The sequence below is a fragment of the Podarcis gaigeae genome (genome assembly GCF_964106915.1).
Source record: "Podarcis gaigeae genome assembly, chromosome: 8".
In the NCBI taxonomy this organism is placed as follows: Eukaryota; Metazoa; Chordata; class Lepidosauria; order Squamata; family Lacertidae; genus Podarcis; species Podarcis gaigeae.
The window spans coordinates 65,866,276-65,917,659 of record NC_139684.1 but is presented as its reverse complement, the minus strand read 5'-3'; the positions used below and the strand labels follow the sequence as shown (position 1 = coordinate 65,917,659).

The 51,384-nt window shown below is 43.6% G+C and overlaps 1 protein-coding gene across 3 annotated transcripts; it reads right to left on the bottom strand.

Moving 5' to 3' along the window:
* Window positions 1–2,699: 2,699 nt before the first annotated feature.
* WASF2 (WASP family member 2) lies at window positions 2,700–51,165 on the bottom strand. 3 transcript variants are annotated; one of them, XM_083750857.1, is made up of 9 exons: window positions 51,004–51,165; window positions 24,231–24,384; window positions 19,664–19,798; window positions 18,659–18,812; window positions 16,055–16,172; window positions 14,624–14,754; window positions 11,035–11,184; window positions 9,308–9,810; window positions 2,700–7,549 (listed from the first exon to the last, which is right to left on the bottom strand). In XM_083750857.1, exons 2-9 carry the CDS (start codon window positions 24,358–24,360, stop codon window positions 7,392–7,394), a joined length of 1,479 nt encoding a protein of 492 aa, XP_083606983.1. In that variant the 5' UTR covers window positions 24,361–24,384; window positions 51,004–51,165; the 3' UTR covers window positions 2,700–7,391. The 3 variants fall into 3 exon arrangements, with proteins under 3 accessions (XP_083606983.1, XP_083606985.1, XP_083606984.1); XM_083750859.1 differs by lacking the exon at window positions 51,004–51,165 and adding an exon at window positions 50,789–50,906; XM_083750858.1 differs by lacking the exon at window positions 51,004–51,165 and adding an exon at window positions 50,034–50,158.
* Between the last annotated feature and the right edge of the window lie 219 nt (window positions 51,166–51,384).

Sequence of the window (51,384 nt, the reverse complement as noted above, 5' to 3'; positions counted from 1 at the left end):
GATTGGCAGGGGCCCAAAAGTGGCCCTTGGGAGCGCTGACCTCCCTACTGGGTCTGGCCCTCTACACTACACCATCCTGGCTTCTTGTACTGAGACTCTTTCCTCAACTCTTTTTCAAACCATGATGGCTTGCTTCTTTCCCCAAATGTTCTCAAAATGTCTTAAGCCCCTTAATTAAGCAGTAAGCCAAGGAGAAGCATAACAACTATTTTTAAAAGCTTGGAATGACTCAACTGTGTGCATTTTGGAATCAAGGGGCAGGCCAGGGACTGAGATATTTCGGTACACCTATTCATGACTCCTACCCAAAGTCTTAGGGTTTGAAATGTGAGCACCACGGGGCATCTCCCTGCAAGCTGATAACACCAGAAGCAGCTTGCACATTTAGCAATCAACCTCCCTCTTACTTCTCTCCCCAAATTTGTGTTGACAGAAAACAACAACATTGCAGTGTCCAATCCACTTCTAGTGAGGAAAACAAGCATGGAGGCAGAAATACTCATGTGAATGCCTGCCCAAACTCTCTCTAGTTCTTGAAACCACTGTGAGTCTTCTGATTATTGCTGGTTCTGCCAGCCCTAACTAAATCTAAGTTGTTAACTAATGACCACAGATACACATAGGCAGATACACTTGGCGAGAGGGGGAACATTCTGCGATGCTTTAATGCTCATCGTTGCCACCCCAGGGGCGGGGAAGATGCGAGGCAAAGTGGCAGCTGGAACCCCTCCCTCGGCAAGAGGGAGAGCATTCCATAAGGCCTTGATGCTTGTCTTCTCCGCTTCAGGGGCAGAGAACACAAGTGGCAACACTGTGTGCTGGAATGTTCCTGGTGAGAGAGGGTATTCTGCCAGGGGTGGAAGCGGAGGGGGGAGCTGCCTCTTGGCACTTTTGCTGCCTAAGGCAGCCACTTCACCCTGCCTTACGGGTGGTCGGGCTCTGCACAAAGGCCATGGCACCCCCAAAGAACATTGGGAACTGGGCTTTATTCTTTGCAGAGCTGCAGCTTCCACCACACTTAACTACGATTCCCAGCATTCTTTAGGGGGAGCCATGTGCAACCACGTATTCTATATAGCCTGGGGCACTTCCCCTGTTGGTCCTAGCAGTATACTGATGAAGAATTCCAGCAAAAGGAAATAGAAGATGGCATTACATCAACCTGAAATGAATGGCCAATTTCTTTCTGTGAGCATGGACACTGAATATTCTAAAAAATATTTGATACAAATGGTGGGGTGCTCTTGTTCAAGATTCCAGACCTGGCCTTTTGCTGGATAAACCATTTCCCCCTTCTTCTCGCTCCCTTCCCCATTCTGTTTTCCATTCTCCTGGTCTGCATTCCATGGCTACTCAGCACACTCAGTCCACATGAACTGTTTGGGTGGTTTTTCCTGTCTTGGGGGCTTCTTCTCCTAAGGATTTTTGGTATTTCTTCTACAAACAGATGTCTTCTGGGAACGAGCTTGCTGTTTAGTATGATTATTTCCCCTCTCTGCTTTTCCACACAAATGCACAATCCAACAGGAAATTTGGCATGCTGAGCAATGCCTGCTTCAGATTACAAAAAGATGTTTGCGCTATGTGGCCTTTAGTTGGCGCAGGCTGAGAAAATCAGAAGCTGCTGGGATGACTCCCTCCAGTAGTTGAGAATAAGAAAGGAGATCTTGCCTAGCTAATTATACTCCCTTTTAAGTGAGAGTTTTTCCCACTACTGAAACCCTGGTCTCAATGCACCTCTTATTATCCTTGCAGTCATTCTCTAAACTTCTAGATATTTGAAATGGCCAGTGGCTATATAGATTTAATAGTTTTGCCATTTTTGTGTCACTGTTTTTAATCCACTATTTTGTGGGGTGGGGTGGGGAGGGGGAGGGGGAGGGGAAGATACAATAATATTAAGCGAGGCCAGTGCCTAATCATGACAAAATACTTAATACAGAAGGCCAAGGACACCAAACTGACTGGCAAAACCCAACAACATAACAAAAACACATCTATAGCATCCTTCTGTACCACTATTTTTTCTTGAACTAATGAATTTGAAACTTTGGGGCAGCAGGTGGAGAGAGAAAAGCAAGTGAGGATTTATTAGGAACAGTGACAAGGGCAAGGAAGGCACATGAAAAGTTGTATTTTGGACTTGGGAAACCACTACGGACACTCTTCTGTAAATGCAGAATTCTCTCTGTTTGCCTTGCAGAGTCCAGGGCTCTTTCATGATTCACTTCAGACTTCTTAAAAATATTTTAGGGAGATGTGTGTGTTAAGGGTAACATGCATAACTGAAGTCTGTTTCTAGGTGCCAGTCCCAGATTCAACAGAGTTGCACAAACAACCTGAATATGAGCTGACGTTTTATGTGTATCCACCTAAAATAAGCTTTGGACCACCCTCAATCTAAGTGGAATTTCTGCTACACATATGGTTGATGTGGGTTGGTTGTTTTTTGCTGAGGATTAGACAAATGTGCAGAAAATAGACTTATCAATGTGCATTAGCTATGATAAAGCCAAAAACAGAGCTTTCGTGACTGAAGGCAGTGCACTCTTATTGCAAACAGGGCACAGCTATTACCCATGAACTTCAAGGTATCCGGCTGGCCACTGTTGGGAGATGAACTGCTGGATGTGACAGTCTTGATCTGATCTGGCAAGACCATTTTTGCTTTGACAGATAGAATTTCCTGGAAACAAATGACAAGGTTAGCTCTTTATTTGGGGCATTATGAGCACAGGGAGGCTGAGGAAGGTGACCTCCTTTTTAAGTTTAGTTTGCATAGACACAACCGCAGTTTAAGAGCCTTTTCAATTCTCAGACTGAGCATGAAGGAGAAAGCATCTTACCCTTCTCCTACCTCAAACGTGTCATCCGCCCCTCCACTTCCAAGTAATATGAACACAACTTTTGATTGGCTAGAAAGAATTTATCATTTCTTTAAAGTTTACATGGTAAAAAGTATTTTTTTAAAATCACATGTACATTACAAAAAGTCCCTCAAGAAAAGAGAGAGAGAGAGAAGACTGGAAGAGTTTATAAAAGCAATTATTTAAAAAGTCTGGATTAAGAACTGTAGCAGAAATAATAATCAGATGAACAAGGAGGGCCAAATTCTGTTTGAAGGTAATGAAGGAAAGCAATGTTACTTCCTTCCTCACCCAAGGTGGCACCTCACCATCGAGCCGTTACTGGCCTCAGTGTTGAACAACAGTGGGCTCATAATAGCATTTTCTGGTAAGATCAGACAATATTTTCTTAGAGCCACCCAAGGGCAAGTTCACACAACCACTGCATCTATGGCAACAGCCAGTTTCTGGGCATCTAGTAAGTTTTGCATGTACAGCAACAAAAATGGTTGTCTGACCACATGCCTCATTATTCAATAAGCATGTGAAAATATACATGATGATCCATCTGGGAAAACATGGCAGCAGCCATTGAGCCTACCACTCGGAAGCATGTGAACCAACCCTTGGTCTGATAGGAATATTTTGCCCCCAGTAAGAATCAAGCAACTCCAGTCGTAACTGCTTCCCCCCCAGATACCAATTCGCATCTAATGATGTTTCTCTACCATAAAATCCACCAGGTGAACTGGGGGAGAATTAAAGGTGGTTTCTTTCAGCATTCCATCTTTTGTTTAGGTGAGCCCTTAACAATACACATGAAATAATTACTCTTATAAATATATTTGTGTCATACGAAATAAGGCACTTATCAAAGTCATCTATCATCCTAGACAGGAAACAAAAAGAAATTGGTTAGTTTTTTAAAAAAATCATTTAAAATGAATTGTGTTAAAAGCGGCAATACAAAAAAAATATATATAATCAGACCCTTATCCCACCCCACACTTTATAAAGATTTTTTTTTAAGGTACATACAAAGGAAAATCAAACACAGAACAGCTTGAGAGTCTCTGAAGGCATGAACAGCTTGCCAAAAAGGACACTCTCCCCTTTCCCCAAGCATGTAGTTCAAAAGGAGGCACATTTTAGAGAGCTGAAAGGCTGCTTGTGGCCTCTGGGACATTCAAGGGTCCTTCTCCTTGGATTTGGTCAGCGGTGATGGAGAAGCAAGGAAAGAAGGGGAAATTCATTGGCTGCAGGAGAGGGTTAAGACTGAAGACTTTGCATCCCAGGTGGCTGTGGTCGAAAATTGGAGCCAAGGAAGAAGAGAAAGAGCACTTTAAAAGCAAAGGCCAAAAGAGCTTGAAAAAAGGACTGACTCGCAAATGTGCTGTGAAGTAAAAGAGAAGGGGGCAGAGTAACGGGCAAGCTTTCTGCAGAATGCAATGGGGGGTACCACAGTTCTAGCGGATGTGCTTAAGAGTCCTGGGGCCTAAAAAGGATCAAGCATAAGGGTTTTCAAGAAATCTGCTCCCCCCCCTTCACTTAACTGAACAATGGCTGTTCCCTATCACTCTACTTTAGAAGACTGCTAAGTAAAATTTAAGAACCCTCAAGGAGGGGTTAAAAACCAATCAACAGAAACCACACAACACCCATGATAGACAAGTGATTCTACAGTCAAAATAGCTTTTTAAAAAGCCAACTGACTGATGGAAACCATCCCGGACACACATCTTGTTTCCATTTTGGTTACCAGCACACACTAGCAGATGTTTCAAGAGGAGGCAGTGTGATTTGTTTTAGAAAGCTTGATACCTGTTTCTACTGCAAAACTAAACTGCAAAAATGGGGCAGGCTGTTCAGTATTTTGACAGCACCTATTACATGGCTGCAGCCAGAGGTTCACAAGCCTCAATGATACAATCTGGGCAAACAATCTCTTATTTTAAACTGTTCATCTTAAACTCCCATTGGTTGCACGTCATTCTCCAATGCATCATGCTGCCCATTTCAAAGGGCAACAGCAGACACAGATTTAGCAGGGAGCACCTGAGTTACAAGCATGACTTTTTTTTCAGTTGGAACTCACTGGAACTCAGTTCCAGCCCCTCTCAGGTGGGCACCATTGGCATTATAAGAGAACAAGGGAGGTGTTCATGGTGAGTTCCGGCACCTCTTTTTCTAGAAAAATAGCACTGGTTACAGGTAACTTATTTTTCAACTCTTAAAATGAATTGCTCTGTGCATATGTTATATCCACATCTGAAGACTGCAGAAAGTTATCACCACCACTATAAAACCTTTAGAAGTCCAAGCACATGCTGAGAAGTTCACATGTTTATTCTGCACAATTAAGGATGGCCACTACTCCTATTTCTGTTCACTCAACTACAAACTTAGGTTCAAGCTGCTAGCCAATGTGCAACCATCCACTGGGTGGGATGGGGTGGGGTGGACTGCTATGCTAACTCCCACTGACCTGATTACTTGTTCCCTAGCTAACAGGATCAGTGGTCAGGGATGATGGGAGTTGTAGTCCCAAAACAGCTGGAGGGCCAAGTTTGGCCAACACTGCCTTATACAGAACACCACACACACAAATGCCATCTCTAAATAGTTACGCTAGTGCAAAGCTGCAGGTTCTGTTGCATAGATTTTGAGAGCAAAGACTGGGAAGAACTGCAAGGCACATTATACAACAGACATTATAAGCCAGCTGCTGATCTTGGTGCCTGAACAAGAAACTCAGTGTTCCAAATCACAGCAGACACAGCACCTTCCAGGATGCATGGTCTATGTGAAAGCAGCACCCTGTCTCCCCCCTGCCTTTTTATGATACACATATCCTGTGTTCTAACATTGAGTGCTAATCCACCATTGAAGAGCCTATTGTCTCCTTTTTCTCAAGACAATGGAAACATATGCTTAAAGCAGCTCTGCACCAAAAGCAAAAAGCACCAGCCTTCCATCAGGGAATGTCTGAAGGAACCTCATAGTGTAGTTTAGATACAAATTCTCTCCGCTCCCTCGCTGGGACTCTGAGCTCAGACCGAAACAAATTTGTGCCTGCTTTTAATACTTTGGTCCCTTGGCTAAAACAAAACACTAAGCTCTGGCATCAGACACCCTTTTTTTTTAAAAAAAAGGACATGTAATAAAGGGTTGGAAGCATGAGATAGAAAGAAACAAGATGACACCTTTCCTTTGGCGTACGAAAGCTGTTACAAGGCATGTCACAGTGTGAAAAAGGAGGAAAGGCATGGGGAAAGGTAAAGAATTTCAAACAGGTTAAAAAAAAGGAGAGCTCCCAATTAGCACCCAGAACAAGCACCCTCATTATGGGAGTGGCTGTCATTATTCCAGTAACCAGGATCCCCAGATAAATTTAAGGACCTTCTGCACACCAGCTCTTGGCCAAGGGAGCTAACTGACCCAGAGAAGCTAATGTATCCAGAGCTCTTGAGCCAGAAAAGCTAATGTGAAAAGGCACCTGTCTAAAAAGAGGTAAGGGGATCTAAAGCTGCTGCTACAGACCTTGGAACTAACTGCTGAAGGATTAACGCAAGCTAGTGAAGCAGACTAGGCAGATAGAGATGACCAACTTTTTAATCCTCAAAGTCCCCATGTGATGCCTGAAGAGACAGAGAGCTTGGGCCAATGGCTTGAAATTGCTGCTGCTCAGCCTCTAATATAAGATGTTACAGTCTCATAATTTTGAAACGGATGTGCAACCAATCTGATCCACTTTTGGCCCCCAACAGACCAAGATGATGCAGCTATATTGTCTGCAATACAAAATCATGCCCAGTGCTTATTGCTTTCTATTTGGGGAACATGGCAGAAAGTTATTGCCCATGTAGCAGGTACTAATTCTATCACTAGTAAAACCAGCTTGGCAATATGGAACTGGGCAAAAAGGATCTATGACCTCTGGGTCACACCTCAGACTGTCAAAACAGGAATTGGGGGTGGGGGAGTAACTGTTCTGTATATAGTGCAACTCTCATGAACATTGGGCTTTACATTTTGAATTGAGCATTCTGAAGATTGTTGATGGGATGGGTTGGGAACAGAAATTCAAATCCATTTGCCGATTTGACTGGATAAGGCAAATCACCGGCTGCTTGCAGAGTATTTCCAATGCACACTGTAAAGCTGTAAAGCGGAAGAGCATCGCCTGGAAGTTTTATTGCCCTTCAAGATACCCATCATTTTAACCAACACACACTGACTGCAACAGGACAGGCAATGTTCTTTTGTTTTTACGAAATTATCTCCCAACCCCAAGAGAGCAGATTTTTTTGATTAGGACCCTGAGAATATGGAGATCTGGGGTTAGTTTCAGTTTCCTTCTTGCTGGAAGGAGGCACAAATCCCAACAATGGAAAGAGGCTGGTGGTTACTTGGAAGTTGGGCACATTGATCTTTGGTTACTGGACGAGAGAGAAAAATAAGGGGGAAATGGTTTTGGCAATCTCAGAAGTTATATAAGTTTTCTCTCAAACCCACTCCCCCCACCCCCAAATGGTGGGCTGGTGTTTAATCGGACCAGTCGTCCTCATCAAACTCTGAAGAATCATCCTCGGAATCGCTGTATTCCACTGCGATGCGACGGGCGAGGATGGTTGCCACATCATTGCCCACAACTTCTCGCTTCTCTTGTTCACGCTCCTCTTCTACTTTACGGAGCTGGAATCCTATCGAGGGAGGAAAGAAAAGGTTAGAGGTGGTCCTTCCGGGGAACAGTGGTGTTTGGTAATGTTGTGGGACTGCCCCATAAGGGCTGCTCAGTGTCGGGGGAGGGGCAGACATGGAGTAATATGAAATACCTTTATTAGGGCCAACTGAAAGCAAACAAACAAAAACAAGCTAGATCTCAAGAGAGATGGTTTTGTTTTTTTTAATGTTGCTGGTGCAGGACATAGCAGGGGCCTAATATATGATCCTCTGAAGACTGTGGCGCAGGAAACTTATTGAAGACTAATTATGTCAAGGGCAAAGGATCTCAGGTTGAAGTAAAGCATATTGGGATAAAGCAGCAACAAGCAGCCTCCCTTTGAAAAGACAAAAACCAGCAGTTATTTCGATTTGCAGTTTTTAAAGTTTCAACTGGTCCTACTATTCCGCTACAGCTATGGTCTGAACCAATTTGGTGGTGGAACTATCACTGGCAGTGAAGAATTCAAATAGGTACAGTGGTGCCCCGCAAGACGAACGCCTCGCAAGACGAAAAACCCGCTAGACGAAAGGGTTTTCCGTTTTGGAGGCGCTTCGCAAAACAAATTTCCCTATGGGCTTGCTTCGCAAGAAGAAAGCCCATAGGGAAATCTCCAGGGACCTCTTTTAAATGCTAGCGGTGGGGAGCAAAGACTTCCCCCCCCCCTCCGGCCTTCAGAAGAGGTCCAGGAAGGCCGGCGGGGGCTGAAAGGCTTTGCTCCCCACCGCCAGCATTTCCTGGACCTCTTCTGAAGGCCGGCGGGGGGCAAAAGTCTTTGCTCCCCCCTGCCTGCCTTCCCGGGAGAGCGGAGAAACGCAGTCTTTGTCCCCCCTGCCTGCCTTCCCGGGGGCTTTTAAATCGCCCCGGGACAGCGGAGAAGTCTCCGCTGTCCCGGGGGCTTTTAAAATGGTGGGGGACTTCGCTGCCGCCCGCCAGCATTTTAAGATTGCCCCGGGACAGCGGAGAAGGCTTTGTTGCCGCCCGCCAGCATTTTAAAATCGCCCCGGGACAGCAGAGAAGTCTCCGCTGTCCCGGGGGCTTTTAAAATGGTGGGGGACTTCGCTGCCGCCCGCCAGCATTTTAAGATCGCCCCGGGACAGCGGAGAAGTCTCCGCTCTCCCGGGAAGGCAGGCGGGGGGGAAGCAAAGACTTTCGCCCTCCGCCGGCCTTCAGAAGAGGTCGGGGGACAAACTGTCCCCGGACCTGGTCTGAAGGCGGTTTCCACAGGAACGCATTGATTGATTTTCAATGCATTCCTATGGTAAACCGTGCTTCGCAAGACGAAAAACTCGCAAGACGAAAAGACCTGCGGAACGAATTAATTTCGTCTTGTGAGGCACCACTGTAATAAGGAAATGAGAGTAAAAAAGTGTGGCTCTTTCACTGCTTTCTCAGCTTAGGACACGTGATAGACAGTTACAAACAGGCTAAATTGCAAAGGTTCAAAGAGGATGCCCTCACTCGAGTGAAAAAGGAAGGTTTGTTTGTTGCAAGTACTCCCAGTACACATTTGCTAAATGACTAGGCATCTAGCAGCTCCAGTAAGCCCCACCAAAATACACACACACAAGTGAAATGTCTAGTCCAGAATTGCAGGACCACAACTCTCATAATCCCTGACCACTAGGCATGCTGGCTGAGGCTGATGGGCGCTCTAAAACACCTGGAGGACTGCAAGATTCATTGGTCTCGTTTCAGGCATTAAAACTTAGGATATGCAAAATGTGAAGAGACTTACCTTGACGGATAGCAGAAAGCAAGTCGCTCCTAGCCTCACTAACAGCAGGCAATGAGGACTTGGCCTTGGCTGATCCCGAATCTGGTTGTGGAAGATGGGTTTCTGGCCCATCCATGCCGCCAAAAGACGATGGAGGTGGACCAGGAGGGGGCGGGGGCGGAGGTGGGGGTGGTGCACCTCCTGTTGGCGGGGGTACCAGGGGTGGAGGCACAGCAGCGTATTCTGCTGCTGGAGGTGGTGGAGGAGGGGCGGCAAAATCGGGGTGAGGTGGGAATGAGGGTGGAGATGGTGGAGGTGGGATGCCTGCAGTCGGAAAGCCTGACAGTGGAGGCGGTGGAGGAACACCAATCATCGGTGGCGGGGGTGGCGGTGCAGGAGGTGGTGCAAATCCTGGCCTGGCACCCTGTGGCGAGCCAATAGGCGGAGCTGGTGGAGGGTGGCTTGGGCTGACTAGGCTGGGTTTTCTCAGCCCTCCGGAACCACTCTGATTTTGTGCTGGATAGCTGTTGAAAGTAGAGATTTGGGAAGGAGACAGGGGGGGAAATGTCCCATGAGTTTTGCAAATATCATAAACTGGAAAAGGGTAAGCACTATCTCTCAGGTTTTCCTGATAGTAACTTGCTTCATTTATTAGATCACTCTTGGCTAAGAGATCCAGGAGTTTGGGAGTTATGTTCCAATATTCTGTTTAGCATCCAACGGCTGACTTTGGAAAGTATTCCAACACATGCACACATGTGAAAGTATTTGAGCACAGCTTGCTCAAAAGATTAAAAATTCTTGTTGCCAGGGTGTGTGTGTTTGTTTGTTTTAAATCCAGCTCCAGCAAATGCGGGTACCTTGGAATCCCATCATTCCACACTAGCATTTTCCAGCTAAGATAGCTACAGGAACCACTCTTAAAGCAACCCTGAAGAGGGAAGGAAATCCATCGGAACTTGATTTAGGAATATGGCACATTAACACAAGATTGCATAGGAATGTCAGGATGACAGAGACATCGATTTTCAGGTAAGTAAAGTTTGAAGCCCTCGTGGTAATGAAAAGTAATACAGTACTGTATATCATTTTGCGACCAGGGTCTGTTCTGGAGCCCGGGTCGCTGGCCGAAAAGGATGCTGGACAAAGTGCTGCATCTACGCACGTGTGCAGAACAGTTTGCACTTCTGCGCATGCACGAGTGGTGAACTGGAAGTAACCTGTTCCAGTACTTCTGGGTTTGCTGTGGACGCTCGACGAGGTACCACTGTATGTGAATTCTCACCTAAACTCCCCCCCTCCTCCACATACCTCCCCTAAGGAGAAGTATACTCTCCCTCTTAGTTAAACGCTTCCCCAGTCTGGAGAGTAACTACAGCTGTTCCTCACCAACTGGATTCACAGTGGCTGACGGTCATGTGCAATCATGGCAAGACACTTGGGTTGCACATAGCAGCCTAAATGGAGGAAATCTGACCTCTCCATGAAGGTTAAATGTGCTGTGCAACACAACCCTAAGAAGTATCTGGCAAGAAACCACAGGGCAGCACCCTTGTTTGTGAGGTGTTTTGTGGATTGCTTAAAAAGCAATAATGGGCACTTCTCCTCCCAAGCTACCTCTACAAGCTTCATGGATGGGGTCTATATGACAGGCTCACTGTGGTCTTACTGGAAGCACTTGTTTTATGGAAAAACAAAGCAGCTTGCTTCTTTCATTCCACTGATTGTGGTCCTTCAGTGGTGCTTACCTAAATTCCATTGGTGGTGGTGGAAGACTGTCCTCTGTGAACAAAGGAGGCGATGGTGAATCTGGCTGCGGAGGCGGGGGGTAGTAGTTGGCATCAACACTCTCATTGGAACCAATGCTACCATTCTGATAGACCATATTAGACGGGTATCTAAAAATCAGCAAAAGGACAAGATGGACTACATCAGATAAAAGCCCTTCCCTTCCAAGGCTTCAATGGACCCCAAGTAAAGAGTACTTCCAGAACATTCAAGTCAGGAAGAAATACAACAATGCCATCAAGATTAGAACCACTCTGGTACTGAAAACTGTAGCATCTTGCTGGATCATTTAGATTGAAAGTCTAGTAAGAGGCTACCATTTTCAGTACCAGAGTGGTGCTGTGCGCCCATGAAGAGTCAGAGAACAGCCCCTGTCAAAAGACTTTCAATCCCAATGATTCTCCTGCTAATGTGTGCAAGGCAGGGCAGCTGCAGCTGGGGAACATTATGAGAGCACACGTGAAGCAGCAAGAGAATGGAGTTTATTAATTAAACAAAATTAAAATACAAGTTGTGTCCCCTACTGTTACAATTGCATGTTCTATGAGCTGTGTTTATGCACATTCCCACTGTTAGGTTCTTTTGCTTAGTCAACATTTTATATTCGCCTATTTTGTTTTCATTATGTATTGTTAAAATTTCAATAAAGATTATGGCTTTAAAAAAGGAAACCACCACATATAAATTTGACTCATTAGAATGAGGTTTGCATATAATACTGAAATAAAGCTTTTATTTGGAAGAGAGGGGGTAGACAGATCCTGAAGCTGAGGCTCCAATAATTTGGCTACCTCATGAGAAGAGAAGACTCCCTGGAAAAGACCCTGATGCTGGGAAAGATTGAGGGCACAAGGAGAAGGGGATGACAGAGGACGAGACGGTTGGACAGTGTCCTAGAAGCTACCAACATGAGTTTGACCAAACGGCGGGAGGCAGTGGAAGACAGGAGCGCCTGGCGTGCTCTGGTCCATGGGGTCACAAAGAGTCGGACACAACTAAACAACAACAGACATTCTGTTGTTGCACCCATAACCTATCTTAAAGGTGCCATTTATCTCAGTTTCTAACACTGGTATAGAGGGGACTCTCCAGCTCCCCAGATTGCTCTCATTGCATCAGACCTTTATAGAGTGAGGTGGGGCTGCATATTCCATACTTTTTCAGGCAGAAGCTAGAAAGGAATATATGTGCATACATATATTTGCGACGTGTGTCCTGAACATTTGGGAAGTCCTCTCCAAAGGACCACCAATTTTTAGGAGCTCCAACTGTCCCTCTTCCTGCACATTTGAAAGTGATCTAGCCAAATACAGATTGGATTCAGTTAGAAATAGTGAAGTGTCCAGTACAGGAACTGCTTTAAGATAAAGCACTGGTGAATAATTCACACAAACAACCTTCTCCTGCCAAAGGTGGGAAGTGCAGTCCTGGGAGCCTGCTCATGATCACACCAACTCAGGAATATCACAAACACTCATTTGTGTGGCCAACATTATGTCTGTAGTGCTGCACCCGATTCAGATATAGGCTCCATTTGTTTTTACAAATTTGCTATATGTCGCCAAGCCGTCAGGTACCAGCTGTAGGTGATGGACATAAATACACAGTTACTGAAGCTTCACTTGCTTGCCTGAACAATTAAGAAAACCCTTTAAAGTTATCTAATTGACATTTACAATTCACTGCTAGACCACATCAGTGTGGAAAACAGGCGTTAGCAGGCACATGTTGAGGGACTCTGAAAAGTGTGGTAGTGTGGGCAGCTCCCTTCTAATAACCTTGAGATCAGGGCCCAGCAGAAGGCACACTGGAAAAGAGGCAAGGCAAGGGCACACCTTTGCCAATCATCCTTCCACTCCAGCACAGCCAAAGGATTCTCTTTTGCAACAGAAATGCTAGCAATTTTAGGAGCAGCTTTAGACAAGCTATGTTTTTAATGCTTTTAAGGGACAGGAAGTAGGAACAAACAAGTATCCACAACCTGAGTGCACACAGCTTTCCAGTCCACTCACTTAAAGGGCAGGAATGGTGTTCTTCAGACTACGATTATGCAATTCTGTGGAAGCTAAGGCAAGAGCTAAAAGCAAAATCCACAAACAAGAATGTGGTATGGAAGAAAAATGAGTGTTTCTTTTCCTAAAAGGAAGGCTTGGAAAATGCAAAATGGGTGGAAGCTTCATACTACATGGGTCTAAAACAGAAGGCCACATTCTTTTATAGGGGAAGTGGCCATTAAACCTGGTCCCTGCCATCTTCTCCCCACCTGCTGTGGCATTCACCCTTGAAATGGACAGTTCCATTAAATCTCTGATTCAACTAAAAGGAGAAAGGCTACTAAACGGTTCCATTTCTAATCCCTCCCTTCTCTGTTAAGGGAGTATCAGAAAGAGCCAGAATCATCTTGTGTGCTTATCTCTCCGGGTAGAAAGCTACCGCCTAGAATGCTGCCAAGCTAACCAGCTGGGAATTGTTCTGAATGCCAGAACGCCATGTCCGAAGTGCCACCTCTACAGTCATGAGCTGGGGCCAAACAGGAACACACAGCTTGTGGCCAAGTTTGGGTGAAGAAAGTACCCTCAATTTGGATTCTGCAGAGCGAATTCTCTTCTTATAAATGGCTGTGTTCCTCATGAAGAATGGCCAGCTTGGAGAGCATGCTCTGACCTTAATTCCAGTAAGTCATACCAGGAGCAGCTACCTCAGTCCCTATTACCACTTGCAATGGCTCCAAGCACCAGTATGCAAGTTCAGCAGCTATTACCTTAAGACGATCCATCAGGCTGTATAGTTACATGCACCCACTATCACGTACTTAACATCTATTACAAAGCTGCTCATTTTCCTCTTCGTTTTATCCCATTTCAGAATTATGCAAATCAATAAACATGCAGTATTTGGGAGTGGGAGAGGTTTTTGTGAAAGCAGAATGAGACAGGACTCCTGCAGACAGCTATCAAAATCAAGAAGATCTGAGAAGTGGGGAAATCAGCTTCCAAGCCCTTGAACTTCTGTACCAGAGATACAGAAAACTGACTTGGGCTAGGATCTGAAAAGCTGCTTCAGGCATGCCTATGGGTGGGTCATGCTCAATACGAATCTTGACTTTGCTTTGAGCAACAGACCACCTCTGTGCCAGATCACAAGCAGCCAGAGAGCCCCTCCAGTTTCCACGTGGGCTGCCATGTGACACAGGGCTGCTATTCAAGAAATGGAAACCTCAAGCTCCTTGCATTTTTGTTTTTTGCACTTCTGCTGTGCTTGCACTGAAGCCAGCCCAAGGATAATCAAATTCTGAAAACACTTTGTTAAAGACTCTCAGCCAATTTTAAGTAACCTCCCCTAAGCACCACACACATGCAGCAAGTTGCAAACTTATGACAAACGTTTCACTCCTGGACTTGTTATAAAACCTCATCACCAAATGGATTATTGATAGAATGTAAAAGCCACAATAAGAGTAGCATTGAAATGTTAAACCAGAGGAACAGCAGAGCTATGTGGATCATATTCAGATCAACCAAGCAGACCATTTGCTGAATAAGCTCTTACCCTCCTGGTCCAAGTTTTTCCCTCGACTCAACAAACTCCTGTCCCATTTTCATTTTCTCCCATTCTTCCTTCCGGCTTTTGATTTTCCGAGGGTTCACATTTCCTCTGTTTGGATTATCCTTCTTTTCTTTCTAGAAAATATATAAAAAGGATTATGAGTTACCACAATAACCTGCAATGATGTTGAACAAAAGACACAAAGATGACCAAGTGCTGCCCCTCACCCATGACTTCATAGGACATAGGAGAAGCAACTAATATGCCAAACCTTGTGTCCCAGCTCCCAAAAGGCTCTGCCTGCAACTCAGGTGGAAGAGACCAATAGCATTCACTTCTTACCTTCAAAAAACTCCTTCTATACTGAATTGTCTGCAACTATGCACATGCTCCTGCCAACCTAGCAGTTCAAAAGCACGTCAAAGTGCAAGTAGATAAATAGGTACCGCTCTGGTGGGAAGGTAAACAGCGTTTCTGTGTGCTGCTCTGGTTCGCCAGAAGCGGCTTAGTCATGCTGGCCACATGACCCGGAAGCTGTACGCCGGCTCCCTCGGCCAGTAAAGCGAGATGAGAGCTGCAACCCCAGAGTTGTCCGTGAGTGGACCTAATGGTCAGGGATCCCTTTACCTTTACCTTCATGCACGTGCCATAAAACCACAATCTGCACAGCCACAATCCCTTTAAAAGCAAAAGAGAAGCATGGCTCCCTTTGCCTCAGAAGAGATCAAGGAGAGGGAGTGTGAAAATTTGGTTAAGAGAAAACACCTTTTAGCATATTGTGTTGGAGCCCATTTGCCTTCTCTCCCCGTCCTGCCACTCTGCCATGGACATTTTGGTAAATAAGTGAGGCTTCAGTCCTTCCCCTTTATTCCCCGCCCTGCCCAGGGATTGCAGGCCTCAGATCAGGGGAAAAGGGGTTAGTTTTGGGAAAGCTTCATCTGAGCACAATCCCAACACACAATTGACACACTGCAGAGGAAAGGGAGGAAAATGTTCCTAATGCACTTAATTATTTTCCAGAATGTTAAAGATAGCCTTGATGAGTTACAACAAATAAGTACAAAAGCCAGATTTTTCTTCAGAGTAAAGAGCTTGTAGTCCAATCCTATGTATTTGTGTTTACTCTGATGCAAATCTCACTATATTCAATGAAAAGATGTTAACACCACACTGGAATTTGTGAAGAGCCTCTAAATATTATCTCCACAGGTAAATAAATAGCATGACTTGTCGCAGCACAAACACCCAATGATGCAGATTTGATTCCACTTTATCTACTTAAACTGAAATAAAAAGAACCAACCCTGTTGTCTGTTCATGTCCACTTCAAAAAAGGGCTGCCTGGATTCAGACAGTGGCAATATCTTATATCTTGCCTTTCCCTGTTTAAGGGATAAAAAACCCACAAAGAGCAAAATATACCCTTCATCTTACCCTATGCTTCCGCTTCTCTTTCATGATATCCTTCGTGTCCTGCAGCATTTTCTCCTTCCAAAGATCAAAGAAATATGATGGATCTGTATAGAATTTAAGTGCTTCTTTGCCGTCATCCCTAGGAGGGGGTGGAAGAGAGAGAGAGAGAGAGAGACTCTGACTCACCACAAGACAGTCAAATGTTTACCTAAAGCCCAACTAAGATGCACCAAATTTCAGATGCAAACGCTGTGGTCCAAGAATGAAAACATCCCCCGACCTTTTTTAAAAACAGTCTGGGGCAGGTGGAAGAGGATTGAATCTTTCCATCCCATCCTGCACTAGCCAGGGCATCTGCTGTGCCTTCCAGGTGCAGAAGGCAATTTTTCACAGTATTCATCAGGGTTAGAGAACCTGTTACCCTCTCAGATGTTGTTGGACTGCGACTCCCATGTGGGAAAGAGTCTAAACTGGTTGCTTTCTCACAAATAGTCCAATCAGACACGATGGGCTGCAGCTCAGTAAGTGTGGGGCTGATAAGAGGCTGCAAGTCCTCCAAACTTGGGCTGACAGCTTCTAAGTTTCTAAGACAAGCAAGGAAGAGGAGGGGAAAAATGGAAGAGGCCACACCTGGAAGTATATTAAGACTGGTGTTAAGTATTAGGTGGGTTTCTTTCTCTACTCTTCCCACCCACTCTAAGATGAGCAGAGATTCTCTGCTCTAATAAGTAGGCTGAGAAGGAATAATAATAATAATAATTTATTATTTATACTCCACCCATCTGGCTGCTCCTGAAAGAAGGAAACACCTGTTTAAACTGGGGATGGGACACCCCATAGTCCCTGATCATGGAGAGGAAACAGGTTCTCAGTCACTAGCCCACAGCCACACACCTCCACTGCAGTGCAGTCGCATCTCAAAGACAGCTGCCTCCAGCTATCAGTAATTACTTTTTACCTATTTAAATAATATTTGTTGATGGGGACTGAGTAAATATGTGTATTCTTAACCCTGATCCCATTCCGATTGCACCATGTGTACTATCTTCACAAGATGACATGACATAATTAGATGGCAAGCAAAGAAAAGCTGTCTGGTATCACTGGCACATTCTCCTCAAGGATGTATCAGTCTCTGGAGATGCAAAAGGACCAACAGACAATCACACTTTTCAGAAGAACTGTCTGCACCCACTTCAGGCAATAATACGTGCAAATGTATGCACTGCAAATTGCACAAAGGGAGTAAGAAAGGAACAGCAAGATTACACAAAAGAGCTTGCATGAACAAACACCAAAGTTATATGCTAGGCTTGCCACCACAGAAACTTATTTACTGCTATGACTACAAATCTATACCACAAAGCACTGAACTGTTTTTCAAAGCACATCAATTCTCAAAATTCCCAAAAGGGAGGTTACAAATAACCTCAGTAGCTGGGAGAGCTGAATGGAGGCCTCCAGGCCACATAAGACCCCTGCCATCTAGCTCCATAATGTCTACACTGGCTGGCAGTGGTTCTCCGTGGTTTCAGGCCAGAGTCCAGCTCTGCCTAGTGATGCCAGGGATTGAAGCTGGATCCTTCTGCATGGAAAGTGTGAGCACTACCACTAAATAGCAGCCTCTTCCCATAACACATTGGGAAACACATCAGGAAATAATATAGGGAGCTGCTAGGTAAACACTTGCCCACGCCCAGTGTAGACCTCATGGACAGACATAGCCTCCGTTTGAAAGCAAAAGGCTTCCGTTGGCAGGGGCAGCTTCTTATTTCCTACTGGAAGGGGCACTTGCAAGGTAGGGATGTACCATGCAACCCTCCTGTTCTGACTCTCCACCTTGCACGTGCTGTTCCGTCAAATGCTTTGTCTGGCAAGGGTGTGCAGAAGGAGCATGAAATTATGCTACTGCTACGGGTGGAGAAATATGGCCCTTGAGCCGTTTGGCTAAAGGAAATCCAGGCTAGAGGCTCATGGCATTAGACATCCCTCCACTGCAGAGAAGGCAATGTTAAGAACCATCTTGCTGAATTGCAGCAAAGACTCACTTAGCTGAGCAGTGATTGGCTAGCTGGCTCTAGAGCCTCATATGCACAGCACATCTCCAGCATACTCAGGCTAGGCAGGCTCTGAACATGGCAGCTTCATTTACGTATCATGGCTACCCACCACAGATGGGCCCTATATTACACAGATTTGTTTACTGCTTTTTAACAGTTTTCTAAGACTAGAAGGCATCACCAGTTACTGTGGGAGTGATGCAGAAGTCAACTGCATGCTGTGTGAAGTAGTGCTTCTTCTTTTTTCAAAACCAGTTCCTAATTTCAACTGAGTGTTCTAGTACTGTAGCAGAAAAAGTTTCCCCATCTCCCTAATGTTACAAATCTGTATTGTGTAGTCTTTGCCCACCACTCTCATCAACTTTTCTCTCAACTAAAAAGGCCAAGACATTTTAGCCTTTGTAAGGAAGGTCCGCTGGCCCCTTGGTGAGTCAGCAGGTTTTCTTATGGGCTAGCTGGACCATGCCACAGTCTTTACAGAAGAAAGCCCTTTAAAAGCAGGTCCATTCCCTTCTCGACTGAATGGGCAGCCTCCCCACTTAGCTAGAAGCATAAGTTGCATTACCTGTAGGATGAGAGGATATTAAGAGGTGGAGGCATATTACAAACGCCATAAGTTTCAAGGACAGGCACAGGGAGAGAGTCTCTGTCAAAGAGCTTTTGGTCCTGAGTTGTGGAGCTTTTGAAGGCTTTCCTGGTGTTAATACCTTGCAGAGACACTAAGAGGAGAGAAATGAAAGAATAAGGAAAATAAAGCCACTTCAAACACAACCTAAGCCAATGTTTGCCCAGTTATAGTTCTCAATACTCTCTGCTGTCACAACATGGGATCTTTCTGCCACATCAACAAAGCTTTCAAGACAGTATCCCCTGAAATTATGCTTTTAAAAAAGAAAAGAAACATACACACAAAAACAGAACATGGGGGGGGGGGAGAGAAACCCCCTTTAATCAAAGAGAAGATCTATATGCATTCAGAAAAACTTCCAAGTAGAATTGGCCTTTGACCAGTTCACCTCCACCCACACCCATAAAAAACCAAAACCCCTCTTTCGTCTAATGACTAGTCATATAGCAGCCAGGTACTGGAACATATTTATTACAACAGAGAATTATGGTTATTGACAAAAACTACCACCTTCTAAAAAATCTCTGGAGGCCAATAAAGCTCAGAATCCTTACAGATTATATTTTTGCTTCATTAAGCCCTCCAATTTCAGCTTGCTCCAAAATCACTGCAGCTAACTTGCATGGCCTTCAGGAAGAACTAAACAGTGCAACTTAAGAGAAGGGGACAGAAGCTCTTTGGAGGGAGCTACAAGGAAAAAAAGGTGCCTGCTGCTGTATCAGGCTTATGCATGTGTGTCCCTAAACCTGCAGAGCAGGGGAGCAAGAGGTCCTCATTTTTGCCACTACTACCAAGTGACACACACATCCATGGGGCGATAAGCAAGTTAGCTGACCACACTCTGACAGTCTGCAGGTGTCAAGTTCATTCCAAGTCCACAAGCATTTCGCAGCTGCAATTTAGCGTAGTTGGCCTAAAAGTGTATCAATTTTGCACCATTACCTTCCTCCTCCTTGGGATCCAGCTGAGTAACTTTGATCTGAAGGCGGTCAACTCTCTCGACTAGAGAGCTTACACGAAAGGCAAAGGTGTTTGCCTGAGTAAAAAGCTCTCCAAATATGTCTTCAGCAAATTTACCTGAAAAAGAATAGCAGAATGTTATAATTCTAAATGCACAGTTTCTTGCTCTCTGTGTGCCATAAAGCAATCTGGCAAAAGCTCCTTTTTCATTATAGTTTAGTTATGTACCCCACATGTCAATTGGTAGAGGGGTGCCAGAAATCGTATGTGCATGCATAGGTGTGCTAAGTATTTATACATAAATATTTTAGTCCTCTTATCTCAGGAGGGAATGACTGGAAACAGTCACGTTTTGCTCTCTTAATCAGGACATTTGTAACAAGCAAATCATGTAGGGGAAAAGTCTACAAACCAATCTAGCTAAACATGACCCTTCCACAGCATCATTAAACAAGGAAGGAAGCGAAACAGAAAACTTAAAGACTTCCATAAAGTAATAAAGAAGGAGGGCAGCCATGAATCAGATGATATTGTTGCATTTAGCCTTCATCTTGTGGGTCTGTGATCTCTTTAGCTTCTAGGATGGTCTACTGGATAGACACACAATGACAGCTACATTTCATTGTCCTCTAAAAGCTCAAAAAGACTCACTTCATTAAATGCTGCCAAAAGAAACTCCCCATCTCTCGGCTCTCTTTCACAGTAGGCACAGAGTCATTTATTACTTGCAGGTGGCAGCACAAAAAAAGCAAGGTGCTTTCAAGGTTGAAAACAATGCCTCTGAATTTGAGTTGGGAGATGTTAATGTTCCTGCCAGACTAGACACTTACAACAAATATTCTGAAGGAAGAAACCTGAAGTTAAGCAATTTAAAATTTAAAGATGAAATTCAAAACTACAGAACACTTGAAGTTCCCACTGGTACCCAAGTAGGCTAAACCAGTGTTTGGTGTATTTAAGAAGCCAACAAAGCAAAGTAAACCATTCAGTATTCAGTTTAGCTCTGCAGGTCAACTTCTCATGCAAGCACAGTGGATTACGTAAATCTTAAAGTATAACACAAAGGAAATCAGGGAAGGATTTAAAGAAGAGAGATCCTCATCCCCAAGCAGTGTCAAATCTAGTGAGTAGCCCTGAAGGTCCCAGAGGGCTGAAAGGCAGGCTACAAGTACAAAAATTCACCATTTTTGTGAGTACAGCAGAACCTCGGCTTATGGTACCCTCGGGTAATGTAAACTTCAGGTTGCGAAAGCATGCGCAGAAGCACTCTACCACGTACATGCGCAGAACAGGCACCTCCGGTTGCTGAAACCTCAGGATCCGTTCCGGAGCTCCGGGTCGGATCCCAAGGTTTACACAACCGGAGGTACCACTGTAAATAGTCTTAAATGAAAAACACTTCAATACGTTTAGGTGGAAGCAAAGGTAGCAAGACAGGTGATGCTGCCTTGAAAGCAGAAGCCAGCTAATGGAATCTTACAAGTCAGCTGCTAGAAACTCTGGGAAAGCAATTCAGTTTCAGCATCGCCACCAATCAAGCCTCAGCTACTAATAGCTACAAAATGTATACAGATGCCAGACTTCGGAGATATACCAGCCTCAAAGCCCACCCATAAAAGCTGTGGGCACAACAAAATAACTTAGAATATTTGTTTTCTTTAGTATTGCTAGCAGTGGGTTCTCATTGTCAGCAAGACCACATAAGATGTTTAAACAATATTCACTGTTAGTTAGACCTGGATGAAGAGCAGGAGTTCCCCTAAACAGCTTTGTGGAATACTTGCTTTTATTGTATATTCCCTCACACAAAAAGGGGTGCCTGCACTGCAACTAGACTTCTGTCAAGGGAATAAGTTTCTGTGTATATATGAAGATACAGCTGCCTTACATAAAGTCAAAATAAATTCTAGCCCTGTGCTGTGTACTCTGATTAGCAGCAGCAATTTAATGCTTCAGGCAAATATCTCCCACCACCCAAAACCTGATCACTTGACATTGAGATGCCAGTGACTGAACCTGGGACTTTCTAAATGCCATGTGTTCAACCACAGAGCTATGTTCTGCCCATAACCTGCTTGAAAGGAAATTTATTCCCACTCTCATGGAACTGAACCAGTCCATTTATAGTGTTGGATAGCCACACTTACATTTCAAGCTGTTTCACCATGAAAAGAGAGAAGAGTGCATTGATACTGTATTATGCATTTGCACATTAAGTTATCAGTGCAACTCATATACAGTCTGAGTCTATGCATGTGCATCTAAAAAAACACAACACAAGTAAAGCTGCACTGATATATACTCTTTATCAAATAGTATTATCGGATGGCTCTTTTGAAACCCTGTACTGTGGGAACTGTGCTTTATTCTGGTGCAGTCCTGGCCATTCCATTGATATTAGCACACATACCCTTGATAAATGGTATCACCTGCTAATGAATTTGACACACATTTTATTTTCTCATTGTGCACCCAAGGGAACTGGCCTATCCCTGGGGAGGCAGAGATGGGATTTCTGAGTCTGCCGACTTCCTAGGCCATCCCTTTTATGGATGCAGCCTGCAACTTACTCACATTTAACTTGTGTGCATTCAGCTTCACATGCTTGGCAAAACAATTAAAAGTGGAAGGAGGGGCAGGCATCCAGGATAAAAGACTTCGGCAATCACAGAATTGCAGAATTGTACAGTTGGAAGTGACCCAAAGGTCATCTAGTCCAACCCCCTGCAATGCAGGAATCAACTAGAGCATCCATGACAGATGGCCATCCAACCTCTGCTTAAAAACCTCCAGTGAAGGAGAGCCCACAACCTCCCGAGGGAGTCCGTTCCACTGTGAAACAGCTCTTACTGTCAGAAAGTTCTTCCTGGTGCTTAGTCACAATCTCCTTTTTTGCAACTTGAATCCATTGGTTTGAGTCCTACCCTCTAGAGAAGGAGAAAACAAGCTTGCTCCATCTTCCATGTGACAGCCCTTAAGATATCTTAAGGGCTATCTCCTCTTAGTCTCCTCTTTTCCAAGCTAAACTGTTCCTCATAAGGCTTGGCTTCCAGACCATTTAGCACCTTGGTCGCCCTCCTCCTCACGCATTCCAGCATGTCAATATCCTTCTTATTAATCCCACCTGCCATTGCACCTAATGTGTTTTGTCTATACACGATTTTGGCTTTGGACACAAGCCCTGGAATGTAACCCCTGTGTACGTTGAGGGCTTGCTGTGTTGCTTTCCAGCCATGGTATGCTGGCCCAGTTGAAACAGACGCACTACATTTTGCAACTCCACAAGGAACCACATTAAAGAAAGTGGTACGCAGCCCACAAACCTACCTCCTTGAACAGTCTCCCTTATGCTGGAAAGGAAAAAAGCAGCAGCCCAGATACAGGCAGGCTCAGATGACACCTAAGAAGAGGAGGATTCTATCTCATCCGCATACATATTGTATTAGCCCTTGCTTCTACAAAGATATGGATACTTAAAGGGTGATTTTATGAATGTTTACTCATATGTGATCCATTTTGTTCAATTAAGTAATCAAGTAAGTGATCTTGCTTAGTATCCTTGCATGAACATGGAGAAAACCAAACAAAAGACCTATATCTTCTCAGTGCAAAAGACCTATATCTTCGTGACCAAAAAGCTTTTGATTTTGCTCTTTGCTTGTAAAAAGCTCTAAAAGTTGCAAATCAGTTGTTTTAATTGCCTAATTGCAACCAGGTACGCTTGTTCAGGAAATATGTGCATTAAAAAACAACTTTATTTAAATCAATTCACACAGCTATTCAACCTTAACCCTACATAGCTTTAAACAGGCACTCTCTAACAAGTATCTACCTCACAGAGTATATGAGGACCCCTTTGCAAGCATTTTAGAAAGTAAAAAGTCTAGAGAAACAGAGTTAATGCAACTCCAATCCCATCATGATTTTAAAAGAGTAACAAAGACCCAAGTGGCCGATTTCTCTCTTTTTAAATCTCTGCCCATGTAGTAATCCTGCCCTTTTACAAAGCCAGCTAAATAAAAGCCAAAACGTATTCATCATCCGCAGAAATAAACAGCATGAAGAAACCAAATAGAGTGACAGTTCATAGTCTCCATGAGGGAATTTCAGTATACAATGTGGTACATGCATAATCTTCAAATCAGTAAGTAGCTGCATCTGCATTATGACAGGAATCTGATAAAAAGGAATACTAGCACACTAAATACTGAAAACAAATGAGAGGGACACTTGATAATGTGCTCAACATATTGAAGGTTCTTAGCCCAGCGCTTCTGTATGGAGGCTGCCTGTCTTGTATTCCTTCCAGCTGTGCTTCAGCTGCAGTCATCCCCTGCTCATCCCTCTCCAACACAGACTGGTTGAGTAGAGGAGGGAGAAATTCAAGGAGGAGAGAGAAGGTTCAAGGAGGTTTCATAGGAAGATCTTTTAGCACTACCCATGGAAGACAGATGGGGGAGAAATAGGAACACAAGAAGAGAGAGAAGGCAGCTGAATCAAGAGCCTAGCAGCTCCTGAGGGCAGCAGGCAGGCTGGCCATGGTACTCACTCAGGCTGCCCAGCTGTCGAATGACATTTGCCAGGGTGATGTTGGTCACGCATTCCAGCTCATTCCGAACACTAGGCAATGTCTGACGGCACAGGTGCCTTGGCTCGATGTTCCTTGTTACTAATGGCATGGTGGACCAGCTTCAGGCGGCGTTCTGAAAAGAGAAAAAAAATCCCGCAAACAGGAAAAGGATTACTCAGCCGCAGATGCTGGCATCACCAGAAGCACATCATTCGTTTCCCTGCTCAGAAATCAGCTTTATCTAAATCACTGCTTTCATCTCCCCCCCCTACACACAACACACACACACACACACACACACACACACCTGTCAGAACTAGGCTTTTAAAATAAAAACCCCTGCAGTTTTAAGGCTTGCTACAGAGAAGCTGGGGCCAGCCACTGTATGGTGCTTCCCACTCTGGGCTGCTGTGATCTGTCCCACAAACCATGTGTTCAAATCTATCTAGCTGACTTCTTTCAAATCCTGCTAAACATTTAGCCAAAACTATTAAAGGCTAACAGGAGGGGTGTGGAGAACAAGCACCAACCCAAGTCCAGTTGGGAAAGGGTTAAACATTTTCCATCACACCAGACAAGTTGGGCTCTCAGGACAAAACAGGAAGCACTTTTAACTGACCAGGAAGCTTGCTAACAAATGCTCCTCAGTCTGAGGTCTGCATCACACACACACACACACACACACACACACACACACACACACACACATATACACCAAGTCCCTTGTGTTGGAAGGTTCTCCCACTAAAGCAGCTATGGTTTTAGAGATACATGCACACTAGTAGTTTTACAAAGGAATACAGCAGCTGATAGCTTGACAAAGACTGCAGCTCTAGGAATTAAATACAAGGTTTGAAAGGGTTTGACAGGGAATTGTGCTGATCTGCTCTCCCAAAAGTTATACTATCAAAGAATCTGCAGTTATGCTAACCTGACACTTGAAGAAAGCATCCCCCCTTTACAGCATTCCAGTATAAAAATATAAAATACACACATCCCAATAAGAATATTCTGATCATCAATATCTCCTTTCCACTTAATTACAAAAAAACACAATCCTGTTTCTAGCAAATATTAAGTCCATTTGTAGTGCCTATATGCCTAAGTCATTCATTCTCAAGAGAGTATTTCTCTGAGAAATTTAAGCTCTACTGGAGAACAAAAACAAGCATTAAAAAGATATTCAACTAGTGAAAATAGAGTACACTGAAATTCATTTGCTCATTTCTTTGAAGGAAAAGGGTGGACCCCTTCCTAGGTCAGATGGTGAACAGCTCCGCCGGAGGAGACAGCTATCTTATGACAAAGACTCTGATCTGCTGTGGATGGAATGGAAAAAATAAAAGCAGGAAGCTGACAGCTTGGGGAACATGACTTCCTGTCACCAACAGCAACAAACCAAGAATCATTTTTAAAAGTCAGCTGTTTGTGCTTGACTTTGAACCACCCTTTTATAGTCTCTGTGGCAGCTGGCAGCTTATCTCTGAGGTCCAGGAGTCATTCCTGGATGCTTTTCTATCAGTGTGTTAAGGGACTGAAGCCGATATTAGCTTTTGCTAATTACCTCCCAAGTCAAAAATCTGAATTTCCAAATCTGACCTGCCACTGCAGAGGAGTTCAAGATCTGGAGGGCACAGAACAGCATCCAAGGTTTTATATGTAACATGAGGTTACAAAAATCTCAAGAAATTAACAGTGTGAGCCAAGAAGCGCCAGCGAAACTTGACAGGAATACATTAACCTTTTAATGGGTCTTCCTGTGCTTGGATACTGTAGAGGTCAGCCAGCTTGCTGTATGCATCATCACAACAAATGATAAAAAGGACAGACTTCTATTTTTCATAGCCAGAAAGTTGGTATACTTTGTATATGACTGATGTCTTTCGTCCATTTTTGTGTGCAGCATAGCTCTTTAACCTATTTCGGAGGTGGAAACCTGAGACTTAAGAAAATTTGCTCAAAATCAACCATTGTCTTGGCTAAACCTGAATCTAACTCTTCATCAGACTTTTTATTACTACAATTAGAATAGTTTTCTATTCCTGTTGAAAGGCGGAACTACACAAAATGCTGCAAATAGAGAATCACTTGCCAATCATCATGTAGTGAGTTTTCCCTCACATCATTGGCTGCAGTATTGGGGGTGGGTGGGAGGACAATACACAATGTCATACAATGGAGTGATTCCAAACGCTGCAGTAGACAGCATAACTTGCAGAGGTCCAAAGGAAAAGTCTGGAAGACCACATGTGATTAGCTATGTAAAGTACAAAGGCACTCTCAGAGCAACAGATTTCTTCATGTCAGTTCTGCCAAGGACAACTACAGAATACTGCATACTAACGGTTTAAAATCACTCAGATGCACTGGTGATTGTTTAGGTGGATATATGACATCACCCCAAGCTGCATCCCATGTGACCACAATGTTAATGTTCCAAATACAAGGAAAATTCACCCAATTATCACTGAATTCAGGACTGCAGTGGAAAAGCAAAGATACAACATGTCAACTTCCACATAACAAACATTAGAAATGAACACACACAGGTGGAAACAGACTTCTACACACGATATTTAATGTTCTGTGCCGCTAAAGAGGGCCCTTCCTACTAGAAATGAAAATTCACACCATACTTAGGATCTGAAAAGCTCACCTCAATTGCTGTTGTTATCATATATATTTAATCAGTTGGTAAGAAGGTGGATGCATCATCCACTAAAATTTAATCAAGTGACAGGCCTAATTAAAAAATACCTGTTCCACCTTAAGGGATACCCTTTTTGTTCTACATTTTTATTGTGATTTGGAATCTACTGTGATTACATTTGATTATTGTTTGACTGACATTTATTAAGGTTTTAAAATCTCACATACTGATTTAAGCAGTTTAATGGTGATGCAATTCATAAACACCACATGCAAATGCACCACCTAGAAGATTATTAAAGCATTAAAACCACATATTCTAAAGTCCATGAATTTTCCAATAGTACTCCTTGCTCATAATCACAACACAAAGCCTCAAAAAAACCCAAAACCCATCTTCTGGAAGGACTCAAGTCCCCATAAAGCCCCCACCCTTTTGTAACATTTTAATACACGGCTGTTAGGCCTGTAAATTAGGTCAGAATAGCAGTTCTAGAGGAAGGGGTGCTTTCCTTCCTGCCCATTTTCCATCCTAAATTGCCCCACTGGGGAAAAATATGGGCATGGTACAAGCCCATGTATCTTATCAAATTTAACAGCAGATGAGGTGGGGAGGGGATATGGACTAGGATAACTTTCAGAACACCCCTTCCCCCAGAATCTGTGCCAGACTAATGAACACACACTCACACTGGGATATCTAGTCACTCCTGCAAAATTGTTGGTAGAGCATGAGACTCTTAATCTCAGGGTCATGTATTTGAGCCCCACATTGGGCAAAACAGGGGGCTAGACTCTATGACCTTCACAGTCCCTTTCAATTATGTGATTCTTTGAAATGCCGTATTTTTTGCTGTATAAGACTCACTTTTTCCCTCCTAAAAAGTAAGGGGAAATGTGTGTGCGTCTTATGGAGCGCATGCAGGCTGCGCAGCTATCCCAGAAGCCAGAACAGCAAGAGAGATCGCTGCTTTCACTGCGCAGCGATCCCTCTTGCTGTTCTGGCTTCTGAGATTCAGAATCTTTTTTTTCTTGTTTTCCTCCTCCAAAAACTAGGTGTGTCTTATGGTCTGGTGCATCTTATAGAGTGAAAAATACAGTGCATGCTGCACGCACCATCACAGGAGGTAGAAATGGAACACTCAAGAATCAGCCTAAGAATCAAGTTTGGCATATCAGAAATACCTAAGCAAGAATGTGAGAAGGAAGACAAAAAGGGAAGGAGTGGATTGTAATGGATTTTTTTTAAAAAAGGAAGGAAGAGGAAATAAAAGTGCAAGCACAAGCAACAGAGCAAAAAAAGGGGGCAGGGAGACGGATCATCCACCAGTCATATAGAAACAGTACTAAAGAGATGAAATCTTTGCTTCACAAGTTTTGCTCTCTGAAAGTTTACCTCAGGTTTGTTCTGTGGAAATTGTAGAAGACTATGTAAAAGTACTCCAAGATTAGTCACTTGCTTCCATACCTATGAGGCTATGAAAAGGCCTGATTTCCATGGCAATAGTAAAGAAAAGAACCACTTGGACTGCTGAGTGTCTGTGGGACCCTCCCAACATATGACTTTGTAACCTCAAAACATGAGGGTGGAGGAACTCTGCCTGTGTTACGTATCTTGACCAGAGATCCGACAATAGCAGCCTTCCTGACCTGTGGCAATCATAATACTGACATAATCCTGTGGGGTTGTGGTTATTTTAAGCTTCAGAAAACAGAAATGGCTGAGATGTGGTCCAAACGGTCCACATACAAAACTTACTGGTTATTTCTAGCACTGAACATTAGCTATGTCAGAGACAGAAGTCTCCCACTTGCATAGAGTGCACTAGCAACCACATGCTAAGTACAGCTAAATATATTGCTTCTTTATCTATTTATATTTATTAACCTTTCTTCATGCACAGGACAGTGCCCCAAAGCAACCTAGAATATAAAAAACATTAAACCCCATATAAAAACAATAATAGTGCATATGCAAGCATTAACATTTTAATAAAACGTTGTTACCAAATAGGTTCTCATAAAGATTGTGGTAGTATAAATTATAGCACTCTCGAAACATGATACAGACAAACTTACCACATGAGCTGAAGAAGCTACTCTTGCATAACACCAAACACCTAAGCTTGTACCCAGGTAATGTGTCCCAAAACTAGTGGTTCTCAAAGGCTGTGGCAGGAGAGAATAGCAATTGTGGTGGGAAGATTCAAGGACAATCAATATTGTATTTTGAGAATGATTCATGTTCTTATGTAGCTGAATTGTTTTTTTGTTTTTTTGTTTTTTGTTTTTTTTACTTTCTGGCTATCCCATGACCATATTATAAAGGAGGCATAGGCAAACTCAGCCCTCCAGATGTTTTGGAACTACAACTCCCATCATCCCTAGCTAACAGGACCAATGTTCCAGTTACAGATAGGTAGCCGTGTTGGTCTGCCATAGTCAAAACAAAAAAAATCCTTCCAGTAGCACCTTAAAGACCAACTAAGTTAGTTCTTGGTATGAGCTTTCGTGTGCATGCACACTTCTTCAGATACACTGATCTGAAGTGTATCTGAAGAAGTGTGCATGCACAAGAAAGCTCATACCAAGAACTAACTTAGTTGGTCTTTAAGGTGCTACTGGAAGGAATTTTTTTGTTTTAACAGGACCAATGATCAGGGATGATGGGAATTGTAGTCCCAAAACATCTGGAGGGCCAAGTTTGCCTATGCCTGTTATAAAGCTTTACAGTATCACAAAATTGCAGAGTTGGAAGGGACTCTAAGGGTCATCTACTCAAATTCCCAGCAATGCAGAAATATTTTGCCCACGTGGAGCTGTAGTTGTGTTCTATGTTACAAAACAAGCACTACTAGGAGGTGCTTCTTTTTGTTTTCCACTGCATTTCTATCAATTAAAAAAATTATTCTGAAAGTGCGACCCAGAGAAAAAAGTTAGAGAACAACTGCCCTAAACAAAGCAGACCAACACAGTCGCAGTGCCAAAGATCACAAATGTCCTGCCAGAAAAGATACCGCATGGCAGCAATCTTTTGGCACCAAACTGTTGGGGAGTGTGTGTGTTATTTTTTATTTTTTTTAAGCTGTGAATACAGAAAGGAAGGAAGCCAACATATGCCCCACCCTCCCCAACACAACCGTAAGAACCACTTCAAGTAAGCCAGAGGAAATTGGGAGCCTGCATTAGCACTGATACTTAAAGGTGAGAGTGAAGACAGAAAGGGGTGGGGAGGAACCACGCATGGACTTTACCAATTTCACTTCTTCTTTACTGTGAGAGATTACCTTTTACTAAACACCATCTGTGTGAAACATCTTTAAGCTAGCACAGCCACAATGGCTGTCTGTTAGCAGCAAACCATCCCCCCAAAGGTCTGGCATCTTTAGGAACTGCGCACTTTTGCAATAACTCAGATACCTGACCCTGAACCAAAGGCAAGCGTTTCTGGAGCATTTCTACAGACGAGACCTCCCACCCCACCCCCCACTTACATGGGGGGTTACATTCCAGGGTCCTACGCACATGAGTGAAGATCATGTAAAGCAGGGAGTACCTCCTAAACACCTTTTAAATGCCCTCTCTGCCACTTTTCTTTTTTCAGTTTTTTTGCCGTACCATAAATTCTGTATCCAAAAATATCCACAACTAAAATTGAAGCTCTGGGGCCGGCAGGAGGCAGGAGAACACATCAGAGAGCAGCTGCTGCGCTACCTCGCATACTAGCTGTTAGACAGGGAGGTTGAACAGTGTAAACAAAGCCTCACTGCTCCTCTGGTTTCTTCAGGGCTTCCTCCACCCTCACTGATGTCCTCTTCTGGCTTCGGGGAGAGTCTCCTCATGAGCCACAAGGACTCTCCAGCCCTCTCATGCCATTTCCTGATTTGAATTGAATTCTTTCATTATTTCCTGGCTCCACGCATATACGCGGTCACACTCAAGTCGATCACGTGTAAATGGGATGCCTGTAGTTGCAAATTATCCCCCCCCCCTTCAACACACACACACACCCTACAAACCCAAACAGCAAAGCCAAGCAGAACCTCAGGGATAGCTTTTGAGAATGCCCACTGGTGGATTAGACACACCAGGTTTGGAAGCAAGGGAGAAAGAGGATCATCAAATCTGAAATTCTCATCAGGCCACAGAGCTAGAAGTCCTGTTTCTTTCTGCCAACACAGGCCAACTGTTCCTTCCAACATCTAAAAAGACAACTACTGCTACTCTCTCAGCAGTAGCAGTTCCTCCTTGAAAAAGCCAGAAAGTCTGGCCTTGCGAAACTCCAAAAGGCCAGGGAAAAGGTAATAAAAACAACACTGGAAATACATGCAGAGACCAAAAAATAAAAAGGATGTTCAGCAAAAAGTTCTGCTGAGGGCCCAGAGCAATATTCACAGAAAAGGATGCTGTAAATCCAGGGCACTAGAATTACAGGGCAACCTAAGGGAGGTGCCTCAGCAATCGGCACTAGAGTGATAATTATGAAGCAACTACCACGTGATGCCACATGCTATTGCTTTCCGCCTGTAATGAACGCTTATTCTCTCCCTGTAATGAGCACTTATTCTTTCACAAATATCATGGGTTCATCTGTCATTGCTGGCTATAGCTGCCCTGCTATAGCCAGCAGCCAAATAATAATTGGTAGGAAAGGGCAGCTATAGTGATTTGAACAGGATCCTCTTCTCCCAACAACCCTAAGAGGCCTGGATATTCACCACAAATAAAAAAACAAAAACTCTGACCTCTCACATTTCCTAATCATAAGGAAGTTAGCTCATGTGTGGTCCTCACTATACCCTCGTAACAGGTTTTATTTCTTTCCTCATGAGGAACCCAGAGCAGAATAATAGTCTCACAGCTCAATCGGCTTAAATGCAGCACTAAGAAAATCCTAGGCTATTCCTCATCCTGGTACCCACAAATTGAAAATATTAATCTGTTTAAGAGATTCACAAAAATGCTTGCCTGAACAAAAATTGGTCAGTTTACGTGTGTGCGTGCGCTAATCACTGCAAACTAATACACAAATGAAAATATCTAGACAAAAGTTTAATTCCTCAAATACTAAGTTACCAATTAAAATTGGATAACTGCAGTAACCAACGTTCATCCAACTGACAAGATTTCTAGTACCTGTAGGGTAAAATGTCCAAAGACATGAAGAAAGCCTTTGGAACAACAGCTGGAAAAACTTCACTGCTGAAAACTTTGTCTGGAAAGACCATCACAGACTGCAGCAAGCAGATGAAGTGATGGGCAGAGCGCTACCAATAACTGTACTCATGGGAAAATATGGCCTTCGACACAGCAATTGACAGCATCCCTCTCTCGAGGAGCTGAAAATCTTCATCCAGAACAGCTCTTCTTTATTTAAACTGTCTGTTTCCAACATCGTCTTGCAACAGGGAAAAAAATGTGTGGGGCTAAGATCAGTGAGCTCAACTGTCTAACTTTATACTTTATGTAAATTCTGAGGGAGCCCTTTGGGAGTGAGGAGAGTAACTGGCCAACAAATGCATTGAAATGTAAATGATTAAGCAACCCATTTCTGCATGCAAATCATCTTCACTATGCAAAGTTGCATAGTGTTTTTGTTGTTTTGTTTTGCAAAGTTTTTGTTGTAGCCTCTTTAAACCTGCTTTAACAATTTTTTTTTGGCACCATCAATCACAACAGTGCTAGGAAACATGGAGCAGGTCAACATTTGGCACATTGGTTGACTCCATCAGGTAGCTCCTATATCCCAACTTTCAAGTTATTAGTTCAACAGGTGCCATTTTTATAAGCTGTATAATTTTGAGGCTTAGAATGTACTCAAGGCACACTCCCATGCCCCTTTAATATGGCATGACTCCACAATGTTCATTCTTGCAGCTTGTTTTTCTACAATAAACAGTACAATCCCTGCTACAGAGAGCTACAACCATGGAAGCTGGTTTCAGCTATTCAAGCATCCAAGGCATTATGCACCTTCAATACAGTGGTGCCTCGCAAGACGAAATTAATTCGTTCCGCAAGTCTTTTCGTCTTGCGAGCTTTTCGTCTTGCGAAGCACGGTTTCCCATAGAAATGCATTAAAAATCAATGAATGCGTTCCTATGGAAACCGCCTTCAGACCAGGTCCGGGGACAGTCTGTCCCCCGACCTCTTCTGAAGGCCGGCGGGGGGCAAAAGTCTTTGCTCCCCCCTGCCTGCCTTCCCGGGAGAGCAGAGAAACGCTCCCGAGGGCGCGGAGAAGGCAGGCAGGGGGGAGCAAAGACTTTTGCCCCCCGCCAGCCTTCAGAAGAGGTCCAGGACCTCTTCTGAAGGCTGGCGGGGGGCAAAAGTCTTTGTCCCCCCTGCCTGCCTTCCCGGGGGCTTTTAAATCGCCCCGGGACAGCGGAGAATTCCTCCGCTGTCCCGGGGCGATTTTAAAATGCTCCCGGACGGCTTTTGAAGGCAGGCGGGGGGGAGCAAAGACTTCTGAAGGCGGGCGGGGGGCAAAAGTCTTTGCTCCCCCCCCTCCTGCCTTCAAAAGCCCTCCGCTCTCCCGGGAAGGCAGGCAGGGGGGAGTAAAGACTTTTGCCCCCCGCTGGCCTTCAGAAGAGGTCCAGGACCTCTTCTGAAGGCGGGCGGGGGGGCAAAAGTCTTTGCTCCCCCCCGCCTGCCTTCAAAAGCCATCCGGGATAGCGGGAAGCGCTTCCCTGCTATCCCGGACTGCTTTTAAAATGCTGGCGGTGGGGAGCAAAGCCTTTCGGCCCCCGCCGGCCTTCCTGGACCTCTTCTGAAGGCCGGAGGGGGGGGGAAGGCTTTGCTCCCCACCGCTAGCATTTAAAAGAGGTCCCCGGAGATTTCCCTATGGGCTTTCTTCTTGCGAAGCAAGAACATAGGGAAATTCGTTTTGCGAAGCGCCTCCAAAACAGAAAACCCTTTCGTCTAGCGGGTTTTTCGTCTTGCGAGGCGTTCGTCTTGTGGGGCACCACTGTATTAGAACTGTATGCAATAAATGATAGATAAGAGAAATGATAAGCGGCAAAAGCTTTCCCACATTGTATAAATGGTTATATAATTTATAGTGAGTGAGTAGCGTGGAATAGATTAAAACTAATATTTCCTTCCAATGGAAAAAATCCTATCACAGTAAGTTGAGTATCACAGGAATTTAAGTCAACAAGCTAATGACTGACTTGGTCAAGGGTTGATTAACTGTTACTTTATGTGTTATGTTTGGATATCAGCAAGTTTCAAAAAAGCATGCACATTTAAATGAAGAATGACAGAATGGTTATTCATTCTCAGATTCATGTTTTGCAAAGCCATAATGCCAGTTTGACTCCAGGAATGTGTTCTGGGAAGGGGCACTCATCCCACCATTCTGACATTTTAGTACACACATTTCTGTGGATGGTAAATATTAACTCAAGCCCATAAATTAACAGAGCTGCTCTAAGAGCAGGTATCTTTCGGACATAAAAAGGTGCAGTGTGCACATGTGCAGCATGTTTCAACTGTCACTAATAAACAGGCAGTGAGGAGAACATGCCTTCAGCACCTTCTGCATCTCAAAAGTGCTATTTATGTTCTTTAACCAGCTTTTTAAAAATGAGTCTATTGGTTTTCTGGTCATGTTTCGCAAATACAGCATGCCCCAGTCTAACCGAAGCAAATGTCTTACTAATGAGAAAATCAAACTATACCAATTCACTTATTTCTAATTTGCAATAATAAAGACCAATAAAGATCACCACTATCACCAGCCAGTGAGTTCATTATAGGCAGGAGAGGGAGACAACCAGAGAAGTTGGTGATTTGGCAATATACACTGTGGGATTCTTCTTAACCCCTACACCACCTCTAAGTCTGTAAGTCACTTGCCCAAAGCTAATAACAATACTGTGTGAGTAGCAGATTAGTCTTGCTCTTGTGGGTCACAGAGGCACATACACTTTCTGCAAATAGGTGAAACAATGCAGTTGGGGGCTGTTTACATGCGTGATCTATGACTCCTTTGGTTGTGCAGTGACTGCAACCAGATTTTGAGGTGCAACCTCAAATAGGAAACCTAGTTTACCCCCTAGGTTATTAGTGAGAGATTTTGATTCAATTCTACAGACTGAAGCCACTTTGTATGGCCTAATGCTAGTCCGACTAGTTGGCAAATATATTACAGAAGGGAAAGAAAGCTCAGGCCCAGGGACTGAATGCAAACCTCCAGGCCTCTCCATCTGGTCCTTGGAAGGTGTCAGTGTATGGCAGACTACACCCCTCACTGGGCCTGCTCCATGTCCTTCTTAATAGGTTTTGGCTCGATAAAATTGATCCATGTGATAATGTTACTTGACTGTTTGGATGGATGATGGTGAGGTCTGGTGTGTACAGAAACCTCTGACTTTTGTTTGGCTGGAATATAGCCTATGGTACAAAGGCAGGAGCCACATCCACTGCTCCACACACTTTCACCTCTAGTCCTGCCCACCAACAACATGCAGCCTCCGGAAGATCCATATTAGGAAATGTGGCCCTTGGGCTGAAAAGGGTTCCACACTCCTTGTTCAACAGTGTGTTTCAGTTGCCCACCTAATTTGTGAAAACTGCATCACTAGCATATTCCACACCACCAAAAATACAAGCAGGGAATTCAAACTGTTATTGATGCAACAATTACTCCATGGCTACTTACCAACATGGCTTATTGCTGAGAAGACGTGCAAAGGATTCTAGGCTGGTCAGCAATAAACTAAGCCATGAACTTTCCCAGGTGAAAGGGTGGGGAACACTTCAAGCCTCCTCAACTATAGATGACCTCTACTCCGATGACATGAGTGAGGGCAGCTACAAACAACTGGTGTACCATAGGTGGCACATCCTTAAAACCCTCCTATGCTTTTCAGTATCCTAGCAGCAGTTGCAAAGAGATTAAGAAAACTTGTAAATCATCACTTGCCTGTGACAAATAAATACCTTGAGGTGACCAGACAAGAAAGCATTTGTAAACTGATTAGTTTCTTCTTCCATGCCCAAAGACATTCCACAAATTATTAGCATACATGCGTCTCTCTATGTGTGTTTGTGTGTGCATAGACTAGGGCTGGGTGATACGTATACCAGTTAAACACCATAATTTATTGATATATTAAAATGTCTGAAATATGGGTGGAACTATGTAGAGGTGAACAGTAGGCTGGGCGTTACCTGTTTTTTCATCACCATCTAAACATTGTGATATACCAATATATCTTGATGTCTGAAATAAGGATGGAGCTATGTAGAGGCATTGGCTGGTGTCATGGTTTTTCCCGGACTGTGATTTTTGCATAGCACACACAAGCACACATCACGATTCGCAATATATTACCAGGTCAAAAATTATGAAACCAGTATCACAATACAGCCTTCAACCCGGTTTGGGACAATATATCAATATATCGCCCAGCTCTAGTGTAGACAGAACCTTTATGCACCTATTTACAAAAGGGGTTACTCCAGTATCAAAGTACATCTGAGGATAGTTCACTCTCATTTGCTCATGGCTGGCATACTGAATTCTTTACCTGGGAAATACCCTGCATCTTCTCCTCTCTTAAAATTTACATGTGCTAGAGCCAGACTACAAAAGAGAGGGTTGCTTCCCTACAGAAAAAGCAGAAAAATTATCTTCCCTTTACAGACATTTCCTTCCTCTCACATTGTATCTAGCTAGGAATGGTTATCTGTTGGCATTCTCCAGGATGTGTGCCCAAAATTGTATCATACAAGAAAGTCCCTAGAAGCAGTCAGCTCTCTTTCCCTTAATGCTTTCCCTTAATGCAGATTCTAAATTATGCACTGCTCTTTCAATAGCAATTCTAAATTACAGGAATAAAGCAGTCTTTTCCACAGCAGCTCAGCAGCTCTTTCAGTTTCAACTTATGGCTTGTTAATTATATCCCAGTACTGAATGCCCCCACCCTTCCGTTTGTTGCACTTAGGGAATACTGGAAAGATAAGTCTTTTCTTAATTATTAAATGTAAATAGCTCATTAAATATAATCCAATTACTTTAATTGTACGAAAAGGAAGTCATTACAATATGTACACGCATTCTTGCCTGAATAGATTTAATATCTTAAATTAATCATGGCTGCATTCATATTATTAAGTCAACCTTTGACATTACAAAATTTATGGCAGTCAATTTTATCTTCTTAAAATGTTTTTACAGATAATTTTTTGGAAACGAAATCAACTTTTTTAAAAAAACAAAACTGTCTCAAGCATTTCAAATAAGAATACAGGTGGCAAAGATTTTGCATGTGTCCAACTGACGTGTAATCCTGAAGAAGGTAGAAAGGGGATGAGACTGGGGAAAGGCATAACTGGGTGGGGCAGACTTAATGCACACTCTGTTAACATACATGGGTTCCAGGAATGCCTGTATACAAATGGTACCAAGGCAGAAAAGGAGTTGAGCTCTGAAAACATTATATTTTTTGTTAGCAATCTATACTTCAAACTCATGTTTCACTTCCTCAGGATAAAATTCAGTTTAAGAAACAGAAGTTACGGGAACAGGATAAAACTTCACAAAATACCCAGGTTAAAAATCTTGGGGCGCCTTCCGGTCTCATCAGTGACCATGCTACGCTAAAGTGGGTTTGCAATCTGAGCTCCTGTCCTCATTAACATCTTAAGCTTCTTCTTCAGTCTTTGCTTGTGAGACATTTAGTTGCACAAATACAGACATGCTTACTAGTGGATAAATACAGTAGTTGCATCCAAGGAAAAGATTATTTAAAACAAACAAACAAACAAACAAATGCAAACAAAAAACTAGGAATTCAAGAACCTAAGCAGCTTCTTGGTAGTCCAGATGTTATTTCTGGTGTAACCAAGCAACTGGATAGTTCACTAAACCCAGGAGTAACAGAAAGGCAAGAGCTAAAATATACTGACTACCATCAGTTCTTAAAGCATTCTGTTAGTCAACTAGAAACCACCAAGCCAAGTTTGAGGAGGTAGAGCACTTGATGCTAAAAGAGACCACCAATAAAGTAAAAATATCAGAAGCCTGATGGAATGGAGAATGTCAGTGGAACATTTATTCCTGGCTAAAAGCTGCATAGGAAGGGTAGGATGTACTGGAAGTGATGGTGTTCTTTATGTCAGAGAGGACAAAGAGAGGTAGTTCAAAGTATTGCAGTAATAAGCAACTACAAGTACCCTCACATCCATTAGTTTATGGAATTCACGGGCAAGATGGGTAGAGATGGACAGTAGCCAATAGGTCATTAAAAGGTCATTAAATAGGTCATTTGACAAATTCATGGAATATAGCCATGATTTTATTTAGAAAATTTATTTATTTTGTATTTTTTTAAAAAATCACAAAAGCAATGTACAGAAAAATCAAATATAATAGAACAAAATTTCAAAACTGTATTTGATTGCTTGTATTTCATTATATGTTGTTCTTATATTCAACTAATAAAATATTCAAAAAAAGGGGAAAAACAGAACAGAATTTCAGAACACTGTACAAATTAGAGGTCCAGTACCAAACAAAGAATATAAAAAGTGTACAAAGCAGAGATAAACTATAATACAAACAAGAAACCTCAAAATCAATGTACAATATAAAAATCAAATACACTATGACCATATTGAACCTCCAAAATAAGAGGCAATATACGTTTCTATACCATTTGCTGGGAACAACAGTTAGAGAAGACTGTTGCCGATTCCACGACTGTAGGCTTCCCCAAAACAACTGATTAGTCACAGTGGAAAAGAGAATGCAGGACTAAATAGAGCTTTTCTCCAATTCCACAATACCCATTTCTTACATTTCCATGCCTATTTCTTGTCAGAGATAGTAAGAAGCTATTGATCAGTGATATAGATGATAGATAGACAGATAGATAGAGAGATACCCATTATATAGAAGGGTCTGGTAACTTCTGTTTCAGTGTATCTGAAGAAGTGTGCATGCACACGAAAGCTCATACCAAGAACTAACTTAGTTGGTCTTTAAGGTGCTACTGGAAGGAATTTTTTTGTTTTGACTATGGCAGACCAACACGGCTACCTATCTGTAGATAGAGAGACGAGAGAGAGAGATGCCACCTAGTAGAACAACCTCCCATCAGATGTCAAGGAAATAAACAACTTTCACACTTTCAGAAGAAATCTGAAGGCAGTCCTGTATAGGGCTGTTTTTAATGTATGATGTTCTACTGTGTTTGGTATTTTAATTTGTTGGAAGCCACCCAAGAGTGGCTGGAGCAACCCAGTCAGATGGGTGACATATAAATAATAAATTACTATGATTATTATAGAAAGATAAGAAATATGTGCAGAAGACTATCAATGATTAATAGACATGACGGCTACGCTCTGCCTCCATAGTCAGAAGCAGTATGTTTCTAAATACCAGTTGCTGGAAATTGCAGGACGGGAGAGTGCTCCTGTACTCAAGTCCTGCTTGCACGTTCCCCATAGGTATCTGGTTGGCCACAGTGAGAACAGGATGCTGGACTGGATGGTTTTATCCAGCAGACTCCTCTTATGTCCTTTGAAGAAATTGAAGAAATGATGTGGGTAATGACAAAGGCGGCTCTTAACAAAATTTGTATTTATACACCAAATTAAAAGTCTGGAACTATGGGGGGAAAGCATCTGGCTCCAGCTACATCCCCAATATCTCCCATTTGTAATTAATCCAAAGTAGCAATTTCAAGAGCCAATGCAAATATTCTGGGTTCACTTAAACCCTCCAGGATGATAAAGTGTTAGCTAATAAGTAAATTTCCCTAGGTACCAGTATTCCAGGTCTCAGTTCTTGCAATTTACACAACTTAAAAATACTTGAGAGATTTAACTTTTTGAGAAATCAATCAGATATACTGCATATTTTTAAAATGCTACTACATTTTTATGCCACTTAGGTTCTTACTACTGGGGTGGGGGGTGGGAAATAGAAACAAGAGACATTAAGTTATGGGAACAGGGAGTGGGGGTGGTGGAAACCAGAGAAAGAAACTTGAGGCTCTGGCCTGGAAAACATCTCCATGCCTCAAAGACAGACAAAGCACTTTTTAAACCAATGGCATCATAAATCTGATGAACGTAAGTGATGCACAGTGGTAAGATTTGGCCAGTGTTGGCGAAGGTTTGAAAAGGAAAAGTAGTTTAAGTATATCTGGTGAACTTGCCATAGGCCTAAACTATGAGAACAAGGTACCATACCACACCCATAGATAGAAAATCACTGGATTTAATTAATGAGACCAAAAGTTATTATCCTAAAGGTTATAAGTTATATACCCTTAGCAACTGCAAATCTCAGCTTGCTGCTCAGTGAAAATAAGTATCTATCCGCCCAATGCTGCTTTGTGAATATCTGGGACTATTTGTTGATAAGCAATATAGCAGCAAAGACCCAGGAGATTACAAGAGGCCTGTAGATCACTTTCTTGATAGTTATATTTTCTATCATCTATTGAAGGCAGATTGCCACAAATGACCTATATGTCAATATATTCAAAAACAGCTTATGTAACCCACTAATTTAAGCTCTTAGTCTGGAAATACACATTCCTTGTCCCCAGTGGTATAATTAGTTGCTTTATTTTAATTTATTTGTTTCAGAAATAATTTAAAATAGAGGTGGTTTTAAACACACACACACACACACCACTAGGGTCATCACCAATGTAAACCTGAGATTCTATGTCCTTTTATCGTGAAGGCTTTATAATATCTGCCTTGCTCAGGAATGAGGGCTAACTGAAGCCTCTTACGTAAAGCAAAGTTTCACAGAAATGCCCTTGATGCTGTTCTGGTTTCTCAGAGGTTTTTTTAAAAATGCTGCTTTGTAAAATAGGTAGGTCAAGGGCATTTCTCTGGGGAAACAGACAGCTTTTGCACTCTCAGAGGCACAGTTAAGCCTTTGTGCAAGTTGCCTTCAGAAGATTTCTCCAATGAACCAGACCCAGAAGCTGCTAGAATTAGCAGAACAGGATTCAGATGTTTTACTGCTGGAAGTCACTGGCTAGGTTAGTCAGAGAGAATGGGTCAAATCCTCGGGGCTGTGAGTCACCTTTATTCTTTTTACCTTTAAATGCTCCTCACAGAATACAGAATGTAGCAGAGGATTTGACATTCTGAGATATTCAGTCTCTCAAGACTTTTCCCAAAGAATGATTCTAGTCCTCATGATTGGGGAGAAGATATATCTGAAAAGAATCAGTCAGTTTCAACTCATAGCCACCTTTAATTCACTGGCACAAAATGTTAGGATGGCCTCTAGCATTTATGTGATTTAAAAAGGATTACACAAATTCATGAAGGCTAGGTCTAATTATGGTTTTCACTATGGCTTAAGAATTGAAATTGTGTGACAAGAGACAGTGTACCTCTTACTATCAAAGGCAAGAGAAAAATAAGAAATGGCTACCTTCACCATACCCCTACTTGTGAGTTTCACATGGCTTACAACAGGCCTTTATTTGAGTTACAGTGCTAAACTAAGTGGGCTATGGGACTAATCCCACCAGCGAACTTGTATATTATAGGTGTGTAGCTATATATGCAACTAGCTGTTGCATATACAAGCAGATGTGTGCAAAAGGGGAACTATCACTTCTGCTCTTACACCACTTTAAGAGGTCTTTTTAGTTGAACCTTGAGAGTACAGTGGTACCTCGGGTTACATACGCTTCAGGTTACAGACTCTGGTAACCCAGAAATAATACCTTGGGTTAAGAACTTTGCTTCAGGATGAGAACAGAAATGGTGCTCCGGCAGCGCGAGGCTCCATTAACTAAAGTGGTGCTCCAGGTTAAGAACAGTTTCAGGTTAAGAACGGACCTCCGGAACGAATTAAGTACTTAACCTGAGGTACCACTGTACCAGCACTCATTCCCAATTAGGCTCTACTGCTTGCATTCTGCGCATGTTGCAGCCATAGCAACATGCCCCACATGGCATGTTTTTCGCCCATGGATGCAATTTGGAGTATCTCACTGTAAAGCTGCTTGAAGGCCAAAGGACAGTATCACATTTCCCCCTGCAAAACTATATGCAGAGAATCAAAGACAATGAATGCAAGAAAGCAAGTGGGAACAACAGCCTCAGCAGTAAAACCATCTTAACTGCACTTACTATCCTTAAGTTAAATTCCATTTTAAGTAGCTTCACTTTGAGCAAGTCTGAAACTAAAAAATAAAATACACCTAATGGTTACTACCAAGCTGAAAAACAAGTATGAGAGTGTCTATTAATCCTGGATAGACATTTAATACTAGTTCAGCATTTTCTTGTATACCTGACATCCTATACTTATTACAGGGAATGTGGAACTTTGCTGCAAAGTGAGGCTAAATGAACAATAGTCCCATCTCCCCTTTTGCCTATGTCTCAAGAGAAAACTCAACTCTGTCTTCTATGAGTCATCTGTTTGGAGACACTTATTTCTATCATAGTAGATACAAGGCTAAAATAAACTGCACACAGACTATATTCAGGCCCATGGGGGAAAAAAGAGATAAACAGATGATCAGAATCCAAAAGTTCAGTAATGTAGGGAGAATTAAGAACATAAAAATAAAACCTGAGTAGGAACATTGAATGCCAGGAGAAAAACTGGATCCTTGTACAGCTGTACCCCTGCTTCTCCTTAATAGCCTTATCATCTGTGAAAGCTGCAGTGTCTAGGGAATAAGTAAGTGAAAACCTATCCTGGTGACTAGGACATACAAAAAAGCAGACAAACTCCAATGGCAAATTCCTACTATCATTTTTTCAGACCTACTGTTGGAAGTGCAGTTATCCCTCTAATGGACTCTTTTAACCCAATAGCACTGTGCTAAAAAAATGGGGGGGGGGCGTTCTTTAAAATGTATCAAACTATGTAAGTGCCAGTTCAGCATTTTAAATGTGCAGGTGGGGAAGAGAGATGTAAGAGCAGGAGTCCACAATTTCAATCACCATAGACAAGTGTCCTATTACCCTTTGGCAAATGCGAGAGGGGACCTAACCTCATCTCCAGGTTGGAGCCAAGGAGGGAATAATCCCCAACTACTATGCTTCAACTGCGAGAGTCATACCTCCTACCCCCACTTCCAAATTGAGAAGAAGGCTGCAGCACTATCAGCAAACTATAATTTCTAAGATTTGGGGGAACCACAACAGTTAAGCAGATATAAAAACCTCTATGCAATTGTAACATAAGCATGTTGTGTGCTTTTCCAAGACAGTAGCAATGCAGGAGACTTGATATTCATGCCACATCACAGTTTTACATTTTTAAACTGCTTTTTAAAGCTATAATGTGTATGACAAATGCTGTATTAACTGGAATACCAATCCATTAGGCACTACTCAACTTTTCTTGTTTGGTTAAGCACTGAGTAGGCACCATGAGATTTAGCAGCATATACTCTTGAGAGTCCCATGGACTGCAAGAAGAACAAACCAATCCATTCTTAAGGAAATCAGCCCTGAGTGCTCACTGGAAGGACAGATCCTGAAGCTGAGGCTCCAATACTTTGGCCACCTCATGAGAAGAGAAGACTCCCTGGAAAAGACCCTGATGTTGGGAAAGATGGAGGGCACAAGGAGAAGGGGACGACAGAGGACGAGATGGTTGGATAGTGTCTTCGAAGCTACAAACATGAGTTTGACTAAACTGTGGGAGGCAGTGGGAGACAGAAGTGCCTGGCGTGCTCTGGTCCATGGGGTCACGAAGAGTCGGACAAGACTAAACGACTAAACAACAACAACACTTTGTATACAAGCAAAAACAAAATATAAGAAGCCTTGAAAACACGAGAAAGAGAAAACATCTACTGGGGATCCGCAAATCTGATATATAAATACAAATACAAATAAAGCAATGCACTAACAGCCAGTGTCTGCCTCCTGATGGGGTAACTTAGTTCACACATCACCATAAGTTATGGTTAAACAGGTTACCTTGCATGAACAGAGTAATAGTACATGCTTGCCTAGTTGCTTCTGCTTCAATCTTCCCCTGGGACAAGCAGAAGTAACAAGCCATGAAGTCTGACATCCAAACCAGGACGTAAGAACACGCCAGCCAAGAACAAACCATGATCACGGTTTGTTACACAGGCATAAAACACAATGCTGGTGTTTGGACATTAATGACAAGCCAAAAGTCTTGGCTTGTTGCTCTTGTTTGCACTAGAGATGAAACACAGGGGGTGTGATGGAGCAGCAGGCATTGGTACACTGCTCATTTAAAATAAGTTATCAACCATGACTTATAGTGAGAAATAGATACCGCTCCGGCGGGAAGGTAAACGGCATTTCTGTGCGCTGCTTTGGTTTTGCCAGAAGCGGCTTAGTCATGCTGGCCCCATGACCCGGGAAAACTCTCTGCAGACAAACGTCGGATCCCTCGGCCACTAAAGCAAGATGAGCACTGCAACCCCAGAGTTTTCTGCAACTGGACTTAACTGCCAGGGGTCCTTTACCTTTACCCTTAAGAGCCATAGGCAGTCCCCTCTTAAACTGCGCTTACAGCTTCTTTTCATGTTGCAGCATGATTTCCTGAAGAGGTACAAGTATTTATTCCAAGGAAGGCAGGTTCAGTTTTCTTAATGTTAGTTGGCTCACTTCATTTATCTACTTGCACTTTGACGTGCTTTTGAACTGCTAGGTTGGCAGGAGCCGGGACCGAGCAACGGGAACTCGCCCCCTCACGGGGATTTGAACCGCCAACGTTCCGATCAGCAAGTCCTAGACTCAGTGGTTTAGACCACAGTGCCACCCGCATCCTCTTAGGAAGGTTTATTTCAAAGGTATTTAATTTTAAACTAAATCTAAAAGGCTGTGCTAAAAGGTAAATTGGAATTTCTCATTACAGAACAATAAAGACACCCAACTCTAGATTTGGAAAGCTTCTCCACTCCTTTACACTTAAGTAATCATGGCCACACCCAATAACCCGAGCAGTGTTCCTCCCTACTCCTTTCTACTGGGGATTCCAAGATAAACAATGTGAGTGACACCATAGTAGATTGAGATTAGTCAAGTGTGATGAATAAATCAGTTGTTCCACCTGTTTAAAAACACTTGTATGCCATCCTTTATTGAAAGGATTTCAGGGTAGTGTATAACATATGCCTATCAGAATACAATGCAACATGACATTAACCTAAAAGTGGCATGACACTCTAATATATATCCTCTCAGAAGTTAAGACTCACTGAGTTCAACAGAACTTACAGGTATGTGTGCATAAGACTGCAGCCTCAGTTTTGAAAAGTTGCACAAGAAGTATACCACGAATTCAAGCGATGAATCTACTTTGCACCAAGACCTTCTGGCAGACTAATAATTGCAGAAAGCAATCAGAACTTAAATATAACAAACACTTTATATATGGCTTGAAATAGAATTTCTAATAAAACTAGTATGAGACCATTTGGTCTGTAGATGACTCATTTCCACAGATATGCTATGCAGACACTGGCCAGCTGTTCCCCAGTTCTTTTCCTTCTTTAAGAGGGAATCATGACAAATCCTATTTTTCTGTTTGTGGAAGGTATGTTTGTGGGTAAATGGGATTTATTTTTGAATGGCTCAGTCATGTATTCCAAATGGGTAGCAACGCATAAACTTCTATTTTATTTATTAGCTTTGATTTGTGTGTGTGTGTTTAAACTGTACAGTGGAACCTCAGCTTGCGAACGTGATCAGTGCGGGAGGCACATTCGCAACCCACAGCACCGCGTCTGTGCACTGTGGGTCGTGATTTGGCACTTCTGCGCATGTGCAAAGCGTGATTTGGCAGTTCTGCACATGCGCCGAAACCCGGAAGTAACCCGTTCTGGTACTTCCGGGTTCAGCACGGTGCGCAACCCGCAAACACATAACCTGAAGCGTCTGTAACCCGAGGTACCACTGTATTTTTGTTATAGGATTGTTCTGGTTTTATGTTGCACAGTCCTTGGGAAATTTATATTGAACGATTCTATAAAAGGCTCTCGTTAAGAAATAAAATAACACAAATAGAAAAAAGGCAAAGGATATTAATGGTATGTAAACAAAGAATCTTGGGGTAATGTCAGAGCTGCCTCTAGGTCCCAGCTCACAGAGGACCAACGCTAGGCTGTCGTAATGTACAAAAGTCTTTATTGAAGTTCAGTTTCCATTTCAAAGCCGCAGCGTGCAGCCCTACGTCTTAAACCCTAGATCGGCGAAGTCCCGTCTGAGTCTCCTCCCCTCTGACACCAGTTTAAGATCCTAGCCTTGCTCCACCTTTTCCGCTGCTCTCTCCTCCTCTGGGTCCTCCTGCCCGCTGGGGCATTGCCCTTTCTGGACTCTTCCGACGCTGAGTCGCTTAGCTCCTCCCCCTGCCTCCGGCGGGCTTTAGGACCCGGTTCCCAATCCTCATTCTCTGCTGTCCCGCGCTCCTGTACATTTGAACTTGCCTCTCGCGCCAACCCAGTGACCTTTCTCCTAACCGTTACACTACTTCTGTCACTGCTTCCCTCTTCCGGGATACTGGCCGGATCTGACCTCCCCTCCGTTGTCCGACTCTCCGATGGAGGCATGGTCAGCTCTGCCTCGTCTTCTCTCCCTGGTGGGGAATGCACTGGCCCCGATACTTGGGACTCTTTCCCCCCCCACTCTGCTCTGGTGGGGAAGCTGGTCCTGATTTCCAACTACTGCTCTGGGAGTCCCTGCTGCCCCCTTGCTCCTGAGGCGTTCCCCTTGGGAACCCCCTACCCCTGGCCACTGGCGCCCCCTTCTGTGAATCTTCCGATTCGCTGGAGAGGCTCATGGAATCCCTCGGACCACTGTCCTCTTCTCCTACGCTCCCCTCGGATTCCTCCCCCTCGCTCTCCATTTCCTCCCCCTCCTGTGCCTCTGCTCCTGAGCCCCTGACAGGTAACTTAAAAACAAGGACAGTTCTGGTGCAATGCTGCCAGTGATATTTACAGTAAAGTACTAGGGCAAATAAGGAGTTCAGACATTTCTAATATTAGTATTGATGGCAAAAGGAAGCAATCTTATGCTATGCACTGTTCTACTTACATACATAGGCAAACATTAGCTGAGCATTCAATATATCTCCATATTTTTATATAGAAAAGCACCCAAAATGCAGCTCCCTGTGAAGGGCAATTAATAAGTAGCAGACAATTGTTTCACAGCCAATACTGCACACCAGTGAAAACTGATACGCATTTTAAAAGGTTACTATGCAAGTAAATTCCAGAACAATTCCACCCATAATAGATTTTACAAGTAAGGGCAACTGGCTGCATGTGCCAACAAAAAGGGTGAGATTTTCACAAGCAAAGCAAGTTTCACGGAGACAAATTCCACCAACGTACATACAGAAAATGATACCACATAAACAAAAATGCTAATAAACTTTGTTGGTTTGTTCAGGAGCAAGCCGATCATAATATCCACCAGGTTTCCTTGAGAAATAAGGCCTGTTTTGTTTCTTAAAGAGATCTTCAGGTGGCCTTAAAGGAACAAATTCTTTCATCATATAAAGGAAACATTCCTGCATTCCAGAACTGGCACCCCTACTGTAGCATGCCATTGCCAGCGTAATGGCCAAAGCATAGAACTTGGATCAGGAGAAACAGGTTCAAATCCTCACTCAGTCACACTGCTCACTGTACTGTACAACCTTGGGCCTGTCACAAATTCCTCAGCCTATCCTACATCAGAGGGTTGCTGTGTGAATGAAATGCAGGAAACTGTATGTGTACTGCTCTGACCTCCTTGGCGAAAGTTGAGGACAAGAAGAGAGACCGCAGGCACACAACTTCCTTCCCTTTCCAAAGTCTAAACTTGTAGATGCAGATGCATAGAGTCTCATTACTTGCTACTGAGTACCACAATTGCCCCAATGCTGGTGGCAACGTTACAAAATCCAGTCTTGTACCTGGACAACTCCAACCGAGTGCAGGTGCATTTTTCAGTGTATCCCTGGATTTCACAATCCAAAAGCCTCCCAAAGCAAACATTCCTCTATCTCTGCCCAGCCACTGCCTTTATAATAGAGCATAAATCTGAAATTAAAATAAGGAGCATGGATACCATTCTTATTACAGGATGACCACCTTTCTCAAAGGTACCATTGTCCATGTCACACTGACACTTTAAGGTCACAAATACATAGATCACTACCCCAAGACCTCCAGCCATGCCTACGGCATTTGTCATACACTTTATAGCTTTAAAACCCAGGACTTCTTAATCCTAGGGCCCAATTTAGGTTCCTCCCCCGCATAAACCACAAAGACTCCCTAATCTTCCATGCTCCTACCAAGAGTCCTACAATTGAAATGACAAAATCCACAGCTGGGCAATAACTTTATTGGGACTAACCAAAAGTATTGGTCTTTAAAAAAGGATTTGCCCAACTTTAGCTTTTGCATTTGGTGTGTCCCCCCCGCCCCCGCCTTACAGACAAACACAGCTATCTTTGCTTTTAATGACTAAGACAGTCTCCATCTCTTTGCAGACTTGCTTCATACTTTGTCTCCTGCACCAACAGCCTCACATTCAATATGGTCAGATGCCTGTACTGTACAACCTTGGGCCTGTCCCAACCACATTCAAAGTCCTCTTTATTTCTCCTGGATTCCCTTTCCTGTTCTTATTGCCTTTACCCAGCTGTGCCACCTACAGTATATCAGTTGTCCTACCTTCCACCATCATAAACACAAAAACACACTGCCCTTCTTCCAGTCTCAGAGTACCCACATCCTTCCTATCACACAACACATTTAACTGTAACACCTCACTCATAAATGGTTTCCCCCACCACTTGCAACTGATGAACCCCTAAGGAAGAAACGATAGGAAATCCAATTCCAAAACAAGCTTACCAGATAAGTGGGAAAAAATGGAGAAGGACATGCATTGCTTTAGGGCAAACCCAAGAACCTGCCATAAGCTAAAAGGGCTGTGTTGCGGAGCACACAAATGGGTACATTCATACCTATGCTCTCAAGAGAGCAATAATTTTCTGCAGCTGCAGAACTTTCCCCTTTTGTATTGTTTGCATTGCCAACTCAGTATGCCCCAAGTGCAGTTAAAAAGCAACTTTACATTTTAATATAACAGCATTTCCTATACGAGGTGTGTAGGCATCCTTCAGCCCTGCAGATGTTGAACTGTAACTCCCATCATACCCAGGAAACATGGACAATGGCCAAGGATGATGGGGAGCTGTAGTTCAGCAACCTTTGGCAGGACAAAGGTTTCCTGCATCTGCCCTGTATGGGTGGTAGTGTAATTATTATTAATTATTATTATTATTATTATTTATTATTATCCCTACCCCGCCCATCTGGCTGGGTTTCCCCAGCCACTCTGGGCGGCTTTCAACAGAACATTAAAAACAGAATAAAACTTCAAACATTAAAAACTTCCCTAAACAGGGCTGCCTTCAGATGTCTTCTAAAAGTCAGATAGTTGTTTATTTATTTGACATCTGATGGGAGGGTGCTCCACAGGGCGGGTGCCACTACTGAGAAGACCCTGTGCCTGGTCCCCTGTAACCTCACTGCAGTGAGGGAACCTCCAGAAGGCCCTCGGAGCTGGACCTCAGTGTCCGGGCTGAACGATGGGGGTAGAGACGCTCCTTCAGGTATACTGGGCCAAGGCCGTTGATGTACATTACAGAAGCAAAATGCTTTACTATGTTACACTAGGCAGGTGACAATAAATTCAGGCTGCAATCCAAAACACATTGATCAGGAATGTACTGGGCACAACTATTATTGTTATATTGTGATTTATTTCATTTTTATCCCACCCTTCAAGAAGCTCAGGAAATATGATTTCTCTCCCTTTTTACTTTGACAACATTCCTAGTATCAGGTAGGTTAAGCTAAGAGATAGCAACAGGAACAGGATTACTCAGTGAGCATCCTGACTGAATGAGGATTTGGACCTCAGTGGCAGACTGACACTCTAATCCAGACTTTCTCAACCTTAGGTCCTCAGGTGTTGTTGGACTACAACTCCTATCATTCCACTCCTATCATTCCTAGCTAGCAGGCCCAGTGGTCAGGAATGATGGGAGTTATAGTCCAACAACATATGGAGACCCATGGTTGAGAAAGGCTGCTCTAACCACTACATCACATTGGTTCTTACAATGGAACTTACTTTTGCTTTAGGACCTACAGGATTACCCTCTCAAAAAACGATCTCTTGCTTCAGCAGCAAAGTACTCCGCTTGATACTATCTGTACCTCCAACTCCTCCACCTAGAAAGCAGTGCGAGACTGCATGGTAGAAAGAGTGCTTTGCTTCAGAATTTATCAAGAGAGCAAGCTATTGCAGTTTGGAAGTGTGCCTGCATATGTGTATACCATCTTGTACGCTCCGTAGTACAGTACAAAAACCATCTTAGACCAACGTTTCTCATTTTCGAAAGGAACCCTCTCACCCCACCCCACCGGTGGGTGATGCAGCCCTTATTAAAAACAGAACCCAACTAAACTTTCAAACATTTCCTTATTTCCTCCTCCCTCTTAATCCTGTGATTCGTAACCCACTCTTGGAACCCCCTAACTCTCCTTTCTTTTGGCCGAAGGGATGAATAAAAACCACTTCGATCAGTAGAAGTTACACCAGTGGCTCGTAGTGAAGGGGGAAACAACTTCTCCTACGAAAAGATGGGTCTGCCTAGGAAGGGCGTGGACGAAGAAGGTAGAGGGGACGAGACACACACCCAAGGCAGGAGGAGGAGGAGGAGGTAGCCATCCCAGCTCGCTTCCTGCACCAGGGGCTGAGGACCCTGCGGCCCTCTATGAAGTTGAACTACAACTCCCATCTGCCCCAGCAAGCGCAGCCGAGGCTAAGGGATGCTGGGAGTTGTAGACCGGCAGCACCTGGAGGGCCGCGGATCCCCCACCCACCTTTGCCCAACACCTTCCTGTTCAGGAAGCCCGAAGGCCCCGCCCGCGCCACGACCCTCCGCCGCTCCTCGGTCTCTCCCGTGTCAGCCTCTTCCCACAGGGCGAAGGCAAAAAAACTGCCCCATCCCATAATAACCGCTCCTGCCCATGCCCTCCAGCGGACACCCGGAAAAGGGCAGCGCCTCGCCCTCCCGCCGCCACGAAGCGAGGCTTACCCGCCCACGGCCGCCTTCTCCGCGCCTCCCTCCGAACTCCTCAGCACCGAAGCGGCCTGTCCCGGCCGGCCGCCATTCCACAGCTTTTCCTCTCCCCCGCCCCGCCCCAGCCTGCGCTGACTGAAGGTGGCCCCGCCTACTCCGCCGCCGGTCCGCGCACCCATTGGCCGGCCGGTGTCTTCCCGCCCCAGTGCCATTGGCCGGGCCATGCTGTCAGTCACTTGATAACCTTCCGCGATTTGCGTACCCACCCAGATTTCTTAAATGACCACACCCAAACCAAGCCTCCTCTTTGATTTTTTTTTTTATAAGGGAACAAGGCGGGGCATACCATAATACCGAGGTGGGTAGGGGGAGCTCTAAAGTGGTAGGTCAAGCACG

What these genes read in the sequence shown, in the direction of transcription:
- WASF2 (XM_083750857.1), bottom strand. Translation starts at nt 24,360, where the DNA reads ATGCCATTAGTAACAAGGAACATCGAGCCAAGGCACCTGTGCCGTCAG. An exon ending in AATATCCTCTCATCCTACAG is followed by an intron (nt 16,173 to 18,658) that starts GTAATGCAACTT and finishes ACCCCCTCCTAG; the next exon opens with GGATGACGGCAAAGAAGCAC. An exon ending in CCACCACCAATGGAATTTAG is followed by an intron (nt 9,811 to 11,034) that starts GTAAGCACCACT and finishes TACTTTCAACAG; the next exon opens with CTATCCAGCACAAAATCAGA.